Genomic DNA, 72,089 nt, shown 5'->3' on the forward strand with positions numbered 1-72,089 from the left:
TCCTTCTGGTGCTTCCTTTCCCGACACACTGGATATATATCTTACTTGAAAAGGTTACAGAATTCCACTTGTCCTTATTACTGGGTTTGAACGGGACATTGCCCTCCAACAAGTCACACAAGTGATCTCAGACCGGACAGGTTTATCGTAATTTACGGGTTATTCTTCTCATACTCTACAGTTGTTTAAGTTGTGAAGCGGACATTTAATAACATGTCTTAGTGATATAGGTTCACTTCAAGATGTATGTATGCCTGTATGCCTGTCCTTCCCCATTGTATGGGGGTCCTTTTTTCTTTTCAGGTATAGATACTAAGTAATCGATGTTTATACCTATTTATACTCTCATTCATATACTGTACCTGTCTCTCTTTCCCTCTCCCCATATCCCTTTCCCCCTCCCTCCCATCCCTCATCCCACCCCTACTTCCCCAATTGAGGTAAAGTTCAAAATGTTTAATAAAAAATTATTTGAACAAGAAACATCTGGATGTAAAGGCAGCATGTCTAAATGGAGACTTAACTGAAGACATTTACATGGAACAACCTCCCAGGATTCAAGGATAAAAGGAAAGCAAACATGGTTTGTAAGCTACAGAAAAGTAAATATGGTTTAAAACAAGCCGCTAAAGCATGAAATGATAAAATCACAGAAGTACTAGTAATAACTGAACATTTTCAAAGAAGCAAAGTGGACCCTTTTCCATATACAAAGAGACTGACAGACAGATATATCGATGTGCTGATATAAGTGGACGATATTTTAGTTTGTTTTGAAAAAGAAAGGGATGAAGCAAAGATAGTGAAAACTTTGAATCAATGCTTCGAAATCAAAGATCTGGGAAATGTGAAACAGTACCTAGGAATACAGATAGAAAGAATCAAAATCACATGATTCAAGACATAATCGAAACATTTGGATTGAAGGATGCAAAACCAGTAAAGTCTTCAATGAAAACCAAATATCTGAAGGAAATAAATAGTGAACAGAATCTGTTACCAAATAATGAGCAATACAGAAAGACAATGGGAAAACTATTATATCTTGCAACTATTACAAGGCCAGACATTGCAGCAGCAGCAGGAATTTTGAGCAGGAAGATGCCCAACTCTAGATATGACAGCAGATATTTTTACAAAGGCATTGAATGCTGAAAGACATCAGAGACTGATGAAGAAATTAGGCTTAACTGAATAAGTTCTTACTGTTGAGAAAGGGTGTTGCCAGATATGCAAGAGATACAGACTTATTTGTGTGCAGGAGGAGTTTACACTTTTCTGACAGTAGATGGTGATATTGTTACTGTTATATGTTCAGTTGAATGTAATGCATATACTTGTTGTACTTTGGTTTCACGTTCTCTCTGGTAAAAGGTCCTTCAGACTTCCTGTTATGCTGTATTAAGAAGCTGATGCATGTACCTTATGTGCTGTGTAGATAAAAGTTGAATTGCCACATATAATCTACTCTCACAAGTTTCTTCAAACTATGCAACAGTATGAGGGTCCTCAATATGTTATGATTCTCCCAAACATCGCAAGTTTTAATTAAAATAAAAAAATTTTTTATGTAATCCAGGATACAAGATTGTTTTTTAATTGAATAATACAGATAGAAAAAGTTTTGAAATTATTCTTTAGGTTATAGTGTTTATGGGGGTTTAAACTATGAACCTCCTACACATATCAATTAAAAACTATGGCTCCCCATCAGCACATAAAGTGGCATCACCTGCTCATTGGTAAAATCAAATTAACTAGCAATATGAGCAAGGCTCTAGTTGTATTTCTCCTTCTCATGATCTTTCTTGTAGCCAGGCAAAATCCTCAAATAGTGGCCAGTTGTTTTCATTGTCAGCATTACCAACCTCATCTACTGCTATCTACACAGTTCTTTCATTTCCAATGCTGCATTGTTAGTTATTCATATGTGTGACCATGAAACATCAATGAGTGCAGTCGTTCATTCGTGTGGAAAACTCAACTACCCAAAGCCCAAGCTCACCACAGATACTCTCATACCACGTGGATTCTAGTGCCTTGTTCAAAATGATTGAGTGTTCTCAGCCTCGAAGGGAGATATCTAGCAGCCATCCCCAAAGGTGATGGTATGTTAAATACACTTTTATAGAGCTTTAAAGGGCTGCAATACAGTCTAGTAGACTTCATAGTGTCATAAACATTTATTGAGGGCAATTGGAGGCTTTGTGGTAGTTTTGATTTGAATTAAATTTTGGAGAAAACTTAGCAAAGCTGGCAAACTCAAATGTCACAAGATTCGCTTATCTCTACAAGATAGGCAAGATACAAGATTCGCTTATCTCTACAAGATAGGCAAGATTGTATACCGTATATACTCGAGTAAAAGCCGACCTGAGTATAAGCCGACCCCCGAATTTTGCCACAAAAAACTGGGAAAACTTAATGACTCGAGTATAAGCCTAGGGTGGAAAATGCAGCAGCTACCGGTAAATGTCAAAAGTAAAAATAGAAACAAAATAAAAGTAAAATTAATTGAGCCATCAGTAGGTTAAATGTTTTTGAATATCCATATTGAATCAGGAAACCCATATAATGCTCCATAAAGTTTATGATGGCCCAATAAGATGCTCCATATTAAAATATGCCCCATATAATCCTGCATAAAGGTTAATAATGGCCCCATAAGATGCTCCATAGTCACATTTGCTCAATATAATGCTGCACAAATGTTGATTATGGCCCCATAAGATGCTCCGTAAAGATAATTGCTCCATATAGTGCTGCACAAACGTTAATTATGGCCCCATAAGATGGTCCATACAGAAACTTGCCCCATTTGCTGTTGCTGCAATTAAAAAAAAAATCACATACTCACCTCTCCGTCGCTCATACCCCCGGCACTTTCAATATTCACCTTTCCTCGTTCCGGTGCCGCTCCATCTTCAGCTTCTTCTGCCCTGACGTTCAGGCAGAGAGCGCACACTGCACACGCGCACTGCAAAAGATGCTGAAGATGGAGCGATGCCGGAGCAAGGAGCAGGTGAATATCGCGCAGCGCTCCCCTCCCCGGACGCCGCAGCTTCTTCCTGTATTGAGCGGTCATCGTTACCGCTCATTACAGTGGTGAATATTTGGCTCCACCCCTATGGGAGGTGGAGCCGCATATTCATTACTGTAATGAGCAATACCATGTGCCCGCTCAGTACAGGTAGAAGCTGTGATGCCGGGGAACCAGGGACCTGCAGGGACCGCGCCAGGAGCAGGTGAGTATAATTAGACAGTCCCCGCTCCCCCTCCCCTGCCGACCCCTGGGTATGACTCGAGTATAAGCCGAGAGGGGGACTTTCAACCCAAAAAAAGGGCTGAAAATCTCGACATATACTCGAGTATATACGGTAAATAGGTGTGGTGAAAAATGCTGCCAATTAAAAACACTTTAAATAATGAAGTTAATATATTATTATTACTATCATCATCAATAATTAAAAAAAACATAAAAATGAATGAACAAAAGAGAAATCTAAATCACATCAATATTTAGTGTGATCAAACTTTGCTTTAAAAAAGCATCAACTCTTCTAGATACACTTAGGACAAAGTCAGGGATTTAGTAAAATTATAGTCAGGTGTGTTAGGAGTCGAGTTTCCTCTGCTGCACAGGGGGAATCTCGATCCGTGTCTGCTGCGGTCTCCCATTCTGCTTCGGCCGCAGTGGGCTCTGCTCAGCGGAGGCGTCGCTCCCAGCGTCTCGCTGGGACTGATTCTGTGCAAAGGGTTACTGCTGCCTTTTCCGGCTCTCCTGTTGTACCCTGCACTGATCTGCGGCGAGCGGGCTTCCCTGGGACTAAGTCCTTATTTGCACACACTGAGCATGCCCAGGACAGGATCTCCCGTTGGAGATCGAGGCTCACATGCTCAGGTGCTGCAGCACATCCCATTGGTCCTCTTGGCAGGTCCTGAAAGGGCAAAACTTCTGTAGCAGCTTCCTGTGCTGCAACTATATAAACTGCGCATGACCGCACGGCCATGCGCTAGTATTGTCTTGATAATATGTGTGTGTGTTGTGAGTGAAAGTCGCTCTTTAAAATACCCTCCCTATTGGATGACTGTTCGCGGAAGGTGTATGTTTGCTATCTAGCGCCCGACTTATCCAACAGCACATTACACACATTACAGCGTCTAGTTGCTGTGACCGCCTGTACGGCGCCGTGCGCTTCCTCTGCGCTTTCCTTACCCAAGCCTGGGTGGTTAGTGGCGTCCGTCAGTGCGGCACTGCATGCACTCTCGTGCCTTTATATACTATTTTAATAGTTTCCTTACACACCCAGTTGCGGTGTTGTGCCAGCAAGTGGTCTAATCGGACTTCAATCCTGTGTTGGGGTTGTGTTCGCTGACTTCTTGCTCGTGCTCTATGTGCGGTACCGCGGTCCTGTGACTCAACAGGATCGCTTCCTTCATGCAGGGTGAAGTTAACCCGTGCGTGTATACTTATAGTACCGTCATATAGACGCTATCTCGCCTCCCGCTACCAGAGAAATTTTCTGGTGACAGTAAGTCCTGTAGGGGTTTCGTGAGTCAGTGCTCAATACATCTCGAGCTTCTGGCCTCTTGTTTCCCTACAGAGCGGGCTAAGGTGGGCTTTATCATATCCTTATTGTCGGACAGGGCGTTGCAGTGGGCTACGCCGCTGTGGGAGCGTGGCGATCATGTGGTGCAGAGTGCTCCGTTATTCCTGAGCACTCTGAAACAGGTCTTTTTAGGACCTCGTGTCACCCATGATACGGCGCTCCAACTGTTGGCATTGACTCAGGGCTTGTCCATGGTCAGCCGTTTTGCCGTCCACTTCCGCACTCTAGCATCTGAGCTGGAGTGGTCGGATAAAGCCCTTATCCCTATATTTTGGAGGGGGCGCCCTGGCCACTAGGGAGATTCCCGCCACACTGGAAGAATTAATAACAGTATCTACTCGTATTGACCTCCATTTTCACGAGCGGAGGTTAGAGCGAGCCCAGTGTAGGCAGGGGTTTCGGCTGGCTCCCACCTTCGCTAAACCTTTGGAATCTCCAGTCCAGGCTCCTGAGCCCCATGAACCTAAGGTAGTGTCACGAGCGGGGTCTAAGTCCCGGACCGCTCGTGCACCCCAGGTTTGCCATGTATGCCAACAGTCAGGACATCTTGCCACAAGATGTCATCAGCGGTCGAGGAAACGTCAGCGTCTAGTGGTAGTAGGTGGAGGTGCACTAAACACTGCGACATTTGCCTCCAAATTGTCCTTTAAGGGGACAATTACTTTTGGCTCATCCTCCCACTCGGTAGAGCTCTGCGTGGATTCTGGGGTGGAGGGCAATTTTATGTCTTCTGCTTTCGCCCAACGTCACGCAATACCCCTGGTTATGCTACCTCAACCAGTAACGGTACGAGTGGTGAAAGGGTCGACACTCCCCGCACAGATAACACATCAGACCATCCCTTTTACTCTGTCCATGTCACCATCCCATCAGGAGATTATATCTCTGCTCATCATTCCTGAGGGGATTGATGAGGTCCTGTTGGGGATACCTTGGTTACGGTACCACTCTTCTCACATCGAGTGGTCCTCAGGCAGAATTCTGGGATGGGGTGAATCATGTGGGGGTAGGTGTCACCGAGCGTGCGTTCAGGTTGCTACTACTGAGGTACCCGCAGATCTATCCTCTCTCCCCAAGCAATATTGGTCTTATGCAGACGTGTTCTCCAAAAAGGCGGCGGAGACCCTTCCGCCCCATCGCCCCTATGACTGTCCTATCGATCTCTTGCCTGGTGCGGAGCCTCCCCGGGGTCGAGTTTATCCATTATCTCTCCCGGAGACGGAGGCCATGTCTCAGTACATTCAAGAGAATCTGGCAAGAGGGTTTATCAGGAAGTCAGTGTCACCTGCTGGGGCAGGGTTCTTCTTCGTGCAGAAGAAGAATGGGGAACTACGTCCATGCATAGACTACAGGGGTCTTAACGCTATCACCGTTAAGAACAAGTATCCTTTGCCCTTGATATCCGAGCTCTTCGATAGGCTTCGGGGAGCTAGAGTGTTTACTAAATTAGATCTGCGGGGTGCTTATTACCTGATTCGCATCTGTGAGGGGGACGAATGGAAAACGGCGTTTAACACCAGAGATGGGCACTATGAGTATCTGGTGATGCCCTTCGGGCTCTGTAATGCCCCAGCCGTTTTCCAAGACTTTGTCAACGACATCTTCCGGGATATGCTTTCCACCTCAGTTGTAGTCTATCTGGATGATATTCTCATCTTTTCTCCAGATATAGACTCCCACCGGAGAGATGTTGGCAGAGTCTTCGACCTCCTACGGGCAAACTCTCTTTATGCTAAGTTGGAGAAGTGTATGTTTGAGCAGGAGTCTTTACCGTTCCTGGGCTATATCATCTCCGCCCAGGGATTGGCTATGGATCCTGCCAAACTACAGGCTGTGATGGACTGGCAAGAGCCCCATTCTCTTAAAGCGGTGCAGCGCTTTATGGGGTTCATTAACTATTACCGCCAGTTCATTCCCCACTTCTCAACTCTGGTAGCTCCCTTGGTAGCCCTCACCAAGAAGGGAGCGAATCCCAAATTGTGGTCGGAAGAGGTCTCCAAGGCCTTCACTTCTATTAAGTCCCACTTTGCTAGCGCTCCCATCTTACATCGTCCCGATGTGGATAAGCCATTCCTAATGGAGGTGGATGCCTCATCCGTTGGTGCTGGAGCAGTCCTCTATCAAAAGGATGCTCAAGGTCGGAAGCATCCATGCTTCTTCTTCTCTAAGACCTTCAAGCCAGCGGAGAGAAACTACTCCATCGGGGATAGGGAGTTGCTAGCAATGAAATTGGCCTTTTCAGAGTGGAGACACCTTCTGGAAGGTGCGCGGTTTCCCTTCCAAGTTTACACGGACCACAAAAATTTGGTCTACTTGCAAACAGCCCAGCGGCTAAATTCTCGCCAAGCCAGATGGTCCTTGTTCTTTTCCCGGTTCCACTTTTCCCTTCATTTTGTCGCCGGGGAGAAGAATATTCGTGCTGACGCACTCTCTCGCTCCCTTATGTCAACTGAAGAGGAGGAAGAGGAGCCTCGGCTTATTGTCCCTTCTGAGAGCCTGAGAACCGTAGCGCCGGTTTCGCTGGAGTCTGTGCCTCCGGGCAAGACTTTTGTGCCCATTTATTTGCGACCGGAGGTTCTCTCTTGGGCTCATTCGTCCAGGGTGGGTGGACACTTTGGGACAAAGAGGACATCCGAGCTACTGGCGAGGACGTACTGGTGGCCGCATATGGTCCGGGATGTCAGGGATTATATTCTGGCGTGTGTCTCCTGCGCCAAAAATAAATCTCCGTGGCAAAGGCCAGCTGGGTTGCTCTATCCCTTGCCGGTGGCAGATAGGCCCTGGGAGATGGTCGGGATGGACTTTGTCGTGGGTTTACCCAAATCTCGCGGCTGTACCATCATTTGGGTCATCACCGTTCATTTCTCAAAAATGGTGCATTTGGTGCCGCTACCACGGTTACCTTCTGCACGGGCCTTGGAAGCGTTGTTCATTAAACACATCTTCCGCCTACATGGTATGCCTGACAAAATTGTCAGTGACCGGGGTCCCCAGTTTGCGTCTCGGTTCTGGAGAGAGCTTTGTCGTCTTATCAGTATTGAGTTGAATCTCTCTTCCGCTTATCATCCCGAGACGAATGGGTTGGTAGAGAGGGCCAACCAGACCTTGGTCACATACGTGCGACATTTTGTTTCAGCCAAGCAGGATGACTGGGCATCCTTGCTATCGTGGGCAGAGTTTGCACTGAACAACGCCGTAGCCGACTCCACTGGACAAACCCCATTCCTCCTCAACTATGGTCAGCATCCACGGGTACCTGTACCTATGCCCGTGTTTTCCGCAGACTCCAGGGTGGCAGACTGGGCTGTGGAGGCACGGGATATTTGGGACCGCACTCAGGATGCCATTCGGGCCTCTAAGGAGAGAATGAGGTCCTCCGCCGATGCTCATCGGCGCCCCGCTCCGACCTTTGCTCCTGGCAACTTGGTGTGGCTCTCCGCCCGTAACATCAGGCTGCGAGTTGAGTCCACTAAGTTTGCTCCTCGCTACTTGGGTCCCTTCAAGGTCCTCGAACAGGTTAATCCTGTGGTCTACCGTCTGGCCCTTCCTCCACGCCTTGGTATCACCGACACCTTTCGTGTGTCCCTCCTTAAGCCCGTATACATGTCCCAGTTTTCTGAGTCATCTGCCGAGACATCGGGTTCGTCTACGGACGATTTCGAGGTGAACGCTATCTTGGGGTGCAAGGTGGTAAGTGGCAAAAAAAATTTTGGGGTGGACTGGAAGGGTTACGGCCCTGAGGATAGGTCCTGGGAGCCTGCTGAGCACATTCGGGCTCCGCAGCTTATTGCTTCCTTCGAACGTAGCGAGGTCCAAGGAGGGGGGGGCCCTAGGAGGGGGGGGTAATGTTAGGAGTCGAGTTTCCTCTGCTGCACAGGGGGAATCTCGATCCGTGTCTGCTGCGGTCTCCCATTCTGCTTCGGCCGCAGTGGGCTCTGCTCAGCGGAGGCGTCGCTCCCAGCGTCTCGCTGGGACTGATTCTGTGCAAAGGGTTACTGCTGCCTTTTCCGGCTCTCCTGTTGTACCCTGCACTGATCTGCGGCGAGCGGGCTTCCCTGGGACTAAGTCCTTATTTGCACACACTGAGCATGCCCAGGACAGGATCTCCCGTTGGAGATCGAGGCTCACATGCTCAGGTGCTGCAGCACATCCCATTGGTCCTCTTGGCAGGTCCTGAAAGGGCAAAACTTCTGTAGCAGCTTCCTGTGCTGCAACTATATAAACTGCGCATGACCGCACGGCCATGCGCTAGTATTGTCTTGATAATATGTGTGTGTGTTGTGAGTGAAAGTCGCTCTTTAAAATACCCTCCCTATTGGATGACTGTTCGCGGAAGGTGTATGTTTGCTATCTAGCGCCCGACTTATCCAACAGCACGTTACACACATTACAGCGTCTAGTTGCTGTGACCGCCTGTACGGTGCCGTGTGCTTCCTCTGCGCTTTCCTTACCCAAGCCTGGGTGGTTAGTGGCATCCGTCAGTGCGGCACTGCATGCACTCTCGTGCCTTTATATACTATTTTAATAGTTTCCTTACACACCCAGTTGCGGTGTTGTGCCAGCAAGTGGTCTAATCGGACTTCAATCCTGTGTTGGGGTTGTGTTTGCTGACTTCTTGCTCGTGCTCTATGTGCGGTACCGCGGTCCTGTGACTCAACAGGATCGCTTCCTTCACGCAGGGTGAAGTTAACCCGTGCGTGTATACTTATAGTACCGTCATATAGTCCGTCTTACTAGCAGCAGGGTTTTTACCTGCACGGTGGACCTCGGACTGCGAACGCACCTAGTTTCATATCATCTATATTTGGAGCGTTCCGCCAGTCCTTAACAAGGTGTAAGTAACCAATTATACCAAACACGTGATACTATACTCTATCAGCAAGGCCTCTATGAGTCAAAAATTTCAAAGCAGACATGGAATTTATGATGTGCTGTTCAAGCTCTTTTGAAGAAGTACTAAGAAATGGGCAGTTTGGTAGACTATTGACACAGTTTTTGGCCAAAGAAAATAAGTGCAACACTTCATACTCACTTTTTCCTTTGAAATCAGAAAATGTCCAGCAATAGCATCAGCTCAGACTCAAATGCATGAAAGAGACAATTTGCATATTTCCCAGAGGAGCATTGCGGCTTTAAGTCTCCTCGTCTCGGCATGCTTAGCATGTAAATCTCCGCAAGGAGAAATTATACTTCTTGGATATCGGTCAGACACCTCTCACTCAGCCAAACCAGATCTCCACTTTGCACTGATGAGGGGCAGTACCCAGAAACACAGTGTCTGCAAATTGAGATTCTGACTTGGCTTTTATCCTAAGTCATGTGACAAGGCTCGTTAAATGGTCAACATTGACTTTTAGGATTGCTACTTCCAATAGGTGGCACTAGACTTCTAGTCCACTCTGAAGAGACAATTTGCATATTTCCTAGAGGAGCATTGTGGCTTGAAGTCTCCTCATCTCGGCATGCTTAGCATGTCAATCTCCGCGGGGAGAATTATACTTCTTGGACATGAAAGCATAGAAACAGCTGTAGATGCTCTGGGCTGATGACTCAAAATGTGAAATATTTGTCAGTAAAATAAGGCAGTTTATTCACCAAAGGGAGGGAGATCAGAATTAAAATGAGTTTCCACAGGCAACAGGGAAGCATGGTGGAGGGGCCTTGCAAGTTGGGGACTTGGTCAGGATTAATGGAGTTTTCAATGCAAAATGCACACAGACACTTGTTTTCTAGCATGGTGAGCTCACGTTTTGGGGTAGATACAATAATTTACCGTAATTGCTTCTTATTGCATTTTTGCGATGTTGCAGTGACTGAAAAATTCTAGCTTTTTGATTTATTTTTTTCTGCACAGCATTTACCAATCAGATTGATTAATTTTATATTTTGATTTGACTTTTACTAAAGTAGCGGTATCATGTATATTTGTTTAATCACTTTATTTTTAACACGGGGAAAACTGTGGTGATTAAAGTGTTCACATTTTTGTTTTCATCTTTTTGGAAAAAACATTTTTTAGTCCCCTCATGGGACTTGAACCTGCTTTAGAATTGCTGTAAATTGTGGAAAATATATTTTCCTATGAAGTCCACCCACAGGCCAGGCTTCATAGGTGGACAAAGATGGCAGCCATGGAGGCCTTCAGAAGGTTCCCCACAATCACATCGCAGGGGAACCAGTGGAAACTAGTATTTGTACACACTGGCACAGACAAAATTTAAATACCAATGTCAGAGATTAATAGTGGCATTTAAGTGATTAACTTGTGCGCCCTGGTGGCTGTAGTTGCAGGTTAATGCCGGCTATCTAACACAGCCGGCATCTGCCTGGGATGAAGCAGGCTCAGCTCATGAGCCTGCTCCATACACAGTGATAGAACATGAGATGTGCTATTAGGTTTAATGTCAGAAATGGGGTAATTATACTGTTCAAAAGAAATCTATCATTAAGCATGACCTCACTAAACTATTTATATGTGTATGTTGCCCGGTGAAAGATGAACTTACTGGTACTTTTATATTGTCATTCTGTTGCCCGAGTCTTGAGAAATCCACTAACTTGCCCATCTAAGGGCACATGAACCGCAGGACAGAGAAGCATGTGCCCTCAGAAGGGCAAGTTTGTGCACAGAGGTGAGGATACTGCCTACCTCAACCAGCATGCTATATCGTTGTCAGCGCATATCAATCGACAGACAGGTAGGTGCCAAGAATGTTAATAAAGAGGTGAAGTTTCCTTAAGTGCATTTTCCTGCTCAGTGCACTTAACACCTGATTTGCATAAGTCTAAAAATTTGGATTTTTCAATATTCAGGCAAAGGATTGACAATGTAAAGCTATTATTAGTTTATCTTTCACTGGGTCACATGCACATGTAAATGGTTTACAGGAAAGCCAAACTTACTGACAAGTTCCCTTTAACATTACATAGGACACTCTAGTGTCAATAGTAAAAGCTAATAGTAGCACAGTTGAGAAACACACAGAATAACAGGTTTATATGGCAATACTTATATATATTTAATGTATTACTACATGGAAAATATAGCATATTGTGTGCTCATAGAAAATATTTTCTTGTGTAATTTTGTCTTTTTTTTCCAAAACTAATTTTTGTTTTCCATTTGACTTGGTTGATCTCGTATATTGTATAACACAATGTACAAAAAACTAAACGAGAGGACAATGCAGGAAAAATAAATAAATGACTGCTCATTCACAAATTAATCAAAAGATGTTCGGCTTCCTGATTTTTCTATGACCCTATTGAAAACATTTATTAGCTGGATGGGTTTGCTTAGAAACACTCCTGATACTATATAATCGTTCAAAAGCTTTTAGCAAATATTTTCTCGGAGACCGAAGGCGGACGATGAAAAAAAACCTGATGTTTACAAACAGACATGACGTTCTTGATGACATATGAGTCTCAGATAACAGGAGCTTATCGAAATTCAGGGACAACCTGAAAGTAGCGTTTGTAATTGGCTAATATGTGCATTACGGGGCAATTTCCTGTAAATCAGTTTCCTCTGTTGTAAGTCTTAATCCAAAACAAAGGAACCTGTCCTGAGAACACAATTAAAGGCCAGCTAGTCGTGCTTGTGCCTTTTTATGCTTTCTTCTCAGGCCTCACGGATGTGGACAAACACGAGACTTATACAAGAGTTTTATTGCACCCTATTAATAATGTAAATCTCGGTTACAATGAGCACATGGCTGAAGAGGATGTCTCTCTTGTGGTTTCCTTGAAACAAGGCTCTTCATCCTGCACTGTTCATGGAAAACCAAAAACATACTCGAGAGTAATATTTCAAGTATAACAACAAATGATGCCTGCCACATCTGATCATGGGCTATGTCTGTTATGGAAGCCACAATACCAGAAAGCCCATAGCTAATCATGGCCCAAAAAAGGTAAATCTCTTAAATCCTTTCAAGTTGTCGGCCACCCCTTTCAAAGCACCACTCCAACATTCTTTTATTATTATTATTACTATTTTACCACTGGAGTGGTGCCACTAATCTAAGTTCTGTGCACCTAGCATTACATTAGCTGTCGTCTTCATCTGTTATCGGTGCCACTCTGTTCGATATTCTGCAAGTTGTGACCTGCCATATCGTCGCAGTACTTGCTGGAGCGATTCGGAAGTCACAACATAATGTAAGTCTATGAGAGCCAGAACGAGGTCCTCATAGACTTCTACTGAGAGCTTGTGACCATTACCTCTGACGTCTGGTCAGTCAGAAGTTGCAGTCACAAGATGATGGTGCAGGGCTTGAGAGGTGCCAGGAAAAGCTGAAAACAGTGGCAGGTAAGTGTAATACTTGAGTCAGGGAACATACATTAGTGTCACCACTCCAATGCTGAAATGTAAGAAAACGCAGGAGTAGTGCTTTCAGTCCAGTGGTCATTTGCCTACTCCTTTTGAGGACCTTTCTTCTTCCAATTAATCTATGACAACTTGCTGGTCACTTATAGTTTATGCTATTATTTGGATTCTCAGAACTGGAACTAGGCCTGTAGAGGTTCCTGGACAAAAGATTTAGGAGCTCCCTTCCTGCTCTCTTGACTACCCTATAAATTTGCTTATTTGGATGTTTAGGGTACAAGCTTACTAAGTCCTTCTTTATTTCAACTAGATATTGGAGAATTATTGTGTTGCCTACACATTAAATAAAAAAATTAAACATTAGTGAAAAAAAGTTTCTCTGTTGCAGCTAGGGGGGACCTCACTGAATATCGTTTGATTGCTGTGTTCAATGGGAGCTAACAGTACAGTGATAGCTGCAGGTGAACAGTATTTTATCAATGGAAGAGAAAGGAATGATGTGCGCTAAAAACACCTTAAAACATGAAAATATTCACGTGGCTAAATACATACCTGCTGGCTTGTTTCAGTGCTATGATGCATAAGTATGTGATGTTCTGTGCTGGATACTGACACAATCATTGAGGTATATGGAAGTTACTCCTTTAGTTCGCGCTGTACCTGATCTGCAGTGTCGGCAGCATGACGGCCGGTCATGCTTGCTCTGACCCTCCTGCAAAAATCTCAAAACCTACCGCCCTGAGTCTAAGTGATGTCACTGGACTGCGGGCACTCTGTCAGGGCATAAAGGAGGTAGAGAGTCTGGGTTTATACACTCTCTCCTTTACTCCCTGGAAGAGAGCCCGTAATCGAGTGACGTCACAAAGACGCAGGGTGGTACTTTCTGCAGGAAGGTCAGAGCGAGTGTGACCGGCCATCACGCTGCTGACACTGCAGATCAGGTAGAGCGCGAGCTAAAGGAGCAACTTCCACATACTTTCACGGTTGTCATTATTCAGCACGGAACATCACATACGTATGCATCATAGAATTAACACAAGCAAGCTGCATATTTAGGCATGTGCATATTTTCATGTTTTAAGGTATTTCGACACATATCATTCATTTCTTTTCCAGTCTATTTAGCTAATCGCTCACTGAGGCAAACAGGTGTGCAAGTATATGCGGCTCTGACATCGGCATCTGAGTGGGAGCGCTAGTGTATTTTGTATTTTGTAGTGTGTATATGTATGCATTCTTAAGGAGGGTCCGCGTTGGACTTGATGCACTTGGCACTTTTCAAAACTATTACGAATGCTGCTATATATTTTTTCTAGCTATTTGCACAGATATACATGCTTATTTGCACATTGTTTGAGTCTGAGGTATTGAGCATTAACATCCATTTGGGCATTTGGCATGCTGGTTTCAGGGCTCCCTGTTTATTGTGGTTTCCAGTAGTGTCTGTTTTATTATTTGTTTATTGATTTGTTCAATTGATTTGTCAATTTGTTACATGTTTAATAAAAATTGATCTAAGGATTATACTCTTTCTTTTTTGTGGTCTTTGTACCGCTTGCTGATATATATATATATTTGAGTTCTTCCGTCCTATATTATTATTTCTTTTGGGACATTTGTTTTGGTGTTATTAGTAATTATTTTCTGTTTTTTGAACAGAGCAACTGATGTCCTCTTTGATCACTATGGATCATAAAGCCAGGGAGAAAACCTGGCAAGACCGCGTTGGTGATGTTTTTAAACTTAGAACTACTGGTGCTACTAATGATGTCTCTAATAATTTTAAGGATTCAACCCGAACATATAAAAATTTATTACATAAAAAAATTAGAATATGGTGGACTCGTGCCTCATTGCAAAATTATCATAAATGTAATATCATCCCCAGAGGCCTCCGCATTCAGCTTTATCCTACTTTTGAGCTTGGTGACACTGCATTTAATACAAGATGGGAGGAGGCTGCTTCAGCCTGCTCTTTAAAGTTCATTGACATCATCAATGAAAAGAATACTATATTGTTGAATGAATTGGATTCACAGATTACATCTATGCAGGCACAAATGGCTAGTGAGTATTCTAAAGAGATGATGGACCAATTTTTTCTTGAAGTATCTAAGGATATGGAAAAATGGGAAAAAGATGTTTGTGATATAAAGACTAAAAAATATGAGCGTGACGTTAATGACTATGAAACGAAGAGAATCTTCAAATGGCAATATAGGAGAGAGAGAAAATCGCATCCATCGAGAAGTTCATCTGTCACCTCTATTGCCTCTCTTTCAAGCCAAAATTCTGTGCAGGAATGTGACACGCCCAGGCCCTCCAACATGAAAACTAGATTTGGGGGGAAATGGACTAATCAGGGCGCTTCCAGAAAATACCAGGGATCCAAAAATAGACAACCACAGGTAATCAATTTATCAGACCATGTCCTTACCCCCGAACAGGAAGATCTCTTACAACGAGGTCTAACATTCTCTCCTGCTAAACCCCTGGATGCCTTCACGGCAGTAAAGGATGTCCATCTTTTCGCCCGGAAATTGGTCTTAAAAAGATATCATGAGAAATCTACATTAGACTGCCAGTTGGATACGGTTGACGACCAACAGGTGGTAGCCATTTTGGAATCACTGTTGGACGAACAAAATCCAACTTCGGTAAGTAGTTTCCCTACTCATTTATATTCCAAATCCAAAAGTTTTCCTGCTTTAAGTACCTGTCCGGCTATTGATGTCTTTGTTAAGATGGTGTCCAGTGATGTAGAACAACTATGTGCCAAGAAGTCATATAGTAGGGACCCTCAAATTGATAAGACAATCAAGGAGATACAGCAATGGCCTGATGTAACAATTAAACAGGCTGATAAAGGGGCCAATGTTGTCATCTGGCCTAATCACCTTTATGAAAAACAGGCCCAAAAATTACTGATGGACAAAGCATGTTATAAGAAGCTCTACTATAATCCCCTAATTGAATTCAAGCAGGAATTAGTGACAATTGTTACACAGGCTGGCACTATTCCGAAAAAACTCATGGATGTAATTGTCTGTGTTAAACCAAGGATGCCGACCCTGTATCTCATTCCGAAAGTTCACAAGGATCCCTTGAACCCACCAGGGAGACCTATTGTCTCTGGGAATGAGGATCTTTGTGAACTAGCATGCCAAGTGATAGATTTTTATTTGAAGCCCTTGGTCCATACTCTTCCTTCCTTTATTCAGGATACTACGGCGGCTTTGTGAAGTTTTGATGGGCTTGTCATGCACGATAATATGGTTCTCGTAACAGCGGATATCGAGAGCCTCTAAACATCCATCAAGCATCAGGACGGACTTAGGGCGGTCTCTTGGTTCCTTGAGGCTGGGGGTTTTGATAAAGGTTTGGCTGATTTCATATTGCAGCTGTTACATTATATTTTGACACATAACTGTTTTACATTCTCTGATCAGACTTACCTCCAGCTTCAGGGGACCGCTATGGGGGCCGCCTGTGCTCCGTCCTATGCCAATTTTTTTGGGGGGCCTGGGAAAGGGGGATCTTGCTCAGCGATCCAGTGGTGCACATTGACAAGGTGCACCACTGGATCCGCTACATTGACGACGTATGTTTTGTGTGGGAGGGATCTATTGAGCAACTCAACGAATTTATGTCTAGGCTCAATGTTAATGATCTTAATATCAAGCTTACCTTTTCCTATGGCCGCCAGGTTAATTTTTTGGATTTGGATGTTTGTATTTCCTCCCAAGGAGTGATTGAGACCAATGTATATCGGAAGCCAAAGGCAACCAATACGCTATTACATGCGAGCTCATCTCATCGCCACTCTACTATCAATAGTATTCCCATTGGGCAACACCTGCGGATCAAGCGGATTTGCTCTAGCCAAGAGAATTTTCAGAATCAGGCTCAAGATTTATATCAGCGCTTTAGGGAACGTGGATACAGCCACAGGCAGATTCGTAGAGGGTATAAAAGAGCCTGTTCAACACCACGCAATGAGCTTCTGTACCAAACTACAGTAAAGAATAAGGATGATGCCCAGGTGAGATTAATTACGCCTTTTAATAGCCAATGGAATGAATTCACCCAAATAATTAATAAGCACTGGGCTATACTGCAATCTGATCCTACTTTGAAAAAGATTCTCTCAGCTAAACCGCAGATTACTGCTAAAAGATCCGATAATCTCCGTGATCTGCTCGTTCATAGTCATTACTCTCCGAACACTAAAAAGATGGGTGCGAACGGGCCTATACATGGCTTTTTCCCATGTACTTTTTGCAAAGGCTGCCAGAATCATATCAAAAGTAAAGATTTTTCTAACCCCCAGGATGGCCGTGTTTTCAAAATTCGCCATCAACTCACTTGTGCCTCTAAGGGGGTTATCTATCATGCACAATGCCCTTGCAATAAGGTGTACATTGGAATGACTACACGAGAACTTAAGTTGAGAACAAGAGAACATGTACGAGATATTGAAAGGGCAAAGACTACCAAGGATGTTGACTCACTTAAAACCCTCGCTCAACATTTCTATTTACACCATGAATGTAATGCAGGCAAGCTCAAAATTAAGGCTATTGATCAGGTCTCTCTGGGTCCACGAGGTGGAGATTTATTCAAAGCTCTCGCTAGGGTTGAAAGCCGGTGGATTTACCGACTCAATACAATTACCCCGGTCGGCCTTAATGAGAACTTTGGGTTTGGGTCGTTTTTATAATTGACATCATTCACGTTTTTTAGGGGGGGTTGGTTTTGGTTTTATTATGTCTGTATATTGTGTTTTTAATTCTCTTTTTAACATTTCAGCTCTGGCCCCTTGTGATAGTATTTGACTGAAGTTTATCCCGCTCCATGCTTACACATATGTATACTCTAAATGAGATGGAAACTCATCGCAGTGATTCTAAAAAACTCTTCTCTATGGATTGGCCTGGGTGGACATTGATATCCAGTGGTCTCTGCTTGTTACTATATTCTGTTCCAGTGTCACAGCTTATCTTCAAATGTTTTCAGCCATTTGTGTATGTCATTGTATCTATGTATTAGTATTAGGGTTTTGCATTATATATTCTTGTGCTGGTTTTGCACTTATATTTTTGTGTTATTGTTTATGCTATGTCCCATGAGATTATTGCACGTCTTTTATCTTTCACATATTGTACAAATGTATATTTTCTGTACTTTTAATGTCACTTTTATTAGATTACATTTGTTATATTGCAGCAGGCATTTTTCATATGTCTGTTTGTATTGTATTTACATCACAATATGTATTGTTATGTCAGCATTTTCATTATCTTCCAGTATTGTCACATTAGTATTATCTATGTCTTGCATACTCACCTACTCACGGCTTTCTCCCCTTTGGGTAAGCCTTAATGGGGATAGAACGGTAACATTGTTTATTTGTGGTTGTGTCCTGGCTCTCAGTGCGCATGCGTGGGCGTCCTTGACTCCGGACCTTCCTGGGGGCGGCACCCGGTGCGCGGCATGTGACCGCCGTCATTATGACGGCGCTCGCTTGTCTGCGCCCCACAGCCGCATCTGAGAGGGTCTCTATGGTGTCCGGGAGGCGACGCATGCACCGTACATGCAGAGACTTGACATGGGGCGTTGTTTTACATGTGATCTCCCCCTGCACGCCGGCTGATGTGGGCGGGTGTGTTCGGCGCGGGATCGCTGCATCAGCGTCTCTCAGCTGTTATTATTTGTCATTTTCGGTTGCGCTGTACTATTGGTCAGAGTGTATTTAAATAGCAGGAACCCCCTCCCTAACGCACGCCTCCTGAAGAAGACTTTACGAAACATGCGTTGGGGCGGCGGGGATCTCCTGTCACCAGCCTTATGCCGGTCTAATTATTCTTGTAAATATAGTATTATTCTTGCTAATTTGCATATTCCAGGTGCCTTCTGGGAGAAGCGAAGTCTCCCTAAGCTAGAAGATCGTTGGGTACAGCCGGGACCAGCTGCTTCGAAAGCATCACCAAACCAAGGATTCAAGCTTCAGGAGGCTAATTTGCATATTCCAGGTGTAGGACTGTAGGACATTATTGCAAGAGAGCTTGGCTGAGTAGATTACACAAGAAGGAAAACACACAGCAAGTCAGCAGGATCTAGGAGCAACATGGCAGATGTGACAACCTACATGGTGAGCTGCAGCATGTGCTACATGTTCACAGATCGACCAGAAGAAGAATCCAATTTCACCTGTCAGAAGTGTAGACTAGTGGCCATTTAGAAGAAAAGGTGCGGGGTCTGGAAGAAAGAATAGCAACTTTGAAACTCATCAAAGAGAATGAAGACTTTCTAGACAGAACAGAAGCATCTCTACTGGTCACAGAAGGTGAAAAAAGTGTCAGAGAACCTCCAAAAGCAGAGGAGTGGAAGCATGTGACCAAAAGAAGCAAGAAGACCATGGAGAAATCACCAACCACACAACTGAAGAACCGATATCAAATCTTTGTAGAGGATGAAGATGGCACACCTAAGAATGAAGCAATACCAGCAAGCAAAAAAGAAAAGGGCACACAGCAACAAGTGACAGCAAAAAGTACAGCCAAGAAGCAACGAAGAGTGGTGGTGGTGGGAGACTCACTACTGAGAGGCACAGAAGCAGCCATCTGCAGACCGGACATAACTGCAAGAGAAGTATGCTGCCTTCCAGGTGCGATGATCAAGGATGTGACCGATAGGATACCAAAGCTCTTCAGCTCCAAGGACGTCCACCCATTTCTTCTGATACATGTTGGCACCAATGACACGGCAAGGAAGGACCTACCGACAATCTGCAAGGACTTTGAAGAGTTGGGGAAGAAAGTAAAGGAACTGGATGCACAGGTAGTTTTTTCTTCTATCCTTCCAGTAGACGGGCATGGCACCAGGAGATGGAACAGGATCCTTGATGCAAACAACTGGCTAAGACGATGGTGCAGACAACAAGGATTTGGATTCCTGGACCACGGTGTGAATTACTGGTATGATGGACTCCTCGCCAGAGACGGACTACACCTCAACAAACCTGGGAAACACACATTCGCCAGAAGACTCGCTACACTCATCAGGAGGGCGTTAAACTAGAAGAAGAGGGGACGGGAAGAAAAACATTAGACTCGAACAAAGACGACCCAGGAAAACATACTCAGAAGGGAGGTAAGAACATTTCTAAAACAATCCACAGTGAGGAGATTGGAACAAAACAAAATCCTCTAAACTGCATGCTCGCAAACGCCAGAAGCCTGACAAACAAGATGGAAGAACTAGAAGCAGAAATATCTACAGGTAACTTTGACATAGTGGGAATAACCGAGACATGGTTAGATGAAAGCTATGACTGGGCAGTTAACTTACAGGGTTACAGTCTGTTTAGAAAGGATCGTAAAAATCGGAGAGGAGGAGGGGTTTGTCTCTATGTAAAGTCTTGTCTAAAGTCCACTTTAAGCGAGGATATTAGCGAAGGGAATGAGGATGTCGAGTCCATATGGGTTGAAATTCATGGAGGGAAAAATGGTAACAAAATTCTCATTGGGGTCTGTTACAAACCCCCAAATATAACAGAAAGCATGGAAAGTCTACTTCTAAAGCAGATAGATGAAGCTGCAACCCATAATGAGGTCCTGGTTATGGGGGACTTTAACTACCCGGATATTAACTGGGAAAGTGAAACCTGTGAAACCCATAAAGGCAACAGGTTTCTGCTAATAACCAAGAAAAATTATCTTTCACAATTGGTGCAGAATCCAACCAGAGGAGCAGCACTTTTAGACCTAATACTATCTAATAGACCTGACAGAATAACAAATCTGCAGGTGGTCGGGCATCTAGGAAATAGCGACCACAATATTGTGCAGTTTCACCTGTCTTTCACTAGGGGGACTTGTCAGGGAGTCACAAAAACATTGAACTTTAGGAAGGCAAAGTTTGAACAGCTTAGAGATGTCCTTAATCTGGTAGACTGGGACAATATCCTCAGAAATAAGAATACAGATAATTAATGGGAAATGTTTAAGAACATCCTAAATAGGCAGTGTAAGCGGTTTATACCTTGTGGGAATAAAAGGACTAGAAATAGGAAAAACCCAATGTGGCTAAACAAAGAAGTAAGACAGGCAATTAACAGTAAAAAGAAAGCATTTGCACTGCTAAAGCAGGATGGCACCATTGAAGCTCTAAAAAACTATAGGGAGAAAAATACTTTATCTAAAAAACTAATTAAAGCTGCCAAAAAGGAAACAGAGAAGCACATTGCTAAGGAGAGTAAAACTAATCCCAAACTGTTCTTCAACTATATCAATAGTAAAAGAATAAAAACTGAAAATGTAGGCCCCTTAAAAAATAGTGAGGAAAGAATGGTTGTAGATGACGAGGAAAAAGCTAACATATTAAACACCTTCTTCTCCACGGTATTCACGGTGGAAAATGAAATGCTAGGTGAAATCCCAAGAAACAATAAAAACCCTATATTACGGGTCACCAATCTAACCCAAGAAGAGGTGCGAAACCGGCTAAATAAGATTAAAATAGATAAATCTCCGGGTCCGGATGGCATACACCCACGAGTACTAAGAGAACTAAGTAATGTAATAGATAAACCATTATTTCTTATTTTTAGTGACTCTATAGCAACAGGGTCTGTTCCGCAGGACTGGCGCATAGCAAATGTGGTGCCAATATTCAAAAAGGGCTCTAAAAGTGAACCTGGAAATTATAGGCCAGTAAGTCTAACCTCTATTGTTGGTAAAATATTTGAAGGGTTTCTGAGGGATGTTATTCTGGATTATCTCAAAGAGAATAACTGTTTAACTCCATATCAGCATGGGTTTATGAGAAATCGCTCCTGTCAAACCAATCTAATCAGTTTTTATGAAGAGGTAAGCTATAGGCTGGACCACGGTGAGTCATTGGACGTGGTATATCTCGATTTTTCCAAAGCGTTTGATACCGTGCCACACAAGAGGTTGGTACACAAAATGAGAATGCTTGGCCTGGGGGAAAATGTGTGTAAATGGGTTAGTAACTGGCTTAGTGATAGAAAGCAGAGGGTGGTTATAAATGGTATAGTCTCTAACTGGGTCGCTGTGACCAGTGGGGTACCGCAGGGGTCAGTATTGGGACCTGTTCTCTTCAACATATTCATTAATGATCTGGTAGAAGGTTTACACAGTAAAATATCGATATTTGCAGATGATACAAAACTATGTAAAGCAGTTAATACAAGAGAAGATAGTATTCTGCTACAGATGGATCTGGATAAGTTGGAAACTTGGGCTGAAAGGTGGCAGATGAGGTTTAACAATGATAAATGTAAGGTTATACACATGGGAAGAGGGAATCAATATCACCATTACACACTGAACGGGAAACCACTGGGTAAATCTGACAGGGAGAAGGACTTGGGGATCCTAGTTAATGATAAACTTACCTGGAGCAGCCAGTGCCAGGCAGCAGCTGCCAAGGCAAACAGGATCATGGGGTGCATTAAAAGAGGTCTGGATACACATGATGAGAGCATTATACTGCCTCTGTACAAATCCCTAGTTAGACCGCACATGGAGTACTGTGTCCAGTTTTGGGCACCGGTGCTCAGGAAGGATATAATGGAACTAGAGAGAGTACAAAGGAGGGCAACAAAATTAATAAAGGGGATGGGAGAACTACAATACCCAGATAGATTAGTGAAATTAGGATTATTTAGTCTAGAAAAAAGACGACTGAGGGGCGATCTAATAACCATGTATAAGTATATAAGGGGACAATACAAATATCTCGCTGAGGATCTGTTTATACCAAGGAAGGTGACGGGCACAAGGGGGCATTCTTTGCGTCTGGAGGAGAGAAGGTTTTTCCACCAACATAGAAGAGGATTCATTACTGTTAGGGCAGTGAGAATCTGGAATTGCTTGCCTGAGGAGGTGGTGATGGCGAACTCAGTCGAGGGGTTCAAGAGAGGCCTGGATGTCTTCCTGGAGCAGAACAATATTGTATCATACAATTATTAGGTTCTGAAGAAGGACGTAGATCTGGGTATTTATTATGATGGAATATAGGCTGAACTGGATGGACAAATGTCTTTTTTCGGCCTTACTAACTATGTTACTATGTTACTATAGCTCACCTCTTGCTATTTGTATATGTATGCATTCTTATGGAGGGTCCGCGTTGGACTTGATGCACTTGGCACTTTTCAAAACTATTACGAATGCTGCTATATATTTTTTCTAGCTATTTGCACAGATATACATGCTTATTTGCACATTGTTTGAGTCTGAGGTATTGAGCATTAACATCCATTTGGGCATTTGGCATGCTGGTTTCAGGGCTCCCTGTTTATTGTGGTTTCCAGTAGTGTCTGTTTTATTATTTGTTTATTGATTTGTTCAATTGATTTGTCAATTTGTTACATGTTTAATAAAAATTGATCTAAGGATTATACTCTTTCTTTTTTGTGGTCTTTGTACCGCTTGGTGATATATTTTTAGGCATGTGCATATTTTCATGTTTTAAGGTATTTCGACACATATCATTCATTTCTTTTCCAGTCTATTTAGCTAATCGCTCACTGAGGCAAACAGGTGTGCAAGTATATGCGGCTCTGACATCGGCATCTGAGTGGGAGCGCTAGTGTATTTTATAACTAGTATTTTATTTTTATTATTGTTGTGTTTTATAAAAAGAAGTAGATGATCTAGAGTTCAATGATGAGGAATGATGAATAGAGTACCTAAAAGTTGTCTGCCCTAGAGTATTTAAATGAAATAAATAGACAGCATTTCTCTTCTTCCAAACACGGCGAGTTGAGTTAATGCCAAATAGCTCAATTTTTGTCTCATCTGACCACCACAGCACCTTCTCTCAATCACTCACAGAATCATCCAGGTGTTCATTGGCAAACTTCAGATGGGCCTGCACATGTGCCTTCTTGAGCTGGGGGACCTTGTGGGCTCTGAAGGATTTTAAATCTTTACGGCGTAATGTGTTACCAATGTTTTTTTGGGTGACTGTGGTCCCAGCTGCCTTGAGATCATTAACAGGTTCCCCCCGTGTAGTTTTAGGCTGATCTCTCACCTTCCTCATGATCAAGGATACCCCACGAGGTGATATTTTGCATGGTGCCCCAGATCGATGTCAATTGACAGTCATTTTGTATTTCTTCCATTTTCTTACTATTGCACCAACAGTTGTCTCCTTCTCACTCAGCGTCTTGCGTATGGTTTTGTAGCCCATTCCAGCTTTGTGCAGGTCTGTGATTCTGTCCCTGACATTCTTAGAAAGCTTTTTGGTCTTGCCCATGTTGTAGAGGTTAGAGTCTGACTGATTGAGTCTGCAGACAGGAGTCTTTTATAAAGGTGACTATGTAAGACAGCTGTCTATAATGCTGGTAATGAGTTGATTAGGAGCGTGTAACTGGTCTGTAGGAGCCAGAACTCTTAATAGTTGGTGGAGGATCAAATACTTGTTTCTCACTGCAAATTGCAAATACATTTATATAATTTATGCAATGTGATTTTCTGGATTTTATTTTTGATATTCTATCTCTCAATGTTAAAATTATCCTACCATTAAAATTATAGACTGTTCATGTCTTTGTCAGTGACAGTGAGCAAACTTACAAAATCAGCAAGGGATCAAATAATTCCCTTCAATGTAGATATATTTTCACAGACAAAGCAAAATATTTCCCAATCAGGCCCTGGTGACCTCTTTTTCCCCTTAAGAAGACCCCAGTATTAGTATATGATAGAGCCTGATAGCTTGATATTATGTTTGCTGTATTCAACATATTAGTTTAGTTGTCAGGTTCTAGTAACTAGTCAAGTTGTATCTATTTGTCTATATGACATGTTGGGTTGAATTTATATTTTCTATATAATTTTATCAGGTCACAAGCAATTAACACATGGATAAAAAAAATGTATCATGATGGATACGAATGTGTTGATGATTTTCTTATTATTGGTTGGGGTTTTTTAGGTTTCTATCAGGATTTCTGGTATTTTGTCAACATGAAAAATACAGTATTCTCATCAAAAGTACCAAAAGGTAAATATGAACCTGATGGACCCTATAGCAAAGTCATTAGGGTCTGTCAAAATTTGTTGGCCATAGTGTGGTCATTATGAGCAAAAACCTTATAAATTTATAAGCGATTCTAGGTCCAGATAAAGTGCTATTATTAACTATATAGCTTGTCCTTCTCTTATCTGAGGCATTGACGCAACAGTTGCTAACTATGCAACATTTTGTATTTTTGATTTATACACTATTATTTCTTTTCAAGACATTGTAACTGTATATTTCATTTAATTTAAAGGATTAAATCTGTTCTTGAGATAGAAATGCTTTTAGTGTCTTTACAGCTCATTGCCTTGGAGACCAACTACCTCTGCTAAACATCAGAACTTGTGCAGCGTTTACAAGCACTTTTCTATTGAGCTTATGAGAAGCGATGAGGAAACTCCTGGATGTTCAGGTCTGGCAGCTTCAACCGAACAGTTAAAGCTCAGTTTGGGTGCCGTAAGAGTGCCCGAACCCCATTCGTATGAACGGGAGGCTTGAACTTCCAGTGTTTGCCACTTTGTTATGTGCATGACAGCACGGAAAACGCTGGCAGCTCTGATCAGCAGTAAGATCATTACCGCCGGTCAGAGAGCAGTGGCTTCCACACTGTCAGATGACAGCGGGAGCCCACAGCTGTGACCAGAGGTGAAAAGTTTACCTCCAGTCACAAGCATCTGCTGATTGGACTACTACTCCCATCAGTCTACGCCTGCTGCCGCTAATGACAGTGTGAACAGAATTCGTCTGATGGAAGTATTCATCAGCCAGCGCCTGCGCAAATAAATAAACATATTTTTAAAATGGCATAGGTTGCCCTGTATTTTTTATAACCAGCCAGGCAAAACTGACAGCTGTGGGCAGAATCCCTCAGCTGCTAGCTTTATCATGTCTGGTTATCAAGAATAGAGGTGTCCTAACGCCATCTTTTTAAATTATTTAATTAAATATTTTTTAAAAAGTGTGGGGCCCCCCCTAAATTTTGACAACTAGCCAAAGCTAACACAAACAGCTGGGGGCTGGTATTCTCAGGCTGCTAAGGAGCCATGATTATTAGCCCACCCCAGCCTAAAAACAGCAGCCTGCAGCCACCACAGAAAAGGCACATTTATTAGATACGACAATTCTGGCGCTTTACCTGGCTCTTCCCACTCGCCTTGTGGTGGTTGCAAGTGGGGCTCATATTTGTAGGGTTGAAGTCACCATTATATTGTCCGGTGACATCAAGCCCATGTGTTAGTAATGCAGAGGAGTTTGTAAGAGGCCTATTCATTACTAATCCTATACACCATTTTTTTTTATTTTGTACTTTTTTATAGCTCAGGCATTGGCTGACAAATACTCCCATCAGCCAGTGCCTGCTCTCGCTGTTATTAGCAGTACCAGGCATATGCTGATGGAAGTAGAAGTCCCATCAGCTGACACCTGTGCCTGGAGGTAAACTTTTTACCTTCAGTCACAGCTGCGGGCTGACGCTGTTATCTGACAACGTGGGAGCCACAGCGCTCTGACCGGTGGTATTAATCTTACTGTCGATCAGACCTTCCAGTGTTTCTCGCGCTATCATGGAGATGATAGTGCTAGAAACACCCAGTGTACGGGGGGGGGGGGGGGGGGTCAAACCCAAACAGTAACACAGACTTCCTGGTGAAGTCCGTGTTTGGGGTCCATGCCCAAACAGTAGATGTTTGGTACGGACCCTGAACGTTACTGTTTGGATTTGCCCATCTCAACTTGTAAGCACTGTTTTAAAGCTGTCCAAGATTGCTGGAGCGCCTGTTACCTTCTAATCTGGGACATCTAGATAACTGTGATTACAAATGAGACAACAGCAGTGGTCAGTCTCTTAAGCAATGGGTTGTCAGTAGGATATTAATAATGAAGGAACTGCTGCAAATTATTATAAGCAGTAAATTGCAAAAATGCTTATTTTTATAAGCAATATCCTACAATATCTATGAAGATGGGAATAACCCTTTAATAAATAGATGCTTCAGCTCCATCAATGAACCATGGCAAGATGACCTCCCTCTGATGTGTACTTATCCTACTAAATATGTCTCTCACGGGCAATAAATCTGCAATTTATATGGGCAAATATGTCTCTCTGGCTTTAAGCCTACCATAACTTGGCACTTACAGAGTGCTGCTGTTATTTTTTTTGTATGTTATGCAGTCATTGCAGCGTGCACCTGTTCACACTATATGGAGGTGAAAGTCAGTTTTTTGTTTTTTACAGTTTACTATTGGATGTCGTGACTGCCTTTGCTCTGACTCTGCACTCCTCCCAGTAGCCCAAGGGTGCTTTTAATTAGTGCTCGTTCCTACCTGCCAATTTAAAATGTAGGCTTATAGCCCAAGAGAGGCAAGTTTAGTAGGATGGGTACCCATCAGAGGGAGGTCACCTTTCCCTGGTTGATGGGCATACCTTCATTTTTTGCAAGTAAATTTTATTTAGCAACAATTCAGTTTAGATCTCATGTATTCAGTGCTTGCATATGTCTTGGCCTTTACAGAGTGCTGATGTGTCCTTTCTTGTATGTTATGCAGTCATTGCAGCTTGAACCTGTACACACTATATGGAGGTGCTGGTCAGCTTTTTTTATTTTACATAGATAGATGGAATAATATCTACAAATATTCAGAACCAAACTGACCTCTCTTCACTTTGATATGTTTGATAGTTTGTATGTATTGGTGTATTATGAATATGGTGTAGTGGCGCTTTGCTGCTAATCATCGGGCTGATACCTTCTTCATGATCATTAATAAATTGACCCTGATTTTCCAGCAGTAAGAGCTGTCACACATGTACAATGGCTGCTGGCCACGTCATGTCTTCTTCCTTTTATTTCATCAATAGGCATAAATATATGATTTTTTTTCTACTACGGATGGCACGGATAGCCCTGCAATCTCACCAGAATGGTTTGTTTGCACATAATTTTCCTGCCTTTTACCGGCCTATTAGTTCATTGTTTCCACTGAGAAGTGATAGTCTTTAGAGCAATCCATAAAAGTGAATGACTACAATCACAAACAATGTGCAGATGCTGGAGGCACATGGCCGGCTCGGTAACCATGTCACAGGTTTAGACGTCATTAGACTAATGCACTGTTTACAATCAGTATCAATCATTTCTTGATTGGACTCGTATGCTTAGTAACAAATGCAGCTGAAACGTTAGATCAACAATTAAACCTGTTTCCCGTAAAAGAAACTTTTCGAGATTCAGGAATATACAAAAATAGAATTTAATAAGTCTTGTCAAGAAATGTTATGTTCCTAACATGTTTTTCACTTTCAAACCTACAAATTACCAGCTGTTAAGTTACTTTCTCCTAAAATCTCTAATGGACAGTGAGATTGAATAGGGCGACAAACTGTTAATTGTATTATTTATTAGCAATCTGCATTATGTGGATGGCACTGATTTTACCGGTTTCTGTTATCAGATATATCGGCCCCAATTCATCAAGACAAGCGTTGTTCAGAAGGCGTGCTAGAGTCACATATTCCTCACTTGTTGAAGGGAACCTATCGCCAGGTTTTTCCCATATAAAGTACAGCCAGCTTCTGTAAGCCATCTGTTACTACATACTAGAATGCATACAGTATACTCCACCAACAAACACACATGTTGATAATATCACAATTATTGGATATCTACCCTCATTATATTCCGTGTGGCGGATTAAAGTCATGGACACATCAACCATGAAACATCAAAACCATTTGGGAGAACACGTTCCGGGCATCATGGCAGCGGCAACACATGACGAAGTATGTACTTTGAAAACTATCCCCCGCCATTTTAAGCTTCATCATGGTTGTGATGGTAGCCCCCTAAGGGTTAAAGGGATTGACATGACTGAGCCCAATATCCAGGGTGGTGGGGTCTCAAATAAACTTGCGCAGTTAGAGTCCAGATGGATATGGAGATTGGGAACTCTCCATCCATCTAGTCTCAATGAAAGCCTCAGTTATGCCCCCTTCCTACCATAATGATAACTCTTATGGGTCACCTTTATTCCTATGTCATAGTATTTTGCTGCTGTTGTTTTTAAATTTATTTGTGTAATGAACCATCTATATATTTAAATATATATTTTAACTTATTTTATTATATAGGTGAATGTTATCTCCTGTGCAATAACTTTGAACCCTTTGATGACCTGACATCTATTTGACAATATACCCTACCGCATATTGTGGAACTAATGAATATAAGCACCATGCCTGCTGCACACCGTGGAATTTAGAACGTATTATCAATATCTGTGGATATTATTTATCCCTTTATGCACATTGGATCCTTTTGCTTGATACATTGTATATATTATGATGTCATGATATTTATTTATATTATTCTGTATTTAGAGGTTATGTTTGGATAAATATGCATGGCCGGATTGTGCAATTACTGTTGGTCTGCAGTCCACCCACCCCCCACCTGCACGCGCTGTATCCGTCTGTCCTGGGCTCCTCCTGGCTTTCGGAATCAGTACATGGTGTTGATATTTCCTCCATCAAGTGACACCAAGATGGGGCTGATTCCTGCATCACATGGTGACCAGCGCGTAACTTCCGGTGGGGGCATGGCTTATCGGCACGCTAGACACAGCTTATCATTCGGCGTCATTTCGGTAGTTAGGATTTTTAAGGCTGCACAGTGAGAGTGTGTGTGTGCCCCCTGACGAAGGCAGGACCGAAACGCGCGTTGGGGCGGGCACACACACCTCTCTGGATTCCCCTTTGGACCATGTTCAGTACTAGTCTCAGGTAATCTGATGGCCGTCGGCAAGTTCCACTACATTATGGTACTGCCATGGACTATAGCCCCCAACCTGGATCTGCCCCATCCACCTCCCCTATGCCATGGACTATAGCCCCCAACCTGGATCTGCCCCATCCACCTCCCCCCACAGCTCCTACCCAACATCCCCTCAGTCCCTATCCCTATTGCCTCTATACACTTGCTTTGGCAAAACTGATGTGTATTTGGTCCTGCCAATAAAGCTTCTTTGAATCTTGAATCTTGAATCTTGAATCTTTATGGTACCTGAATCATGCAGCAAATAATGGTATTATTATAGCTATCTGCAATTCTCTGAGACTTGTGCCTACATTAGACCCGTAGGATTATATATACAGCAACAGTGCCATACGTATCTTTAATAATTCTGCGGTATCTTTATTGTGTTACCATCTACGGCAAAATATTCTGCACTCTTATCAAGGAAATGATGCTTTTTACATTTGTTCTCTTGGGGTTTCTGGGAGGTGCTGTGTGCCTTGATGCATAGCAGCAATCTACACATGGTTTGTCCCTACATTTATGCCTATACCTTTTTGTAATCGTTTTAATAATAAAGTTTAAAATGTTTTTGATATTTTTTTGGACTGGTACATCTTTTTGCCTTGCCGCAAATGGATTTGATACTAGAATATTATAAAAGAAACACAGGAGTAAATACCAGGTATATATATATATACAGATTATTACCAATAGTATGTATACCCTATGTATAGTATCACTGCTATACCCAGTGCCACCTGTGTCAAAAAATGTAGTGAAACCACTACATGAACAGAAAAAACATATACCAAATATGGATAAGACCAAAGGATACCAAAGATAACGGGGATATTAAAATATATTATTTTATTATTGTGCAATAGCAGCCAAGACAAAAAATAAAAATTAAAATATTACATAAATATATATAACCATACATACATCTTTATATATATATATATATATATATATATATATATATATATATATATATATATATATATATATGTATATAATACATGTGTATTCGTATTAATTTATGGGCACATAAAAACCTCAATATATGAATCAAATGGGTAGGTCACAAAATAATAGTAAAAAATTATATATACTCAGGATACCCAGTAATAAAATAGTAAGTAATATATATAAAAAAGTGTATTAAAAGGTATAGATGTTAAAAAATATATATATATCCTTCTCTGGTCTAACTGGCTACAAAGTGCTAGGTGTAAACATATATAGGAAAATCCTATAAAAAAGTGCAATGTGCTGGTAAACGATATAGTGTGAAGATTCACATAAGGCCAATGTTGTAGGGGAAAGTGCAATGTGCTAGTTATAATGTGCCAGTAATAAAGAAATATGCCAGATACACCGAGCACTATCCATCCAGGACAGTGATGAATATATGAATGGACAGTTGCTACTTACTATCAAAGACTGGGGGAATATCACCAGGACCGCCAAATGTATGAGGAAGTGCACCCCGACGCGCGTTTCGGACCCAGAAGTTCCTTCGTCAGGGGGTACTTTAGGTCAAGACCGAGGGGTTTATATAGCTCACATGTAATGAGTCACAGCGCCAATGTCAGCGTCCACAACATGCACGGCGCATGCGCCGCCCAGACAAACCGGAAGTCCGAGATCAAGCATCACGTGACCGGACGCACATGATAGCACATGGCGTTGCCAAGGTCACTATGACGCTACAATCCGGACCGCAGAGTGCCGGGCGCGCACGCGCACTGCTGTGGGCCCGATATGAGCAAGTAAGGAGAAATGACTCAGCCGATGCTTAATGCTGGCTGTGAAAGTGGCACATGCGCTGTCCAAACAAAACCCGGCATCCGAGACAACCCATGGAAACCACCGTCACAGATGTAACCATGGTCACCAAAGGCAGCCCGAACAACGCGGCGTCAGACGCGCACGCGCACCACGTCCAGCACAACATGGGCGGAAATAAGAACAATTTATGGTACACTAATAATAACCGGGACAGATATGGGAAGGGGCAAGGACTATACAGGTGCCACATGAGTGCATCGTCCATGCCGTGCGCAACCAACCAAAACACTAAACCCCCCGGACAAGCCACGGGGGGTCGTGTCCCGGAAGCAACGCACCAGCACACACGAGCACAGCTACGACAGCATGTAAATAATTATATTGATTGGTACTAGAGTTGGAGATAAGTGATATGTGTATCTACACCAAGTTCATACAAAAGGGGGGCAACTATATGTCTAGTGTGACACGTATGAATATGTATATGAAGTGCCCAAAAAAAAATTGAAAGTATATATATACACACACATACATAATGCTTATTCTATGCATATATTATTCAACAATAGCTAATACAGTATTGTATTTTTCCCCCACAGTTGGATCAAATATTCAACGAAAGACGTCCACATAATTCAATCCGCCATGACGAGGGCACAGACCATCGAAAGTCCAACGGGGAGCAGCACAGAACAAACATAACGGGTAAGCTGTAGAATATCAAAAAATATAAATATTAAAATCATATATAGTAGACTGGGACAATATCCTCAGAAATAAGAATACAGATAATAAATGGGAAATGTTTAAGAACATCCTAAATAGGCAGTGTAAGCGGTTTATACCTTGTGGGAATAAAAGGACTAGAAATAGGAAAAACCCAATGTGGCTAAACAAAGAAGTAAGACAGGCAATTAACAGTAAAAAGAAAGCATTTGCACTACTAAAGCAGGATGGCACCATTGAAGCTCTAAAAAACTATAGGGAGAAAAATACTTTATCTAAAAAACTAATTAAAGCTGCCAAAAAGGAAACAGAGAAGCACATTGCTAAGGAGAGTAAAACTAATCCCAAACTGTTCTTCAACTATATCAATAGTAAAAGAATAAAAACTGAAAATGTAGGCCCCTTAAAAAATAGTGAGGAAAGAATGGTTGTAGATGACGAGGAAAAAGCTAACATATTAAACACCTTCTTCTCCACGGTATTCACGGTGGAAAATGAAATGCTAGGTGAAATCCCAAGAAACAATGAAAACCCTATATTAAGGGTCACCAATCTAACCCAAGAAGAGGTGCGAAATCGGCTAAATAAGATTAAAATAGATAAATCTCCGGGTCCGGATGGCATACACCCACGAGTACTAAGGGAACTAAGTAATGTAATAGATAAACCATTATTTCTTATTTTTAGGGACTCTATAGCGACAGGATCTGTTCCGCAGGACTGGCGCATAGCAAATGTGGTGCCAATATTCAAAAAGGGCTCTAAAAGTGAACCTGGAAATTATAGGCCAGTAAGTCTAACCTCTATTGTTGGTAAAATATTTGAAGGGTTTCTGAGGGATGTTATTCTGGATTATCTCAATGAGAATAACTGTTTAACTCCATATCAGCATGGGTTTATGAGAAATCGCTCCTGTCAAACCAATCTAATCAGTTTTTATGAAGAGGTAAGCTATAGGCTGGACCACGGTGAGTCATTGGACGTGGTATATCTCGATTTTTCCAAAGCGTTTGATACCGTGCCGCACAAGAGGTTGGTACACAAAATGAGAATGCTTGGTCTGGGGGAAAATGTGTGTAAATGGGTTAGTAACTGGCTTAGTGATAGAAAGCAGAGGGTGGTTATAAATGGTATAGTCTCTAACTGGGTCGCTGTGACCAGTGGGGTACCGCAGGGGTCGGTATTGGGACCTGTTCTCTTCAACATATTCATTAATGATCTGGTAGAAGGTTTACACAGTAAAATATCAATATTTGCAGATGATACAAAACTATGTAAAGCAGTTAATACAAGAGAAGATAGTATTCTGCTACAGATGGATCTGGATAAGTTGGAAACTTGGGCTGAAAGGTGGCAGATGAGGTTTAACAATGATAAATGTAAGGTTATACACATGGGAAGAAGGAATCAATATCACCATTACACACTGAATGGGAAACCACTGGGTAAATCTGACAGGGAGAAGGACTTGGGGATCCTAGTTAATGATAAACTTACCTGGAGCACCCAGTGCCAGGCAGCAGCTGCCAAGGCAAACAGGATCATGGGGTGCATTAAAAGAGGTCTGGATACACATGATGAGAGCATTATACTGCCTCTGTACAAATCCCTAGTTAGACCGCACATGGAGTACTGTGTCCAGTTTTGGGCACCAGTGCTCATGAAGGATATAATGGAACTAGAGAGAGTACAAAGGAGGGCAACAAAATTAATAAAGGGGATGGGAGAACTACAATACCCAGATAGATTAGCGAAATTAGGATTATTTAGTCTAGAAAAAAGACGACTGAGGGGCGATCTAATAACCATGTATAAGTATATAAGGGGACAATACAAATATCTCCCTGAGGATCTGTTTATACCAAGGAAGGTGACAGGCACAAGGGGGCATTCTTTGCGTCTGGAGGAGAGAAGGTTTTTCCACCAACATAGAAGAGGATTCTTTACTGTTAGGGCAGTGAGAATCTGGAATTGCTTGCCTGAGGAGGTGGTGATGGCGAACTCAGTCGAGGGGTTCAAGAGAGGCCTGGATGTCTTCCTGGAGCAGAACAATATTGTATCATACAATTATTAGGTTCTGTAGAAGGACGTAGATCTGAGGATTTATTATGATGGAATATAGGCTGAACTGGATGGACAAATGTCTTTTTTCGGCCTTACTAACTATGTTACTATGTTACTATGTTACCAATATCGGTCAAAACATTAAAAAACGATTAAAATGTAAAAATGAAATTAAAATATAAAACACAATATACACAGGTAATAAAACATGAATGGATGCAATAAAATATAATAAAATGATGGAAATAACCACTTATAAGAACGGAGCGAAACTCAGACTTTCGTTAAGGCCATTAGGGGAGACTGTGTCAAGCAGCCAGTTCCATTTTGTTTCAAGTTGGGCTAAGGGTGTACTGATTTTTCCCCCTCTCTCATTTGGTTTAATTTGGTCAATTCCGAAAACTTGTAAGAGGGAAGCGTCACAGTTGTGATATAATTTGAAATGCTTGGGAATAGTTTTTAAAATTTCTATATCCTCTATATCCTTTGCTGCCAATATCCCACGCACATGTTCACGTGTGCGGATTTTAAGTTGACGAGTTGTCATTCCTATATAAATCAAGGAGCAAGGACATACTGCATAGTAAATTACAGAACGGGATGTGCACGTAATGGGATATTTAATTTAATATGTTTTTGTTCCCTTTGCATTTTTAAAGGTTTGGCGTCTTACAATGTTGGGACAAGCCACACATTTCCCGCATGGTTTGCAACCTGTTTGGGGTTTGATATTGTTGAGAAAAGTAGAAGATGATGTTTGGTCACTCACATAGTGGCTCTTGACGAGGCAGTCACTCAGATTCTGTGATCGCCTAAATGTAATTTCGGGACTTTTTCCAATGTATTTTGATAGTACAGGGTCACTTTGAAGAATAGGCCAAGATTTGGATAAATAGTGCCGCATCAGATCTATTTGGCCATGAAATTGAGTGATATATCTTATTGGCTGTTTCTTATCACTTGGTTTCCTGGTGTATAGGACTTCATGTCTAGTAGTATGTTTTGCCCGATTATAGGCTTTCTTAATTGATCTGTGACTATATCCACGTTCAGAGAATCTGTTCTTTAGGATATCTGATTGTCTCTCAAAGTCCTCTTCGTTTGAGCATATTCTCCGAAGGTGCAAGAATTGGCCAATCGGTATGGAGTTGATCATGGCCTTAGGATGAGAAGATGTAGCATGCAAAAACGAATTTACTGCTGTAGGCTTACGATACAGATCGGTTTCGAGAAAATTGTCAGCTCCCCTCTTGATACATACATCTAAGAATTCAATTTGTTCCCGATCGTATTTATACATGAGATGTATGTTGTATGAGTTCTGATTGAGTTGAAGCATAAATGATTCCAAAGATGTCAAAGACCCCTGCCAGATCATAAAAACATCATCAATGAAACGAACCCATAGAAGAATATTATCCATAACTGGCATCAGGTCAGACATCAAGAGGTCCTTCTCCCACAGCCCCAGGAAAAGATTTGCATACGCGGGCGCAAATGACGCGCCCATGGCGGTGCCCTGGAGCTGTAGGTAGAAGGACCCCTTGAATAAAAAGAAATTGTGAGATAGGGAGAATTCAAGCAATTTCAGGGTTAACTCACTCATGTTTGATGATAAAATAGAAGAACTCAAAAAGTATCGAACCGCACGAAGGCCATCACTATGCCGTATGTTTGTATAGAGCGATTCCACATCGCATGACACTAAAAAAGTGTAATTATCAATGTGTAGGCCATCAATTTTTTTGAGAAAGTCATTCGTGTCCTTAATGAATGATGGGAGTTCTTCGACTAATGGTTGTAATTTTGAGTCTATAAATTTATTGATGTTTTCCATGAAGTTACCACACCCAGAGATAATGGGTCTCCCTGGTGGCGTATTTTTGTTTTTGTGATTTTTGGGCAAAAAATATATGGTGGATATAGTAGGTTCAATGATTTGCAGCGCCAAAAATAAGTCCTTAGTTATAATCTCACTATCCCTAGCTTCCTTTAGAATTACCAGCAATTCATTCCGAAATTTGTCAAGAGGGTTGAACGTAAGCCTTTTATAGCATACCTCAACCTTTAATTGTCTGAATGCTTCAACTTCATACAGGGATTTAGGCCAGATCACTATGTTACCGCCTTTATCAGCGGGTTTGACCAGGATATCTTGCATACCCTGTAGTTTTTTTAGACTCCTTTTCTCTTTTTTACTCAAATTACCTATTTTAGGGAAACAAGGGATTTTTTCAAATTCTTTACTAACAGTTTGTACAAAAATATCTAGTGTCGGACAGGATGATAAGGGTGGAAATTTACGTGAATGTGGTTTTATTGAGTCTGGGTTCTTACCTCCCTCAGATTCATTATGCTCACGCGCTAATTCCTCCAAAGTGTTTAGTGCCTCCTGTTCCACCTCTATTGGGAATAATAAATTTGTATCCTTATTAAAAAAATGCCGCTAAAATAGTAGTTTTCTCGCAAATAAATGCAAGTCTTTGATAGCGATAAATTTATTAAAATTTTCTGTGGGACAAAACATAAGACCTTTATTCAAAATGTCAAGTTCAGTTTGTGAGAAAACATGAGAGCTTAAATTTATTACCTTATTATTTCCATTTTCCGGAGAGTATCCATAGCTACGCTTGGTTGATACATAACGTGGCTCACGTTTACGTTTTGGAGTTGAGATAGTGGTAATTGACATTGAGGCGGAAGAGGAGGCACATGAAACATCACCATTCATCACACTTGATGATGTAGATACCGTACGTTCACGAGCAATGTCTTTAGTCTGAATTTTACGCCATCTGTACATTCTCCCATTAGCAAGGTCTTTCTGGTCCCTGAGTAATTTGTTTGTCTGTTTCCCTTGTATATCACGGACCCATTGGTCAACCAGTTTTTCCAATTGGGGATTAATAGATTCAAACTGTTCAGAGGTTATACTCCCTTTGGCTTTAGTCAGAGATTCTTCAAGAGATTTATCAATCTCAAGCAAATTCTTGGTGTTAAATTGGATAAGTAGTTCCATCAATTTTTTAGATGTCTCATTACATATACCTTCCCATTTCTGGACAAAATCCTCATCATTGACTGGAAAGGAAGGTGTAATCTGAATCTGTAGGCCTCTGGGAATTAGTTGCTTTTGAACATAATTCTCCAGAAATGCCTTGTTCCACCAGGACCGTGTTCTCTTGTATGTCAGATTTTTGATAGTAAGAAAGAGATCATCACATTGCATAATACCATTCATGGTTACAGAATTACCGCTATTGCCAAACACCGCATTGACTTGTCCCTGCCATGATTGCTCCCTGGCCTTAAAATCCATATTCAGAGTAGAAGAGCCTGTGCAGAACACAGTATAACGTTATAAAAGAAACACAGGAGTAAATACCAGGTATATATATATACAGATTATTACCAATAGTATGTATACCCTATGTATAGTATCACTGCTATACCCAGTGCCACCTGTGTCAAAAAATGTAGTGAAACCACTACATGAACAGAAAAAGCATATACCAAATATGGATAAGACCAAAGGATACCAAAGATAACGGGGATATTAAAATATATTAATATTAATTATATATGTATATAATACATGTGTATTCGTATTAATTTATGGGCACATAAAAACCTCAATATATGAATCAAATGGGTAGGTCACAAAATAATAGTAAAAAATTATATATACTCTGGATACCCAGTAATAAAATAGTAAGTAATATATATAAAAAAGTGTATTAAAAGGTATAGATGTTAAAAAATATATATATATCCTTCTCTGGTCTAACTGGCTACAAAGTGCTAGGTGTAAACATATATAGGAAAATCCTATAAAAAAGTGCAATGTGCTGGTAAACGATATAGTGTGAAGATTCACATAAGGCCAATGTTGTAGGGGAAAGTGCAATGTGCTAGTTATAATGTGCCAGTAATAAAGAAATATGCCAGATACACCGAGCACTATCCATCCAGGACAGTGATGAATATATGAATGGACAGTTGCTACTTACTATCAAAGACTGGGGGAATATCACCAGGACCGCCAAATGTATGAGGAAGTGCACCCCGACGCGCGTTTCGGACCCAGAAGTTCCTTCGTCAGGGGGTACTTTAGGTCAAGACCGAGGGGTTTATATAGCTCACATGTAATGAGTCACAGCGCCAATGTCAGCGTCCACAACATGCACGGTGCATGCGCCGCCCAGACAAACCGGAAGTCCGAGATCAAGCATCACGTGACCGGACGCACATGATAGCACATGGCGTTGCCAAGGTCACTATGACGCTACGATCCGGACCGCAGAGTGCCGGGCGCGCACGCGCACTGCTGTGGGCCCGATATGAGCAAGTAAGGAGAAATGACTCAGCCGATGCTTAATGCTGGCTGTGAAAGTGGCGCATGCGCTGTCCAAACAAAACCCGGCGTCCGAGACAACCCATGGAAACCACCGTCACAGATGTAACCATGGTCACCAAAGGCAGCCCGAACACCGCGGCGTCAGACGCGCACGCGCACCACATCCAGCACAACATGGGCGGAAATAAGAACAATTTATGGTACACTAATAATAACCGGGACAGATATGGGAAGGGGCAAGGACTATACAGGTGCCGCATGAGTGCATCGTCCATGCCGTGCGCAACCAACCAAAACACTAAACCCCCCGGACAAGCCACGGGGGGTCGTGTCCCGGAAGCAACGCACCAGCACACACGAGCACAGCTACGACAGCAAGTAAATAATTATATTGATTGGTACTAGAGTTGGAGATAAGTGATATGTGTATCTACACCAAGTTCATACAAAAGGGGGGCAACTATATGTCTAGTGTGACACGTATGAATATGTATATGAAGTGCCCCCCAAAAAAATTGAAAGTATTTATATACACACACATACATAATGCTTATGCTATGCATATATTATTCAACAATAGCTAATACAGTATTGTATTTTTCCCCCACAGTTGGATCAAATATTCGACGAAAGACGTCCACATAATTCAATCTGCCATGATGAGGGCACAGACCATCGAAAGTCCAACGGGGAGCAGCACAGAACAAACATGTAAGTAACGGGTAAGCTGTAGAATATCAAAAAATATAAATATTAAAATCATATATAGTACCAATATCGGTCAAAACATTAAAAAACGATTAAAATGTAAAAATGAAATTAAAATATAAAACACAATATACACATGTAATAAAACATGAATAAAAACTGTGACGCTTCCCTCTTACAAGTTTTCGGAATTGACCAAATTAAACCAAATGAGAGAGGGGGAAAAATCAGTACACCCTTAGCCCAACTTGAAACAAAATGGAACTGGCTGCTTGACACAGTCTCCCCTAATGGCCTTAACGAAAGTCTGAGTTTCGCTCCGTTCTTATAAGTGGTTATTTCCATCATTTTATTATATTTTATTGCATCCATTCATGTTTTATTACATGTGTATATTGTGTTTTATATTTTAATTTCATTTTTACATTTTAATCGTTTTTTAATGTTTTGACCGATATTGGTACTATATATGATTTTAATATTTATATTTTTTTATATTCTACAGCTTACCCGTTACTTACATGTTTGTTCTGTGCTGCTCCCCGTTGGACTTTCGATGGTCTGTGCCCTCGTCATGGCGGATTGAATTATGTGGATGTCTTTCGTCGTATATTTGATCCAACTGTGGTGGAAAAATACAATACTGTATTAGCTATTGTTGAATAATATATGCATAGCAAAAGCATTATGTATGTGTGTGTATATATATACTTTCAATTTTTTTTTTTTTTTGGGCACTTCATATACATATTCATACGTGTCACACTAGACATATAGTTGCCCCCCTTTTGTATGAACTTGGTGTAGATACACATATCACTTATCTCCAACTCTAGTACCAATCAATATAATTATTTACAGGCTGTCGTAGCTGTGCTCGTGTGTGCTGGTGCGTTGCTTCCGGGACACGACCCCCCGTGGCTTGTCCGGGGGGTTTAGTGTTTTGGTTGGTTGCGCACGGCATGGACGATGCACTCATGCGGCACCTGTATAGTCCTTGCCCCTTCCCATATCTGTCCCGGTTATTATTAGTGTACCATAAATTGTTCTTATTTCCGCCCATGTTGTGCTGGACGTGGTGCGCGTGCGCGTCTGACGCCGCGGTGTTTGGGCTGCCTTTGGTGACCATGGTTACATCTGTGACGGTGGTTTCCATGGGTTGTCTCGGACGCCAGGTTTTGTTTGGACAGCGCATGCGCCACTTTCACAGCCAGCATTAAGCATCGGCTGAGTCATTTCTCCTTACTTGCTCATATCGGGCCCACAGCAGTGCGCGTGCGCGCCCGGCACTCTGCGGTCCGGATCGTAGCATCATAGTGACCTTGGCAACGCCATGTGCTATCATGTGCATCCGGTCACGTGATGCTTGATCTCGGACTTCCGGTTTGTCTGGGCGGCGCATGCGCCGTGCATGTTGTGGACGCTGACATTGGCGCTGTGACTCATTACATGTGAGCTATATAAACCCCTCGGTCTTGACCTAAAGTACCCCCTGACGAAGGAACTTCTGGGTCCGAAACGCGCGTCGGGGTGCACTTCCTCATACATTTGGCGGTCCTGGTGATATTCCCCCAGTCTTTGATAGTAAGTAGCAACTGTCCATTCATATATTCATCACTGTCCTGGATGGATAGTGCTCGGTGTATCTGGCATATTTCTTTATTACTGGCACATTATAACTAGCACATTGCACTTTCCCCTACAACATTGGCCTTATGTGAATCTTCACACTATATCGTTTACCAGCACATTGCACTTTTTTATAGGATTTTCCTATATATGTTTACACCTAGCACTTTGTAGCCAGTTAGACCAGAGAAGGATATATATATATTTTTTAACATCTATACCTTTTAATACACTTTTTTATATATATTACTTACTATTTTATTACTGGGTATCCAGAGTATATATAATTTTTTACTATTATTTTGTGACCTACCCATTTGATTCATATACTGAGGTTTTTATGTGCCCATAAATTAATACGAATACACATGTATTATATACATATATATATAAATATGTATGTATGGTTATATATATTTATGTAATATTTTAATTTTTATTTTTTGTCTTGGCTGCTATTGCACAATAATAAAATAATATATTTTAATATCCCCGTTATCTTTGGTATCCTTTGGTCTTATCCATATTTGGTATATGTTTTTTTTGATACTAGAATGCAGCATATAAGTTTCCAAGCCACTCTGCATAACACAAAAAAATAGCTTTTACTATACTTTCCTATGGGATGGTCCAGTCCGATGGGCATCGCTGGCCTTGATCTGGGCCTCCTCTCTTTATGCGATCACCGTCCTTCTTCCCTGCACGTTCTATATAGTGTCCCCCATTGCGCTACTGCGCATGAGTACATCTCTCTGTCCTGCAAAGGGAAAAGACCACCAGCGCATGCGCACTACAATACTTTGCTTACCTGTCATTGACATGAAGCAGGGAGGAGGAAGGCATTACAAGATAACCATTTTTGATAACCAGCCAAGATAAATCAGACAGCTGTGAGCTGATATTAACAGGCTGGGAAGGTCAATGACTGTTGGGCCCTTCTCAGCCTAAAAATTCCAGCCCGCACCACACCAGGGCAATCAGGGTTGATGTCAGCCATGTAATGTCTGTTGGCATCAACCCCAGTGGTTAATAATGGGGAGGCATCTATCAGAACTAACCCAATCATGAAAATTAAAACACACACAGAAAAAATAGGTTCATTTAAAAAACACTGCCGCACTCCGCGTTCACCAATTTAATAAAAAAAAGAAAAAGAAAACCCATGAAGATTCAAAGTAGTCCTGGGAATCCGAAGTAGTCCAGAAATGGGAACCTGAAAGACATAAACAGAGAGAATTAAATAAAGACAAGAAACACTACCTCATTCACCAATTTATTATTTTAAAAAATTCCCGCAGCTCCAATGTAATCCATATCAATTTCACGATGTTCAGCGATTCTGTACAGTAACCTGAAAACAACGCTTCATAGGTCACTCCCAATCGTGTCTCACTCTTGATGACGTCAGTAACTCAGTACTGTCATCGTGACATGAAAGGGAGTAACTGATGCTTGCAGTATTGAATCAGAGCTGCCAGCTCCCGCAACACCTGGCAGCTGTGAAAAGCTGTGAAATCTGTAACGACACCGCTCATTAGAGTTGTCAAGTCTCATAGAGGCCAGTGTGACTCAGCAACTCTGAGTGATGTAGCTACTGATGCGTCTGATAGATGCCTCACCATTACTAACCCCTGGGCTTGATGCCAGCTGATATCAACCCCATAAACCATTATCCTGATTGCCACCGCATCAAGGATATCGAGAAGTGACCATGGCCAAGCGCCAGAAGTGGCCCATCTCATGTAATGCGTCAATTCTTGGGTGCCTGTAAGCTTGAATTTTTAGGCTGGCAAGGGCCCAATAACCAGGGATCTTTCCAGCATCATAATCTAAGCCCGCAGCTGTCTGCTTTATCTTGGCTGGTTATGAAAAATAGGGGAGACCCCAAGTCATTTTTTTAAATTTATTTAATGGGTTTAATAAGGCTAAACACCCTTAAGTGCCACATGAATGGCACTAAATGGTGCTAGTTTATTATATGTAGGGGGCTTGGGATATTGAATATCTACAGGACATTTTTCTACCTATATCTGTCGTAACAATGTAACTCAGTTAGGAGCAATCTGAAATATCACAGCAACCATTTCTCTTTAACCCCTTTCTGCCATATGACGTACTATCCCGTCGAGGTGGGGTGGGCCCGTATGACCACCGAAGGGATAGCGATAGTACGTCATACACATTAACCCCTGGCACACCGCGATCAAACATGATCGCGGTGTGCCGGCGGTGCAGGGAAGCATCGCGCAGGGAGGGGGCTCCCTGTGGGCTTCCCTGAGACCCCCGCAGCAACGCGATGTGATCGCGTTGCTGCGAGGGTCTCCTTACCTCCCTCCCTGCAGCAGGCCCTGATCCAATATGGCCGTGGCATCCGGGTCCTGCAGGGAGGGAGGTGGCTTACCAAGTGCCTGCTAAGAGCAGGCGCTTGGTAAAGCTGCAGTGCTCTGAGACAGATCGCTGATCTGACAGAATACTGTGCAAACTGTCAGATCAGCGATCTGTGATGTCCCCCCGGGACAAAGTAAAAAAGTTTTTAAAAAAATTTCCAAATGTGTAAAAAAAATGTAAAAAAAAATTCCTAAATAATAAAAAAAAATATTATTCCCATAAATACATTTCTTTATCTAAATAAAAAAAAACAAGAAAAGTACACATATTTAGTATCGCCACGTCCGTAACGACCCGACCTATAAAACTGGCCCACTAGTTAACCCCTTCAGTAAACACCGTAAGAAAAAAAAACGAGGCAAAAAACAACGCTTTATTATCATACCGCCGAACAAAAAGTGGAATAACACGCGATCAAAAAGACAGATATAAATAACAATGGTACCGCTGAAAACGTCATCTCGTCCCGCAAAAAACAAGCCACCATACAGCATCATGAGCAAAAAAGAAAAAAGTTATAGTCCTCAGAATAAAGTGATGCAAAAATAATTATTTTTTCTATAAAATAGTTTTTATCGTATAAAAGCGCCAAAACATTAAAAAATTATATAAATGAGGTATGTCTGTAATCATACTGACCCGAAGAATAAAACTGCTTCATCAATTTTACCAAACGAGGAACGGTATAAACGCCTCCCCCAAAAGAAATTCATGAATAGCTGGATTTTGGTCATTCTGCCTCACAAAAATCGGAATAAAAAGCGATCAAAAAATTTCACGTGCCCAAAAATGTTACCAATAAAAACGTCAACTCGTCCCGCAAAAAACAAGACCTCACATGACTCTGTGGACCAAAATATGGAAAAATTATAGCTCTCAAAATGTGGTAACGCAAAAAATATTTTTTGCAATAAAAAGCGTCTTTCAGTGTGTGATGGCTGCCAATCATAAAAATCCGCTAAAAAAACCCGCTATAAAAGTAAATCAAACCCCCCTTCATCACCCCCTTAGTAAGGGACAAATTAAAAAATTAAAAAAATGTATTTATTTCCATTTTCCCATTAGGGTTAGGGCTAGGGTTAGGGTTGGGGTTAGGGCTAGGGTTAGGGTTAGGACTAGAGTTAGGGTTAAGGCTAGGGTTAGGGTTAGAACTAGGGTTAGGGTTAGGGCTAAGGTTAGGGCTAGGGTTAGGGTTAGGGTTAGGGCTAGGGTTAGGGCTAGGGTTAGGGTTGGGGCTAGGGTTAAGGTTACAGTTAGGGTTGGGGCTAAAGTTAGGGTTAGGGTTTGGATTACATTTACAGTTGGGAATAGGGTTGGGATTAGGGTTAGGGGTGTGTCTAGGTTAGGGTTTCAGTTATAATTGGGGGGTTTCCACTGTTTAGGCACATCAGGGGCTCTCCAAACGTGACATGGCGTCCGATCTCAATTCCAGCCAATTCTGCGTTGATAAAGTAAAACAGTGCTCCTTCCCTTCCGAGCTCTCCCGTGTGCCCAAACAGGAGTTTACCCCAACATATGGGGTATCAGCGTACTCAGGACAAATTGGACAACAACTTTTGGGGTCCAATTTCTCCTGTTACCCTTGGGAAAATACAAAACTGGAGGCTAAAAAATAATTTTTGTGGGAAAAAAAGATTTTTTATTTTCACGGCTCTGCGTTATAAACTGTAGTGAAACAATTGGGGGCTCAAAATTCTCACAACACATCTAGATAAGTTCCTTGGGGGGTCTACTTTCCAAAATGGTGTCATTTGTGGGAGGTTTCAATGTTTAGGCACATCAGTGGCTCTCCAAATGCAACATGGCGTCCCATCTCAATTCCTGTCAATTTTGCATTGAAAAGTCAAACGGCGCTCCTTCCCTTCCGAGCTTTCCCATGCGCCCAAACAGTGGTTTACCCCCACATATTGGGTATCAGCGTACTCGGGACAAATTGTACAACAACTTTTGGTGTCCAATTTCTTCTCTTACCCTTGGGAAAATAAAATATTGGGGGCAAAAATATAATTTTTGTGAAAAAAAATTATTTTTGATTTTTACGGTTCTGCATTATAAACTTCTGTAAAGCACTTGGTGGGTCAAAGTGCTCACCACACCTCTAGATAAGTTCCTTAGAGGGTCTACTTTCCAAAATGGTGTCACTTGTGGGGGGTTTCAATTTTTAGGCACATCAGTGGCTCTCCAAACGCAACATGGCATCCCATCTCAATTCCTGTTAATTTTGCATTAAAAAGTCAAACAGCGCTCCTTCCTTTCCGAGCTCTCCCATGCGCCCAAACAGTAGTTTACCCCCACATATTGGGTATCAGCGTACTCGGGATAAATTGTACAACAACTTTTTGGGTCCAATTTCTTCTCTTACCATTGGGAAAATAAAAAATTGGGGGCAAAAAGATAATTTTTGTGAAAAAAAATTATTTTTTATTTTTACGGTTCTGCATTATAAACTTCTGTGAAGCACTTGGTGGGTCAAAGTGCTCACCACACCTCTAGATAAGTTCCTTAGGGGGTCTACTTTCCAAAATGGTGTCATTTGTGGGAGGTTTCAATGTTTAGGCACATCAGTGGCTCTCCAAACGCAACATGGCGTCCCATCTCAATTCCTGTCAATTTTGCATTGAAAAGTCAAACGGCGCTCCTTCCCTTCCGAGCTCTCCCATGCGCCCAAACAGTGGTTTACTCCCACATATGGGGTATCAGCGTACTCAGGACAAATTGTACAACAACTTTTGTGGTCCAATTTCTTCTCTTACCATTGGAAAAATAAAAAATTGGGGGCGAAAAGATAATTTTTGTGAAAAAAATGATTTTTTATTTTTACGGTTCTGCATTATAAACTTCTGTGAAGCACTTTGTGGGTCAAAGTGCTCACCACACCTCTAGATAAGTTCCTTAGGGGGCCTACTTTCCAAAATGGTGTCACTTGTGGGGGATTTTAATGTTTAGGCACATCAGTGGCTCTCCAAACGCAACATGGCGTCCCATCTCAATTCCAGTCAATTTTGCATTGAAAAGTCAAATGGCGCTCCTTCGCTTCCGAGCTCTGTCATGCACCCAAACAGTGGTTTACCTCCACATATGGGGTATCGCGTACTCAGGACAAATTGTACAACAAGGTTTGGGGTCAATTTTCTCCTGTTACCCTTGGTAAAATAAAACAAATTGGAGCTGAATACATTTTTTGTGAAAAAAAGTAAAATGTTCATTTTTAATTAAACATTCCAAAAATTCCTGTGAAACACCTGAAGGGTTAATAAACTTCTTGAATGTGGTTTTGAGCATCTTGAGGGGTGCAGTTTTTAGAATGGTGTCACACTTGGGTATTTTCTATCATATAGACCCCTCAAAATGACTTGAGGTCCCTAAAATAAAATGGTATTGGAAAAATGAGAAATTGCTGGTCAACTTTTAACCCTTATAACTCCCTAACAACAAAAAAAAATTTGGTTCCAAAATTGTGCTGATGTAAAGTAGACATGTGGGAAATGTTACTTATTAAGTATTTTGTGTGACATATCTCTGTGATTTAATTCCATAAAAATTCAAAGTTGGAAAATTGCGAAATTTTCAAAATTTTTGCCAAATTTCCATTTTTCTCACAAATAAACGCAGGTAATATCAAATAAATTTTACCACTATCATGAAGTACAATATGTCACGAGAAAACATTGTCAGAATCATCGGGATCCGTTGAAGTGTTCCAGAGTTATAACCTCATAAAGGGACAGTGGTCAGAATTGTAAAAATTGGCCCGGTCTATAACGTGCAAACCACCCTTGGGGGTAAAGGGGTTAAAGATTTTTCTGTATTTTCATGACTATGAAAATTGTACAGTACATTCACACTGAAGGCATCAAAATTATGAATTAACACATGTGGAATTATATACTTACCATATATACTCGAGTATAAGCCGACCCCCCGAATTTTGCCACAAAAAACTGGGAAAACTTATTGACTCGAGTATAAGCCTAGGGTGGAAAATGCAGCAACTACCGGTGAATTTCAAAAATATAAATAGATGCTCCATACCGTTCATTGTGGCCCCATAGCTGTGCCATATAGTGCTCTGCACCGTTCATTATTGCCCCATAGATGTTCCGTAGAAAGCTGTGCCACATAGTGCTCTGCACCGTTCATTATTGCCCCATAGCTGTGCCATATAGTGCTCTGCACCGTTCATTATTGCTCCATAGCTGTGCCATATAGTGCTCTGCACCGTTCATTATTGCCCCATAGATGTACCATAGAAAGCTGTGCCATATAGTGCTCTGCACCGTTCATTATTGCCCCATAGCTGTGCCATATAGTGCTCTGCACCGTTCATTATTGCCTCATAGCTGTGCCATATAGTGCTCTGCACCGTTCATTATTGCCCCATAGCTGTGCCATATAGTGCTCTGCACCGTTCATTATTGCCCCATAGCTGTGCCATATAGTGCTCTGCACCGTTCATTATTGCCCCATAGCTGTGCCATATAGTGCTCTGCACCATTCATTATTGCCCCATAGCTGTGCCATATAGTGCTCTGCGCCGTTCATTATTGCCCCATAGATGTACCATAGAAAGCTGTGCCATTGCTGCTGCTGCTACAATAATAAAAAAAAAATGCCATACTCACCTCTCTTGCTTGCAGCTCCTCAGCGTCCCGTCTCGGCGTCTCTCTGCACTGACTGATCAGGCAGAGGGCGGCGCGCACACTAGTACGTCATCGCGCCCTCTGATCTGAACAGTCAGTGCAAGAGGACACAAAGACAGAGCGGCGCCCGGCGTGTGGAACGTGGACAGGTGAATATGTAATACTTACCTGCTCCCGGCGTCCCGCTCCTTCCCCCGGACAGCTGGTCTTCGGTGCCGCAGCCTCTTCCTCTATAAGCGGTCACCGTTACCGCTCATTAGAGAAATGAATATGCGGCTCCACCCCTATGGGAGTGGAGTCCATATTGATTACTTTAATAAGCGGTCCCACGTGACCACTGAACAGGGGAAGAGCTGCGGCACCCGGAGACCGTGGGACTGCAGGGACAGCGCCAGGAGCCCTGGAAGCAGGTAAGTATGCCTCAGCGCCCTCTCCCCCTCACCCGGAGAGCCTGACCCCAACCGTGACTCGAGTATAAGCCGAGAGGGGCACATTCAGCCCAAAAATTTGGGCTGAAAATCTCGGCTTATACTCGAGTATATACGGTAATAAAAAAGTGTGAAACAACTGAAATTATGTCTTATATTCTAGGTTCTTCAAAGTAGCCACCTTTCGTTTTGGTGACTGCTTTGCACACTCTTGGCATTCTCTTGATGAGCTTCAAGAGGTAGTCACCGGGAATGGTTTTCACTTCACAGGTGTGCCCTGTCTGGTTTAATAAGTGGGATTTCTTGCCTTATAAATGGGGTTGGGACCATTAGTTGTGTTGTGCAGAAGTCTGGTGGATACACAACTGATAGTCCTACTGAATAGACTGTTAGAATTTGTATTATGGCAAGAAAAAAACAGCTAAGTAAAGAAAAACGAGTGGCCATCATTACTGTAAGAAATGAAGGTCAGTCAGTTCGAAAAATTAGGAAAACTTTGAAAGTGTCCCCAAGTGCAGTGGCAAAAACTATCAAGTGCTACAAAGAAACTGGCTCACATGAGGACTGCCCCAGGAAAGGAAGACCAAGAGTCACCTTTGCTTCTGAGGATAAGTTTATCCGAGTCACCAGCCTCAGAAATTGCAGGTTAACAGCAGCTCAGATTAGAGACCAGGTCAATGCCACACGGAGTTCTAGCAGCAGACACATTTCTACAACAACTGTTAAGAGGAGACTTTGTGCAGCAGGCCTTCATGGTAAAATAGCTGCTAGGAAACCACTGCTAAGGACAGGCAACAATCAGAAGAGACTTGTTTGGGCTAAAGAACACAAGGAATGGACATTAGACCAATGGAAATCTGTGCTTTGGTCTGATGAGTCCAAATTTGAGATCTTTGGTTCCAACCACCGTGTCTTTGTGTGACGCAGAGAAGGTGAACGGATGGACTCTACATGCCTGGTTCCCACTGTGAAGCATGGAGGAGAAGGAGTGATGGTGTGGGGGTGCTTTGCTGGTGACACTGTTGGGGATTTATTAAAAATTGAAGGCATACTGAACCCTCATGGCTACCACAGCATCTTGCAGTGGCATGCTATTCCATCTGGTTTGCGTTTAGTTGGACCATCATTTATTTTTCAACAGGACAATGACCCCAAACACACCTACAGGCTGTGTAAGGGCTATTTGACCAAGAAGGAGAGTGATGGGGTGCTACGCCAGATGACCTGGCCTCCACAGTCACCAGACCTGAACCCAATTGAGATGGTTTTGGGGTGAGCTGGACCGCAGACTGAAGGCAAAAGCATCTCTGGAAACTCCTTCAAGGTGGTTGGAAGACCATTCCCGGTGACTACATCTTGAAGCTCATCAAGAGAATGCCAAGAGTATGCAAAGCAGTCATCAAAGCAAAAGGACATAATTGCAGTTGTTTCACACTTTTTCGTTAAGTATATAATTCCATATGTGTTAATTCATAGTTTTGATGCCTTCAGTGTGAATGTACAATTTTCATAGTCATGAAAATACAGAAAAATCTTTAAATGAGATGGTGTGTCCAAACTTTTGGTCTGTACTGTGTAAATGTATATATATATATATATATATATATGTCAGTGAGACACATATATATATCTTAATATTTCATAGAGAGATAGATAGCAGAAAAGCCAGTAATTCAATTGTCGGCTTCGTGCATAATCATTGTCCCGTCTTTCACGCCCCACTCCCTCATTCACTCCTACCGAAGCCGAAGAATGTTTGTTATCACCTAAGTGTTAAATAAAGGACACGATTCCAGCTGGAAAGATCAGGTGAGTGCCACATTTCCTCTGCTTATGTATAATCATTGCAGAAGCCGACAGAATATGAGACATGGTTTACATACACACTGGCACTCCAGGATTTTAATCCTTTACGGCGTAATGTGTTACCAATGGTTTTCTTGATGACTCTGGTCCCAGCTGCCCTGAGATCATTAACAAGTCCCCCCCCCCCCTGCTTAGTTTTAGGCTGATCTCTCACCTTCCTCATGATCAAGGATACCCCGCGAGATGAGATTTTGCACGGTGCCCCAGATTGATGTCAATTGATATTTTGTATTTCTTGCATTTTCTCACTATTGCACCAACAGTGTTAGGGCTGGCGGAATGCACCGAATAAATATAGAGATAGTATAGGTGAGTTCGCAGCCCAGGGTCCACCGTGCAGGAGTGGAACCTGCTGCTAGTAAATGGCGGCACTATGTGGCAGTACTACGCCTGAATAGACACGGGGTCCCGTCACCCGGTCTGTATAGGAGCAAACTCTGTTGCTTCACAGAGTCGCCGGGATTAAAGGTAATGCTGTGCTCTGCTAACCTCACAGAGGATCAAAGTTTACTAACGGAGCTGGTAGCATACAGTGGTCATATAGTCAGCAACAGCACACAAAACAACTCCTCTCCGGAGGTGCCGGAATTCTAGAGGATATACTCCAGCCCTAAATTCACACAAACAAACTCCTCTCCCAAGGTGCCGGAATTCTAGTGGCTTACAGCCGACCCTGAGCACATGCTGACACAGACCATAAAGTAGCTAAGCTCATACACTCATGAACATAGGTTGATACTAGCGCATGGCTGTGCGGCCATGCGAACCTTTTATAGACAAAGCTCTCCAGGACCTTCCTAGTGGTCCAATAGGAACTGCTTCAGGACCTGAGCATGTGACCCCCGACCTCCAATGATGAGGTCGTCCCTTGGGCATGCTCAGTAGAGGAAAAACATGACTTAGTCCCAGAAGCATCTGCTCGCCACTGAACAGTGCTGGTCACGATGGCTGAGCCTGGAAGATCAGCAGTAACCAAGCGCACAGTATCCGACTGAGCCAGACGCTGGGACCGATGTCTCTGCTGAGCAGGCTCAACTGCGGCTGAAGAAGAATGGGAGACCGCAGCGGAATTGGCTTGAGATTCCCCCTGTGCAGTGGCGGGAACTTGACACCTAACAAACAGTTGTCTCCTTCTCATGCAGCGTCTTACTTATGGTTTTGTAGCCCATTCCAGATTTGTGCAGGTCTTTGATCTTATCCCTGATATCCTTAGAAAGCGGTTTGGTCTTGACCATGTTGTAGAGGTTAGAGTCTGATTGATTAGTTGAGTCTGTAGACAGGAGTCTTTCATAAAGGTGAGTATGTAAGACAGCTGTCTTTAATGCAGGTAAGGAGTTGATTAAGAGAGTCTAACTGGTCTGTAGGAGCTTCACACTGAGCAACTTTACAACGAGAACAACAACGATCCGTGACGTTGCAGCATCTTGGATAGCGATCTCGTTGTGTGTGTTTGACACGCAGCAGCGATCAGGATCCCGCTGTGTCTACAGAAAAAACAGCCGCACACTCAAGACTTGCAGGTCTTTACGTGAAAGTTGTATTTTTTATTATTAGTACAGGCACACCAAATGCTTATTAGTGTTCAGAGAAAATGACGGATACTTTAAGTTACGGATAACATTTCGACCAAGGCTAATGGAGGGTAGAAAAGCCGGATTACGTACCGGTAATGCTCTTTTAATGAGTCCACGACAGCACCCCACGTGAGAGAGAGGGATCCGCCCATAGGAACAGGAAACCTACAGAATAAAAGGAGGCGGTCCCCTCTCCTCCTCAGTTTAGTTTACAGAGTACAAAAAGGGGACCGTAAAAGCTTTAGTATTAATTCTTATTCAGCAACATAAATATCTTAAACTCTATACAACCATTATTTGTGAACTTAAAAGGAAGAGCTGTGCCTATCATAGGGAGGGTAATAAATGGGTGCTGTCGTGGACTCATTAAAAGAGCATTACCGGTACGTAATCCGGCTTTTTACCCTTCGCCACGACAGCACCCCACATGAGAGATTTTCAGAGAGTCATTATTTGGGTGGGATTACTGTATTAAGAACAGCTCTACCAAAGGTCAGATCAGAAGATGTAGAAAGATCAAGTCTATAATGGTTGTAAAAGATAGAAGGTGTAGACCAAGTTGCGGCCTTACATATTAAATGGATTGGTACATCTGCTTGTTCCGCCCAGGAGGAAGCCATGGCTCGTGTTGAGTGCGCTTTTATATCCACTGGAGGAATCTCGCCTTTTGACGTATAGGCCAGGCAGATAGCATCTCTGATCCACCGAGATATGGTAGCTCTCGTGACCCCATGTCCTTTCTTGTGGCCCTGAAAGGAGATAAACAGAGCCCTACTCTCCCTCCATGTCTGACACCTTTCTATATAAGTCAGGATGGCTCTTCTGACATCTAAGATGTGGAACTTATGTTGTTCTGGAGTCACAGGTGAATCAAAAAAGGAAGGGAGAACTATTTCTTGTGACCTGTGGTAGGTGGACGCTACCTTAGGGAGGTATGAGGGGTCTGGTTTTAGAACTATCCGATCATGAAATATCAGTAAGAAGGGTGGGTCTACTGATAGGGCCTGGATGTCGCTAACCCGTCTAGCTGAGGTTAGGGCTACCAAGAGGGCTACTTTATATGTCAGGACTTTTAAAGGTATTGAATCTAGTGGCTCAAATGGGGAGGTGGTTAAGGCCTCTAATACTAGATTTAAATCCCACGGAGGTAGACGGGGAATATGGACCGGTTTACTACGTTCACAAGATTTTATGAATCTGGAGATCCACCTATTAGCTGCTATATTGCATCCAAATAGGGCTCCTAATGCCGAGACCTGAACTCTTAAGGTATTTACAGATAACCCTAATTCTCGGCCTTTTTGCAAGAACTCTAGGATAGGTGTGACTGGAACTTGCTTAGTGAACGGTACCGAGTAAAAGTCTAAAAATTTATTCCATACCCTACTATATATTATACCGCTGGAAAAATAACAACAAAAGGTCACGTCCTATGTCCCAAGCAAGGACAGGCTCCGTATCATCACTAACATCAGTGGAAGAATCCAGTGTAGCATCTGATCAGTCTAGAGGTGGAGAGGGAGTCAGAAAAATACAACCTGGGAGGACTGTTAAGAGACAATTTAACAATAAAAGGAAGATCTCACCCTCACCTGCGTATGAACGCAAAGCTAAAAATACACACTTGGAGGTAATTAATTTATCCTCACACTCCCTCTCAGAGACACAGGTGGATTTATTAAAGTTGGGTTTAAACTTTGTACCCTCTAATAAATTTGATTTCTTCACAGTTCTAAAAGATACACACCTTTTCTGCCGCAAATTGATTTTAAAAAAGCTACATAGCCAAAGGAACTCAAATCAAGGTCCCTCTGATGATGTGGAACGGGAGGCCCTGGAGGCACTTGAGGACTTATTAAGGGAACAGCAATCTGAGATTCCAGGTAATTTCCCCACATCTGTTGTGTCCAAATCACTCACGTTCCCTCCCTTGTCCCTCTGCCCCCAGGTCGAGATTTTTTGTAGACCTGTGACTGAGGACCTGAGAAAAATACCTAATTATATCTGCAATGATAATTTAACCAACAGGCAGAGGAAGGCCCTGAGAGATTTACAGTCACTCGAATCAGTTGTCATTAAGCCGGCGGACAAGGGGGGGAATGTGGTGATTTGGCCAACTGAGAAATATGAAAAGGAGGCCTTTTGTCAGCTAAAGAATAGATCTGTGTATCAGGCCTTGTCTCAAAATCCTATGGTGTCTTATGTAAGGGAACTTGAATCTATTCTATCATATGCAGGCGAGTCTGGTGCTGTCCCGAGGAAGGTCCTTGATGGGCTGCTGCCCAGGTTCCCCAAAGTTGCTACCTTTTATCTTTTGCCGAAAGTGCATAAGGATATGGCAAATCCCCCTGGCCGACCAATTGTCTCTGGCATGGGAGGGTTATGCGAGAATGTATGCAAATTCATTGACCATTATTGAAACCATTAGTAGAGACGCTCCCCTCCTATGTCAGAGACACATCCGATGTACTGACTAAGGTTAATGGGCTGCTCCTCGAGGCTGGGATGCTTCTGGTTACCATCGACATTGAGTCTTTGTACACCTTGATTAGGCATGAAGATGGCTTGATGGCGGCCCGCTTTTTCCTTGAGATGGCGAACCGGGATGGCCATTTTGTGGATTTTATTTTGGATTTACTTCAATTCATTTTGACCCACAACTTTTTTGTTTTTAAAGATAGGTTTTATTTTTGCAGTTACAGGGTACTGCTATGGGCGCGGCATGTGCTCCGTCGTATGCTAACATATTTTTGGGCTACTGGGAAAGATGTATCTTTCAGGGTGACGGAGCACATGCCGCGGACCCAGTGATAGGCTGGTTTCGTTACATTGATGATGTTCTCATGATTTGGAACGGTGACGAAGCCAGCCTATCACACTTTATGCAGGAGTTAAACGAGAATTCGTTTAATCTTAAGTTTACTTACAATTGGAATCCAAATAGAGTGGATTTTCTTGATATTTCTTTAATTGTGGCGGAGGATGGTTCGATTGAAACGGATTTGTTTCGTAAAGAGACATCCGTAAATTCTTTGCTCCATGCCTCGTCGGCACATAACTACTCGACCATTAAGGCCATCCCGGTTGGCCAATTCTTGAGGAATAGGCGGGTCTGCTCGACGGAGGCCCGCTTCGAGGAACAGTCCAGGGTGTTGACAGACAGGTTTAAGGCCAGGGGGTACAGCCAGCGATGCATTAAGGCAGGGTACAGGAGGGCTAAATCTAAACGGAGGGAGGACCTGTTGCTGCAGCCCATAAAATCGGATCGAGGGGGAAGTGTTGAAACTAGGTTTATTTCTACTTCTAATTGCCACTGGGACCGGATCCGTGGTATTCTTAACAAACACTGGCCAGTCTTCATGACTGATGGTACTCTGGCAGCCCATCTGTCCCCATCCCCACTTATGACACAACGTAGGGGGAGAAATTTGAAGGACTGTTTGGTGAAAAGCCATTATGTAGCCACACAGAAATCTTTCTTTACGAGCAGGGGCCCCAGAATGGGCTGTTTCCCCTGTGGAACGTGTGTCGCGTGTCCTAACATCCTGAGGAGTGAGTCCTTTAGATCATCTGATGGGAGCAGGGAATATAAGATCAGATTTTATATCTCATGTATCACAACACATGTGGTGTATTACGCCACTTGTCCCTGCTCCCTCATATATATTGGCCTCACTTCGAGGGAATTGAAAGTTAGGACGCGCGAACACGTGCGGGACATTTTGGCTGCCGGGGGGACATCGGATATGGCCATGTTGAAAACTCTACCGAGACATTTTTTGATGTGCCACGGATCCGATCTCAGTGGGCTGAAGGTAAGGGGTATTGATAGGATACATGGGGGTATCAGAGGTGGGAACTTGAACCAATTATTGGCTCAATGTGAATGTAGGTGGATTGTTACACTCGATACGGTTGTACCCAAAGGGCTTAATGAAAAATTGAGCTTCAGCCCTTTTCTGTAATATACTCACCTCAATTTGAACCCTCCCTGGATCCTAGGATTTTTGAATTTTTGTTTCCTTATGACCCCCTTTTTCTTCCCTGTTTCTCCTTCCTCCTTTGTTGTCCGTATTTACCACTGCTCCTTCGTTCTCTTTGTTAGAGGTAGAAAAAGTATATAAATGGATGCATTTTTGTGCATTTTTTCAGATATCATGCGACAATCTCTCTCAATTCCTCTCCTATATAAGAATCACACAAGTCCACCATTTAGGATTTTATTTGGTTTTAACCATTGTTTGTCTTTTTTCAGTGATTTATATTCATACTATACCAGCTGCATGACTTCATCCGTCTGGGTTGACTTGTGGCCCCCCTTGGAGCTTAATGTGACTGCTTGGCCGCCTCGTTTTAAGAAAAGGATTTCTTTTCTCAAAGACTGCACTTGGACACTGTTTTAATGTGTGTTGTATTAATCCTGCACTATTGCCACTTTTTTTTTTTTTATGTCATATATATACATGGGATTCAAGCTTCAGGAGGCTAATTTGCATATTCCAGGTGCCTTCTGGGAGAAGCAAAGTCTCCCTAAGCTAGAAGATCGTTGGGTACAGCCGGGACCAGCTGCTTCGAAAGCATCACCAAACCAGGGATTCAAGCTTCAGGAGGCTAATTTGCATATTCCAGGTGCCTTCTGGGAGAAGCGAAGTCTCCCTAAGCTAGAAGATCGTTGGGTACAGCCGGGACCAGCTGCTTCGAAAGCATCACCAAACCAGGGATTCAAGCTTCAGGAGGCTAATTTGCATATTCCAGGTGCCTTCTGGGAGAAGCGAAGTCTCCCTAAGCTAGAAGATCGTTGGGTACAGCCGGGACCAGCTGCTTCGAAAGCATCACCAAACCAGGGATTCAAGCTTCAGGAGGCTAATTTGCATATTCCAGGTGCCTTCTGGGAGAAGCGAAGTCTCCCTAAGCTAGAAGATCGTTGGGTACAGCCGGGACCAGCTGCTTCGAAAGCATCACCAAACCAGGGATTCAAGCTTCAGGAGGCTAATTTGCATATTCCAGGTGCCTTCTGGGAGAAGCGAAGTCTCCCTAAGCTAGAAGATCGTTGGGTACAGCCGGGACCAGCTGCTTCGAAAGCATCACCAAACCAGGGATTCAAGCTTCAGGAGGCTAATTTGCATATTCCAGGTGCCTTCTGGGAGAAGCGAAGTCTCCCTAAGCTAGAAGATCGTTGGGTACAGCCGGGACCAGCTGCTTCGAAAGCATCACCAAACCAGGGATTCAAGCTTCAGGAGGCTAATTTGCATATTCCAGGTGCCTTCTGGGAGAAGCGAAGTCTCCCTAAGCTAGAAGATCGTTGGGTACAGCCGGGACCAGCTGCTTCGAAAGCATCACCAAACCAGGGATTCAAGCTTCAGGAGGCTAATTTGCATATTCCAGGTGCCTTCTGGGAGAAGCGAAGTCTCCCTAAGCTAGAAGATTGTTGGGTACAGCCGGGACCAGCTGCTTCGAAAGCATCACCAAACCAGGGATTCAAGCTTCAGGAGGCTAATTTGCATATTCCAGGTGCCTTCTGGGAGAAGCGAAGTCTCCCTAAGCTAGAAGATCGTTGGGTACAGCCGGGACCAGCTGCTTCGAAAGCATCACCAAACCAGGGATTCAAGCTTCAGGAGGCTAATTTGCATATTCCAGGTGCCTTCTGGGAGAAGCGAACTCTCCCTAAGCTAGAAGATCGTTGGGTACAGCCGGGACCAGCTGCTTCGAAAGCATCACCAAACCAGGGATTCAAGCTTCAGGAGGCTAATTTGCATATTCCAGGTGCCTTCTGGGAGAAGCGAAGTCTCCCTAAGCTAGAAGATCGTTGGGTACAGCCGGGACCAGCTGCTTCGAAAGCATCACCAAACCGCGCGCCTTACGGCGCGCTAATTTTTGCCTGTAGGACATTATTGCAAGAGAGCTTGGCTGAGTAGATTACACAAGAAGGAAAACACACAGCAAGTCAGCAGGATCTAGGAGCAACATGGCAGATGTGACAACCTACATGGTGAGCTGCAGCATGTGCTACATGTTCACAGATCGACCAGAAGAAGAATCCAATTTCACCTGTCAGAAGTGTAGACTAGTGGCCCTTTTAGAAGAAAAGGTGCGGGGTCTGGAAGAAAGAATAGCAACTTTGAAACTCATCAAAGAGAATGAAGACTTTCTAGACTGAACAGAAGCATCTCTACTGGTCACAGAAGGTGCAAAAAGTGTCAGAGAACCTCCAAAAGCAGATGCGTGGAAGCATGTGACCAAAAGAAGCAAGAAGACCATGGAGAAATCACCAACCACACAACTGAAGAACCGATATCAAATCTTTGTAGAGGATGAAGATGGCACACCTAAGAATGAAGCAATACCAGCAAGCAAAAAAGAAAAGGGCACACAGCAACAAGTGACAGCAAAAAGTACAGCCAAGAAGCAACGAAGAGTGGTGGTGGTGGGAGACTCACTACTGAGAGGCACAGAAGCAGCCATCTGCAGACCGGACATAACTGCAAGAGAAGTATGCTGCCTTCCAGGTGCGATGATCAAGGATGTGACCGATAGGATACCAAAGCTCTTCAGCTCCAAGGACGTCCACCCATTTCTTCTGATACATGTTGGCACCAATGACACGGCAAGGAAGGACCTACCGACAATCTGCAAGGACTTTGAAGAGTTGGGGAAGAAAGTAAAGGAACTGGATGCACAGGTAGTTTTTTCTTCTATCCTTCCAGTAGACGGGCATGGCATCAGGAGATGGAACAGGATCCTTGATGCAAACAACTGGCTAAGACGATGGTGCAGACAACAAGGATTTGGATTCCTGGACCACGGTGTGAATTACTGGTATGATGGACTCCTCGCCAGAGACGGACTACACCTCAACAAACCTGGGAAACACACATTCGCCAGAAGACTCGCTACACTCATCAGGAGGGCGTTAAACTAGAAGAAGAGGGGACGGGAAGAAAAACATTAGACTCGAACAAAGACGACCCAGGAAAACATACTCAGAAGGGAGGTAAGAACATTTCTAAAACAATCCACAGTGAGGAGATTGGAACAAAACAAAATCCTCTGAACTGCATGCTCGCAAACGCCAGAAGCCTGACAAACAAGATGGAAGAACTAGAAGCAGAAATATCTACAGGTAACTTTGACATAGTGGGAATAACCGAGACATGGTTAGATGAAAGCTATGACTGGGCAGTTAACTTACAGGGTTACAGTCTGTTTAGAAAGGATCGTAAAAATCGGAGAGGAGGAGGGGTTTGTCTCTATGTAAAGTCTTGTCTAAAGTCCACTTTAAGGGAGGATATTAGCGAAGGGAATGAGGATGTCGAGTCCATATGGGTTGAAATTCATGGAGGGAAAAATGGTAACAAAATTCTCATTGGGGTCTGTTACAAACCCCCAAATATAACAGAAAGCATGGAAAGTCTACTTCTAAAGCAGATAGATGAAGCTGCAACCCATAATGAGGTCCTGGTTATGGGGGACTTTAACTACCCGGATATTAACTGGGAAACAGAAACCTGTGAAACCCATAAAGGCAACAGGTTTCTGCTAATAACCAAGAAAAATTATCTTTCACAATTGGTGCAGAATCCAACCAGAGGAGCAGCACTTTTAGACCTAATACTATCTAATAGACCTGACAGAATAACAAATCTGCAGGTGGTTGGGCATTTAGGAAATAGCGACCACAATATTGTGCAGTTTCACCTGTCTTTCACTAGGGGGACTTGTCAGGGAGTCACAAAAACATTGAACTTTAGGAAGGCAAAGTTTGAACAGCTTAGAGATGCCCTTAATCTGGTAGACTGGGACAATATCCTCAGAAATGAGAATACAGATAATAAATGGGAAATGTTTAAGAACATCCTAAATAGGCAGTGTAAGCGGTTTATACCTTGTGGGAATAAAAGGACTAGAAATAGGAAAAACCCAATGTGGCTAAACAAAGAAGTAAGACAGGCAATTAACAGTAAAAAGAAAGCATTTGCACTACTAAAGCAGGATGGCACCATTGAAGCTCTAAAAAACTATAGGGAGAAAAATACTTTATCTAAAAAACTAATTAAAGCTGCCAAAAAGGAAACAGAGAAGCACATTGCTAAGGAGAGTAAAACTAATCCCAAACTGTTCTTCAACTATATCAATAGTAAAAGAATAAAAACTGAAAATGTAGGCCCCTTAAAAAATAGTGAGGAAAGAATGGTTGTAGATGACGAGGAAAAAGCTAACATATTAAACACCTTCTTCTCCACGGTATTCACGGTGGAAAATGAAATGCTAGGTGAAATCCCAAGAAACAATGAAAACCCTATATTAAGGGTCACCAATCTAACCCAAGAAGAGGTGCGAAACCGGCTAAATAAGATTAAAATAGATAAATCTCCGGGTCCGGATGGCATACACCCACGAGTACTAAGAGAACTAAGTAATGTAATAGATAAACCATTATTTCTTATTTTTAGTGACTCTATAGCGACAGGGTCTGTTCCGCAGGACTGGCGCATAGCAAATGTGGTGCCAATATTCAAAAAGGGCTCTAAAAGTGAACCTGGAAATTATAGGCCAGTAAGTCTAACCTCTATTGTTGGTAAAATATTTGAAGGGTTTCTGAGGGATGTTATTCTGGATTATCTCAATGAGAATAACTGTTTAACTCCATATCAGCATGGGTTTATGAGAAATCGCTCCTGTCAAACCAATCTAATCAGTTTTTATGAAGAGGTAAGCTATAGGCTGGACCAAGGTGAGTCATTGGACGTGGTATATCTCGATTTTTCCAAAGCGTTTGATACCGTGCCGCACAAGAGGTTGGTACACAAAATGAGAATGCTTGGTCTGGGGGAAAATGTGTGTAAATGGGTTAGTAACTGGCTTAGTGATAGAAAGCAGAGGGTGGTTATAAATGGTATAGTCTCTAACTGGGTCGCTGTGACCAGTGGGGTACCACAGGGGTCAGTATTGGGACCTGTTCTCTTCAACATATTCATTAATGATCTGGTAGAAGGTTTACACAGTAAAATATCGATATTTGCAGATGATACAAAACTATGTAAAGCAGTTAATACAAGAGAAGATAGTATTCTGCTACAGATGGATCTGGATAAGTTGGAAACTTGGGCTGAAAGGTGGCAGATGAGGTTTAACAATGATAAATGTAAGGTTATACACATGGGAAGAGGGAATCAATATCACCATTACACACTGAACGGGAAACCACTGGGTAAATCTGACAGGGAGAAGGACTTGGGGATCCTAGTTAATGATAAACTTACCTGGAGCAGCCAGTGCCAGGCAGCAGCTGCCAAGGCAAACAGGATCATGGGGTGCATTAAAAGAGGTCTGGATACACATGATGAGAGCATTATACTGCCTCTGTACAAATCCCTAGTTAGACCGCACATGGAGTACTGTGTCCAGTTTTGGGCACCGGTGCTCAGGAAGGATATAATGGAACTAGAGAGAGTACAAAGGAGGGCAACAAAATTAATAAAGGGGATGGGAGAACTACAATACCCAGATAGATTAGCGAAATTAGGATTATTTAGTCTAGAAAAAAGACGACTGAGGGGCGATCTAATAACCATGTATAAGTATATCAGGGGACAATACAAATATCTCGCTGAGGATCTGTTTATACCAAGGAAGGTGACGGGCACAAGGGGGCATTCTTTGCGTCTGGAGGAGAGAAGGTTTTTCCACCAACATAGAAGAGGATTCTTTACTGTTAGGGCAGTGAGAATCTGGAATTGCTTGCCTGAGGAGGTGGTGATGGCGAACTCAGTCGAGGGGTTCAAGAGAGGCCTGGATGTCTTCCTGGAGCAGAACAATATTGTATCATACAATTATTAGGTTCTGTAGAAGGACGTAGATCTGGGTATTTATTATAATGGAATATAGGCTGAACTGGATGGACAAATGTCTTTTTTCGGCCTTACTAACTATGTTACTATGTTACATGAAATTATGTTTCACTTTGTTTTCATGGTTAATATATAGTTTCAGTGATCGCTCATTGATCACTGATCGATTCATTGGTAGGTACATACCGGGTATAGTCAGGCACAGGATAAGGACAGCGATTCTCTCGTCGTTTTTGTCCTAACACTTAGTCTTTTACACATAATGGCGGCACGCATGGTCTCCATAAAGATGGCCACCGTATGTGCGCGCATGCGCTGTGGGTCCCAGATTGATTCCTCCCCCTCTGCGGCTATCTCTATCCGCCATGCACGCATGTCACTAGACGTCATACGGCGGAGTTCCGCCCACATGCGTGCGTGGCTGTGACGGCTGTGTGAGGGAGGCGGAACAGGGTCTCATGCGCACGCGCGCCGGGAGTCGGATGAAGTTCCGGTATGTGCGGTATATATACCAGTGAGATTATTCAATGGACAGTACCCCCTTTTGAGAAAGCTAGGCGGCGAAACGCGCGTCAAGGGGCAGCTGGAAGCCACGGGGAACCATCCTTCTACATGATGGGTAAGCTTGTGGGAGCGAGTACGTTACCTATATGCTGACAACACTGATGGTGTGTTAGAGCACTTTGAATTGGCACTTGCACCTTATACTTTTTTGGTTATCCCCATGTGCTTCCCTGTGGATGCATTAGTTCCCATATAGGCTATCCAGCTTACCGGTATGTGACCTTCCTGATCTCCCTCCTTATTTTGCTATAATAGCAGTTTACTGGATCTATGTGTTATATGTGTGTTTGTAGACATGAATTTTTGTATTAATAAAGCATTATTGATTTTTATTATGCTTTGTGGGACTGGTTTACTCCCCTTTCTGTGTTTATATATTTATATATATTAAGGTGGTAGATTTTTTTCTGCTCTATAAGAGGGTGTTTACTAGTTCTGCTGAGAACCCTCTTGAACTTAATAGTTGCCTCTCAAATTCCACGCCGTCAAGTGAAGACCTTTCACTTGCGGGTGGAAAAAGGGGCCTTGGAACAGCAGCTCCTTGTCTGCTGGGAGAATCCATGGATCGCATAGGCACATGGTCTGGAGACAAGAGAACCATGGTCTTTTCGGCCAGAATGGTGCAATGAGGATTACTCTTGCTTGTTCTCTCCTGATCTTCCTGATCACTAGAGGAATTAGAGACATTGGAGGAAAGGTGTATGCCAGTCTGAACCTCCAAGGATGGTGGAGAGAGTCCAACATATCTGGGTGATCCATGGTGTTCAGGGAAGCGAACTTTTCTACTTGCTGGTTGTCTCTTGTGGCAAATAGGTCGATTTGTGGTATCCCCCATGATTCGGTTATCGTTCTGAATATGGATTTGTTCAAGGTCCATTCCCCTTGACGTAACTCGTTTCGGCTGAGGTAGTCTGCCCTGATGTTCTCTACACCTCTGATGTGCAAGGCTGTTAGGGATGTTAGATGAGTCTCTGCCAGCTGGAAGATGTCTGCAGCTATGGTCATTAGACTTCCTGACCTTGTACCACCCTGACGGTTCAAATATGCCACTGCAGTGGAATTGTCTGAGTAAATTCTTACATTTGCTCCATGAATCTGCGGAAGAAAATGATTTAAGGCATATTCTACTGCTTTTAACTCCTTCCAGTTGGAGGAACACGTCAATTCTGTCTGATCCCAAGTATTTTGGGCCAGATTGTCTTCCATATGTGCTCCCCACCCAATAGGGCTGGCGTTAGTGGTAATTATTTTAGATGGGTCTATTATCCATGGCACACCCCCCGATAGGTGGTCCATGTCTAGCCACCAGGATAGTGATTTTAAGACATCTTTGGAAAGAGTTATTCTACTTTCTGGATATCCGTCTTTTCTCTGAGCCGACAATACTTCGTACTGCAATTGACGAGTATGGAATTGTGCCCAAGGTACAGCAGGGATACACGATGATAATGACCCCAGTAAGGACATGGCTTTCCTTAGTGTCATGTAGGGGTTGCGTATTGCGTCTGATACCCTTGATTGTATAGTCAGTCTTTTTGACTGAGGAAGGAAGCATTTCTGACTTACTGAGTCTAGCTGGATTCCTAGAAATGTCTGAACGGTTTCTGGATTCAGCCGAGATTTTTCGAAGTTGACGATCCAACCTAACTCCTGTAGGGACGAGATCGTATTAGATAAACGAGTTTTACATTGAAGTATAGAGTTGCCTACTACTAGAAAGTCATCTAGGTAGGGTATTATCAGGGTATCTCGTTGGCGTAGATGAGCCATTACTTCTAGTATCACCTTAGTGAAGACGCGGGGAGCCATAGAAAGCCCAAATGGCATTGCTACATACTGAAAATGACGAACCTGTCCCTCCAGGGTGACTGCTACCCTTAGGAACTGCTGATGTTCGGCATGTATGGGAAGATGATAATAGGCATCTTTTAAGTCTATTCCGGCCATGACACACCTAGGAAATAAGAGTTTTATGGTAGAACTAATGGATTCCATTTTGAAGGTATGATTACGCAGGAAGGAATTTAATTTTTTAAGATTTATGATGGTTCTAAATGAACCATCTGGCTTATTGATCAAGAATAAAGGGGAATAGAACCCCTTCCCTTCTTGATCCTGGGGAACTTCTATCAGGACCTTTTTAGATAGAAGAGATAGGATCTCTGATTCCAGAGCCCTTTGTTGGTCTTGACTTTTTGGAGATGTTACTATAAAGGAATCCCAAGGGATTCGATCAAATTCCAATTTAAGGCCGTATTGCACAATGTCCAGAATCCACTGGCTGGATGTTATCTGTTCCCATTGGGGAAGGAAAAATTTTAATCTGCCGCCCACTCCCTGGTTAGCGGTATTTGCGCTTCGGATTATGGGACACGCTAAAAAAGGCACCTTTTTGCTTCGGGTCCTTCGACTCCCATCTCTCCCTTTGTTCGAACGGCTTGTTCCTGGTAAAGGGGCGTCTCCTGAAGGCTCTCCTGTAGGATGGAAGATACTGGTTAGGGAAGCCTTTCTTCCTTTCTCCTGCTTTATTCAGGAGTTCATCCAGCGTCTTCCCAAAAAGGAACTCACCCTGGCAGGGAATCGCACAAAGTTTTGCTTTGGCCTGTGCGTCCCCTTTCCAGTTCTTTAGCCAGAGTGCACGCCGGGCTGTGTTCACTAGGCCGGCTGACCTGGCTGCAAGACGTAGCGAATCCACTGAGGCATCAGCCAGGAATGCTACTGCTTCTTTAATTAGAGGAAATTTCGGCAGGATAGATTCCCTCGAAGTTTTACCTCTAATCTGTTCCTCCAATTGCTCCATCCATACTAGTAGTGACCTTGCAGTGCAGGTACTAGATATGGCGGGCCTGAACTCCCCCGTATTGGCTTCCCACGACCTCTTTAGTAAAGCTTCTGCTTTACGATCCAGCGGGTCTGTCAGGACCCCTGAATCCTCCACTGGTAGGACCGACTGCTTGGTTGTGGAGGCTACAGCAGCATCCACCTTCGGCACTTTTGACCAGGTGTTTAGCTCCTCATCGCTGAAGGGATAGCGTCTTTTAGAGGACGATGGTAGAAAACCTCTATTTTGCTTATCCCACTCCTTTTTAACGATTTCCTTAATGGTTTGTATGACGGGGAAGGACCTACGTTTCTTCTGTCCTAGCCCCGCGAACATTATGACCTGAGCAGATTTCTTTTCCTTTTCATCTGGGCACCCCATCGTGCTCCTGACAGATTTTATTAAGTTGTCCACACTACTGCTGGGAAGACAAAGTCCCCCTTCAGTCTTGGATGAGCTCGACTGAGATCCCACTTCGCCTGAGGATATACATACGTCCTCTGACTCCGAACTAGCTGGAGATCGGGACCTGCTAAACTGACGGGTACTGGCGCTACTTGTCTGCGCCAAACCCTGCATTTCTTCCCAGATAATGGCTCTGACATCTGAGGGAGTCATAATATTTTCCTGCCGTAGAGTTTGCATGATACACTCCGAACACAGTTTTTTAGCATAATCATCCGGGAGGGGCTGCGTACATAAAGCACATTCCTTGTGTTTAGATTTGTGTGTCCTTTTCTTAGTCTAGAGGAAGGATACAGGAGGAACATATATCAGCATATAGGAACAGACTCTTTCAAAAACTCACCCAGTGAAGCTGACAGGTACCGGTTCTGGAGGCGGATTTCGTTTGGTGGTAGAACCTTTCTCTGGAGGTCGGCCACCACTCTTTGTGCTGCTCCTTGCGCTTCTCTCCTTGCTGGGAGAGCGCTGTTGCACTGCGGGCAGGTGCGCTTCGTCGGCCGGTGAAGCCATGTCACACACACCGGCCCGACGCTAGCGCTGCATTTTTGAATCTGCCGCCCATTCTCCTGCCTCCCCGGACCAACCCGGAAGTGCTCCAGCGACTTCCGGGTTAGACGCTCCGCTCTCACTCACCATGCAGCGGCCGGAGGTATTAAGCCGGCCGCTGCAGCGCGCGCGTCCTCACAGTGCCGGTCAGACCTACGGTGACCGGCCCAGACCGTGGATGTTTTGGCCAGACGAGGGGGGAGGCTGCAAGCAGGGGCTTCCCCGCCACTGCTTCTGGAACCGCAACCCCTGCCGTTCCCACAGACACCGGCGCAGGCGGGTGCATGGCCCAGGGATCCTCTTCATCTGTAGGTAAGCCGGGTCCCTGTAGGAACAGGAAACCTAAACTGAGGAGGAGAGGGGACCGCCTCCTTTTATTCTGTAGGTTTCCTGTTCCTATGGGCGGATCCCTCTCTCTCATGTGGGGTGCTGTCGTGGCGAAGGGTAAAAAGGTGCATCACCAGTGTGACGGACTCAGTGCTACAGGACCCTTGCAGACTTCGCCTACTCCAGACTGCTTCTGCACCTTTTCTACCCTCCATTAGAAGTGTGGTTTTGACAAAGACCAGCCTTGGTCGAAACGTTAACCGTAACTTAAAGTATCAGTCATTTTCTCTGAACACTAATAAGCATTTGGTGATGCCTGTACTAATAATAAAAAATACAACTTTCACGTAAAACCCTGCAAGTCTTGAGTGTGCGGCTGTTTTTTCTATAGACACTGTGACTTTGTGTTCAGCCTGCACCTTTTTTCCATGCGGAGTGCACCACATCTCTTGTACTGCAGGATCCCGCTGTGACATCGCTGGTCGTAGCTAGAAGTCCGGAACTTTATTTGGTCGTCAGGTCGGCGTGTATCGTCATGTTTGACAGCAAAAGCAACGATGCCAGCAATGTTTTAACATGGAGCTAACAACCGGCGAGAACGATAAGTACGTCACTGGATCGCTCCTGCATCGTTCTGGTGTTGCCATGTTTGACGTCTCCTAGCGACCTAAACAGCGATGCTGCAACGATCGGCTCGTTGTCTATATCGCTGCAGCGGTGCTGAGTGTAACGGTACCTTTACTGTTGGGCAGATCCAAATCTCTAACAACATCGTTCACTTTGTGTTATTAGGTATGGTTCAGTTGAGGTTGCTGACAGAAAGTCTGGATTCAGAGAAAGATGCTTCATGACACCAAGCACCCTCTCCATTCTCACTTGACACAACTGAACATGTTTCTGGTGCTTTTGGGACCAGCAGTTCTTCTGTATGAGGTACTGAGTGTACTGCAGATAGAATGTTTGGATACTGTAAATTCCACTTCTTCCTTGAAACTCCTTTCCTAATTGTGGCACCATGCAGGAATAGCAGTTGGTGGTGTGATTGATTGTCTCTGCCAAGATCATTGGGACTGCAAAAGGCGTAGATTGCCTCATCCCATGCAACCACTGGGTATGATATGATACATATCTATTTCAGCACATGTGTGGAGCCCAGCTTTTGTCCTGATCTCCTATTCTCCAAGCAAAATACAGGTTGTAGGCTTTCCTTGTCATGGTAGTCGCATTTCGCCTTTGGGATGCAAAAGTGACGTCTCCACATATGTGGCAAACATTATATGATTTGTTATTGCAAGAACAAGGCATATCTGAAAAAAATGTAGAAACATGCCAATATGCTAAGAAGCTAAGCAATCCTAAAACTGTATACCTTACGCCGTGATCAGATAAGAGGTACCTCTTAATGAATTGGGTGCATCTTACTTCTGCTCGCCGAAGACTGGCAATAACACCAGTCTTAATGAATCGGGCCCTAAGTCCATGTTCACACATTCAGAATTTGGTCAGTATTTTACCTCAGTATTTGTAAGCCAAAACCAGAAATGGGTGATAAATACAGAAGTGGTGATGTGTTTCTATGATACTTTTCCTATGATTGTTCCACTGCTGGTTTTGGCTTACAAATACTGAGTTAAAATATTGAGATGATATAAAACATATACAATACACAAAAGGAAAAAACACCTATGTGCCACGGTGAAACCTATACCAACACAAAAAATGGGAAAGAAAAAAACAATTAAAAAAGTACTGACGTTGCTAGGATGTCACTACCTGTGACCTATGCAAAAAACAGCTGGCAGCCTAATTTAGCGATATCACGCTATAATACAGTACACACTAGTCACGTAGTACAGAAGAGCTATGCATATAGTATACAATAATACCCTATATAGTCATACGCAAATTCATCCCTATCTAGTAACATAGTAACAAAGTGTTCAAATACTTATTTCCCCAACTGTAAATATGGATATGACAGCCTTATGGGGCCATGTGGAACATAATTAAAGGGTTAGTCCCATCTTTATAAATGGAGATTGCCAGGTAGTAACATGGTATCATAGTTAGGCCGAAAAAAGACATTTGTCCATCCAGTTCAGCCTATATTCCATCATAATAAATCCCCAGATCTACGTCCTTCTACAGAACCTAATAATTGTATGATACAATATTGTTCTGCTCCAAGAAGAAATCCAGGCCTCTCTTGAACCCCTCAACTGAGTTCGCCATCACCACCTCCTCAGGCAAGCAATTCCAGATTCTCACTGCCCTAACAGTAAAGAATCCTCTTCTATGTTGGTGGGAAAACCTTCTCTCCTCCAGATGCAAAGAATGCCCCCTTGTGCCCGTCACCTTCCTTGGTATAAACAGATCCTCAGCGAGATATTTGTATTGTCCCCTTATATACTTATACATGGTTATTAGATCGCCCCTCAGTCGTCTTTTTTCTAGACTAAATAATCCTAATTTCGCTAATCTATCTGGGTATTGTAGTTCTCCCATCCCCTTTATTAATTTTGTTGCCCTCCTTTGTACTCTCTCTAGTTCCATTATATCCTTCCTGAGCACCGGTGCCCAAAACTGGACACAGTACTCCATGTGCGGTCTAACTAGGGATTTGTACAGAGGCAGTATAATGCTCTCATCATGTGTATCCAGACCTCTTTTAATGCACCCCATGATCCTGTTTGCCTTGGCAGCTGCTGCCTGGCACTGGCTGCTCCAGGTAAGTTTATCATTAACTAGGATCCCCAAGTCCTTCTCCCTGTCAGATTTACCCAGTGGTTTCCCGTTCAGTGTGTAATGCTGATATTGATTCCTTCTTCCCATGTGTATAACCTTACATTTATCATTGTTAAACCTCATCTGCCACCTTTCAGCCCAAGTTTCCAACTTATCCAGATCCATCTGTAGCAGAATACTATCTTCTCTTGTATTAACTGATTTACATAGTTTTGTATCATCTGCAAATATCGATATTTTACTGTGTAAACCTTCTACCAGATCATTAATGAATATGTTGAAGAGAACAGGTCCCAATACTGACCCCTGCGGCACCCCACTGGTCACAACGACCCAGTTAGAGACTATACCATTTATAACCACCCTCTGCTTTCTATCACTAAGCCAGTTACTAACCCATTTACACACATTTTCCCCCAGACCAAGCATTCTCATTTTGTGTACCAACCTCTTGTGCGGCACGGTATCAAACGCTTTGGAAAAATCGAGATATACCACGTCCAATGACTCACCGTGGTCCAGCCTATAGCTTACCTCTTCATAAAAACTGATTAGATTGATTTGACAGGAGCGATTTCTCATACACCCATGCTGATGTGGAGTTAAACAGTTATTCTCATTGAGATAATCCAGAATAACATCCCTCAGAAACCCTTCAAATATTTTACCAACAATAGAGGTTAGACTTACTGGCCTATAATTTCCAGGTTCACTTTTAGAGCCCTTTTTGAATATTGGCACCACATTTGCTATGCGCCAGTCCTGCGGAACAGACCCCGTCGCTATAGAGTCCCTAAAAATAAGAAATAATGGTTTATCTATTACATTACTTAGTTCTCTTAGTACTCGTGGGTGTATGCCATCCGGACCCGGAGATTTATCTATTTTAATCTTATTTAGCCGGTTTCGCACCTCTTCTTGGGTTAGATTAGTGACCGTTAACCCCTTCATGACCCAGCCTATTTTGACCTTAAAGACCTTGCCGTTTTTTGCAATTCTGACCAGTGTCCCTTTATGAGGTAATAACTCAGGAACGCTTCAGCGCATCCTAGCGGTTCTGAGATTGTTTTTTCGTGACATATTGGGCTTCATGTTAGTGGTAAATTTAGGTCAATAAATTCTGTGTTTATTTGTGATAAAAATGGAAATTTGGCGAAAATTTTGAAAATTTCGCAATTTTCACATTTTGAATTTTTATTCTGTTAAACCAGAGAGTTATGTGACACAAAATAGTTAATAAATAACATTTCCCACACGTCTACTTTACATCAGCACAATTTTGAAAACAAAATTTTTTTTTTGCTAGGAAGTTATAAGGGTTAAAATTTGACCAGCGATTTCTCATTTTTACAACGAAATTTACAAAACCATTTTTTTTAGGGACCACCTCACATTTGAAGTCAGTTTGAGGGGTCTATATGGCTGAAAGTACTCAAAAGTGACACCATTCTAAAAACTGCACCCCTCAAGGTGCACAAAACCACATTCAAGAAGTTTATTAACCCTTCAGCTGCTTCACAGCAGCAGAAGCAACATGGAAGGAAAAAATGAACATTTAACTTTTTAGTCACAAAAATGATTTTTCAGCAACAATTTTTTTATTTTCCCAATGGTAAAAGGAGAAACTGAACAACGAAAGTTGTTGTCCAATTTGTCCTGAGTACGCTGATACCTCATATGTGGGGGTAAACCACTGTTTGGGCACACGGCAGGGCTTGGAAGGGAAGGAGCGCCATTTGACTTTTTGAATGAAAAATTGGCTGCACTCTTTAGCGGACACCATGTCACGTTTGGAGAGCCCCCGTGTGCCTAAAAATTGGAGCTCCCCCACAAGTGACCCCATTTTGGAAACTAGACGCCCCAAGGAACTTATCTAGATGCATAGTGAGCCCTTTAAACCCCCAGGTGCTTCACAAATTGATCCGTAAAAATGAAAAAGTACTTTTTTTTCACAAAAAAATTCTTTTAGCCTCAATTTTTTCATTTTCACATGGACAACAGGATAAAATGGATCCTAAAATTTGTTGGGCAATTTATCCTGAGTACACCGATACCTTACATGTGGGGGTAAACCACTGTTTGGGCACATGGTAAGGCTCGGAAAGGAAGGAGCGCCATTTGACTTTTTGAATGAAAAATTATCTCCATCGTTAGCGGACACCATGTCGCGTTTGGAGAGACCCTGTGTGCCTAAACATTGGAGCCCCCCCACAAGTGACCCCATTTTGGAAACTGGACCCCCCAAGGAACTTATCTAGATGCCTAGTGAGCACTTTAAACCCTCAGGTGCTTCACAAATTGATCCGTAAAAATGAAAAAGTACTTTTTTTTCACAAAAAATTTCTTTTTGTTAGGGCTAGCGGAACGCACCAAATACAAAGACAGATAGAGTATGGTGCGTTCGCAGCCCGGGGTCCACCGTGCAGAGATGGAACCTGCTGCCAAGTAATGACGGACTATATGGCGGTACTCATAAGTATACACACGTGGGTTAAACTTCACCCAGCGTGAAGGAAGCGATCCTGTTGCGTCACAGGATCGCGGTACCGCACATAGAGCGCGAGCAAGTAGTCAGCGAACTCAACCCCAACTAGGATTGAAGTCCGATTAGACCCTTGCTGGCACAACACCGCAACTGGGTGTGTAAGGAAACTGAGTAACAATATTAGGGCACAAGAGTGCATGCGGTGCCGCACTGACGAACGCCACTAACCACCCAGGCTTGGGTAAGGAAAGCACAGAGGAAGTGCACGGCGCCGTACTGGCGGTCACAGCAACTGGACGCTGTAATGTGTGATTCGTGCTGT

At 42.9% G+C, this 72,089-nt stretch overlaps 1 long non-coding RNA gene across 1 annotated transcript; it reads right to left on the reverse strand.

Moving 5' to 3' along the window:
- Positions 1–30,961: 30,961 nt before the first annotated feature.
- On the reverse strand, positions 30,962–37,773 carry LOC138672337 (uncharacterized). Its single transcript, XR_011319717.1, has 3 exons — positions 36,967–37,773; positions 36,714–36,779; positions 30,962–32,296 (listed from the first exon to the last, which is right to left on the reverse strand). It is a non-coding gene; the product is annotated as an uncharacterized lncRNA (long non-coding RNA).
- Between the last annotated feature and the right edge of the window lie 34,316 nt (positions 37,774–72,089).

This window comes from Ranitomeya imitator, chromosome 3 (assembly GCF_032444005.1).
Source record: "Ranitomeya imitator isolate aRanImi1 chromosome 3, aRanImi1.pri, whole genome shotgun sequence".
In the NCBI taxonomy this organism is placed as follows: domain Eukaryota; kingdom Metazoa; phylum Chordata; class Amphibia; order Anura; family Dendrobatidae; genus Ranitomeya; species Ranitomeya imitator.